The 72,089-nt window shown below is 36.7% G+C and overlaps 2 protein-coding genes across 8 annotated transcripts; one reads left to right on the top strand and one right to left on the bottom strand.

The window, feature by feature from the left end:
- Positions 1-1,124: 1,124 nt before the first annotated feature.
- Positions 1,125-35,394, bottom strand: CUL4B (cullin 4B). Of its 6 annotated transcripts, none has more exons than XM_072955572.1 (21): positions 35,143-35,394; positions 30,583-31,131; positions 28,334-28,449; positions 20,203-20,306; positions 19,602-19,671; positions 18,717-18,790; positions 17,743-17,905; positions 17,505-17,594; positions 17,120-17,202; positions 16,396-16,463; positions 15,293-15,411; positions 14,349-14,541; positions 13,165-13,269; positions 12,560-12,670; positions 12,037-12,128; positions 10,822-10,929; positions 9,842-9,955; positions 9,017-9,122; positions 7,737-7,909; positions 5,907-6,059; positions 1,125-4,001 (listed from the first exon to the last, which is right to left on the bottom strand). In XM_072955572.1, the coding sequence occupies exons 1-21, from the start codon at positions 35,204-35,206 to the stop codon at positions 3,906-3,908; spliced, it is 2,751 nt and encodes a 916-aa protein (XP_072811673.1). In that variant the 5' UTR covers positions 35,207-35,394; the 3' UTR covers positions 1,125-3,905. The 6 variants fall into 6 exon arrangements, with proteins under 6 accessions (XP_072811673.1, XP_072811674.1, XP_006215962.2 ...); XM_072955573.1 differs by having other exon boundaries at positions 12,043-12,128; positions 35,143-35,393; XM_006215900.4 differs by lacking the exon at positions 35,143-35,394 and adding an exon at positions 31,878-31,962 and having other exon boundaries at positions 12,043-12,128.
- A 21,094-nt stretch (positions 35,395-56,488) lies between these two features.
- On the top strand, positions 56,489-65,289 carry MCTS1 (MCTS1 re-initiation and release factor). 2 transcript variants are annotated; one of them, XM_006215902.4, is made up of 6 exons: positions 56,489-56,835; positions 58,149-58,301; positions 58,834-58,931; positions 61,684-61,817; positions 64,252-64,319; positions 65,082-65,289. In XM_006215902.4, exons 1-6 carry the CDS (start codon positions 56,825-56,827, stop codon positions 65,161-65,163), a joined length of 546 nt encoding a protein of 181 aa, XP_006215964.1. In that variant the 5' UTR covers positions 56,489-56,824; the 3' UTR covers positions 65,164-65,289. The 2 variants fall into 2 exon arrangements, with proteins under 2 accessions (XP_006215964.1, XP_006215965.1); XM_006215903.4 differs by lacking the exon at positions 56,489-56,835 and adding an exon at positions 57,310-57,461.
- The last annotated feature ends 6,800 nt before the right edge of the window (positions 65,290-72,089 follow it).

Here is a 72,089-nt window from a genome sequence, read left to right on the forward strand (position 1 = left end):
TTTCATTCCTGAGTATACATACTCAGAAGATCTGAAGATGGGGACTTGAACAGGCATTTGTACACAAATCTTAGGAGCAGCACCATACACAATTGCAAAAGGAGGAAAGAACCAAACATACAACTAATGAATGAATAAAAAGAATGTGGTGTGTGTACACACACACACACACACACACACACACACACAATTCAGCTATAAAATGGAATGAAATACTGATACATGCTACATCGTGGATGAAACTTGAAAACATCATGCTAAGTAAAAGACACTAGACATAAAAGGACATATATTGTATGATTCCATTGATATGAAATATCCAGACTAGGCAAATCTATAGACACAGAAGGTAGATTGATGTTTACCAGAGTCTCGGTGGAGGGGAATGGGGAGTGACCACTTAATGGGCACAGGGTTTCCTTTCAGGATGATGACAATGTTCTGGAATAGAGAATGGTGATGGTTGCACAAAATGGCCAACGTACTAAACATCACTGGATTGTACACTTTAAAATAGTTACAATGGTAAATTTTATGTATAATTTACAACCAAGTTTTAAAGAAAAAGTCTTCAAAGATTTCATTACAAGAATTAAAGGATAGGTGGAGGATCTGTAGCTTGCAAAATTATTAAGTTCTAATGTGTCTCTGCAGCACATTCTTGTATCAAATAAAAAAGGTTCTACAAAAGGTTAATTTTTTTTACTATGCTAGACATATATTCTAAGGATTGTTAAAGTATATTATGTATCTGTTCAAAAAAACTTTTAATAAAAAAGAAAAAAAAATTGAACAAAGTGTTAAATTTGAACCAAGTGTTTCCAAGTAAGTAAATCTCTTCACTATTCAAATGTAAAGCAATTATTTTGTTGGAAACTGAAAAATATTGATAAATGAAGCATTAGCAAGGATACCATATAAAGCATAGCTATGCAAATTCCCATTAGAACTGCTTTTTAGTGAACAATTTGTTTTGGCAATTTTATGTAGATGAGAGAACACAACATGTTTGTAACACTTCTGCTACTCACAGCACTAAACAGAATGGTCATTAAAACAAAAAATAGGTAATGTAAAAAGATTTATGGATACTAAGATTTAAAAACAAACTGAAAATCTTGAGACACAGACACTAAATAGAACAAATTTATTTCCTGAATTGTATGCACATGTGTAAGAATTTCAAGAGTATGGCTAGATACCACGTTAAGACCATACAGCAGACTCAAGAACTAGGTCCATAAAAGCTTCTTGATTTCTTGTTTGTTAAGGTTCATGGGGAACATCTTGACTATGAGAGTATATGGTCCAGAACTCACATTAAAATAAAAGGCAGATCAAGTGTCATAACAAAACAAAGAGTATTCATTTAATCTTTTATTCTCCCCGCAACTTCAATCTAGACAAATTTCATGCTGACTTTATGAAACTATTTGACTTTGAGGACTTCGATGAAACAGTGTTTATACTTGTGCTTGATTTTTCTAAAATACGACATTTAAGAATAAATACTCACCTTGAGGATTCCTGGGAATTTTACTCATCCTTTACTATATCCTCCCCTCCACACTCCTATAGCATTATCATCAAACCACCACAAAAATTAAAGAGAAATTTTAAAAATCACAAAATTGACAACTGTGAATTCATTAAAGAAATCATTGGGAAGATTTTAAATTCTGTAAGTTTTATAACTTTCTTACAATATTTGAATTTTAAAGATCTCCAGAAACTTTTTTTAAATAAAAGTTTTATTGGAGAAAAATAGAACCACCACATACACAGGGAAAAAGAGCACAAAAATTCAACTGATACAGAACTGAAAGTCACAATTATCCAATGCTGTTTGCGATTACTTTTCAATTGCTCAAACAGCTCTCCTCAACTTGTTTAAGTCTTGACAATTTTTTTCAGCTGAAATAGCATCAAGTTTCCAAAAAATTAAGAGCCTCAGGGAAGGGACCAGCTTTCAAGATAATGAAGATGACATTAAGAATCTCCTAATAGGACCAATTCTACCTATAAATTCCTTAAGAGTAACTATTGAGTCTGGTGGAATAGTCTACATCTCAGAGACCATCAGGGATGAGTTAGAACACTGACATAGATGGTCCAGCATGAAGAGAGGGCAAACAAAAGAGCCACATTTCCTTGTCAAATAAGCTCATGTAAGGAAATCAGGGAGGAGCTAAAAAATATATAGGCAATGGCTGCTCAAAAATAATTAGGAAGGCATTCTAAATACCACATATTGTTAGACAATAGTGTGCAAGTTGATGCAATTAGAGAGAAAACAGGCAACTTAAAAAAAATAGCTGGTCATGGGTCTTTCAGAACTCATGAAAACAATAGCAAACGGAAGAGCCAGAAGTCTCCTCAGTTGAGGGTCAGGACCTAGGTATTCTTCCTAATGGCTCCAAATGGTCAAGGAAATACATTGTTGCAAAAAGCATTAAAGCAGCTGATTTAAAAAAACAATCAAAATTTTCTGCTTCTCCTTCAAGATCAATTTCCTTCAAAGCTTCAAGGAAAAAAAAAAAAACAAGGAAGCAAAACAAAACCCCAGAAACGAAAACACAAAAACAAAAAAAAACCCACTGATGGTAAAGAGAAGCCTTTTACTCATATTATTAATTTGAAAAACAGTATTTTTTCTATTTTCTATGTATGTGAACAGTCAGTCCTAGGACATTCCCTTGAAAAGTAGATGTCCAGTGGCTATGAGAACTCTTATCTTCAAGCAATTTTGAAAGGAATACGATCAGCATAATACATAATTTGAAATTCCCAACTAGGGGGTCTGTGGGGAAAAGGAGGGAGGATCTAGTTCTATCCAGGGCTTTAAGAGGTAAAAATAAGGATGATAGGAGAGGCTTATTTGCCAACAAAAATGAGAGTTGGGGCACTTCCAAAAAAAACTTTGGTAGAGAAAATAGGAATGCTAAATCCCAGGAAGCCTGCAACGATCGACAATTGGTCCAAGTTAAAGACGAAACTGTCCAAACAACCTTAGAGTCTAAAGAAGTTGAAAACTAGTTTATGAATTTTTGCTCTTGTAAAAAGTTACGAAACATGTGGGTTTTGGTCTCTTTTGCGATGTTCATATTGTATTCATTTTTAACATGAAGAAAGAGTTGGATTTTTCTCTCCTACCATGTTTTCCTAGTACAACTGATCAGCAATTTTCTATTTCAGCTATTTTTATAAGTACCTGTTAATCAGCACAGTAAACTCAGGGCTGAGCCATATACACATATCCCACAGTCATAAGTGGAACATTCTAGGATATGTGTATACAAGAGATTATGTAAGCAACTGTCCCTCTACTTGAAAACTTGTTTCCAAATAAATTTTTAAAAAACATCCCTTTCAGTGTAACAGATCATTACTTAGTAAAATATCAATAGCTATGACAACTTATTTTTCTTTTCAAGAGAAATCACAAAACAGGTGAACAACCAAGTCCAGGGTGGTTTTTCTATTTGATAAATACATCCAGAACTCTGTACAGTAAATAAAGTCTGCATGCAGTTTAAGTATCTTTAAATGACATTTTAAGCAAATAAACCTTTTGCTTCATAATTAATGGTGTATAAGAACCTCCCTCCTCCTTTTTGAATAGCCAGAGGGATCTCTTCCCCATTTCCAAACAGGAATCATGAAGACCAGGTACTTTCTTAAGAGTTTTCTGCACATCATACTAAATAACATGCAAAGAGTTCAACATCATTCTTTTTAAAGGTAAGTACTCTTTAAATGGGCATGTTAACCACTGAAAAGTCACTCAACTAGTTCCATTACACTGCTTCATTTGGTCATTGGTAGTATAAAAGAAGTCAAATAATAACAGGTTAGTTAATTCACTGGCTACTGCGTATGACATCAAATGCTCCAAGGCCAACATTTTATGCAATATAATTGTACTGGTTTGGATTTTCTTTATCTCTTTCCATGTAGTCCCGGTCAATTAAGGATTCTATTCTCTTCTTAAGATCAGCAGGCTGTAAGGGAAGGCAAATTTTCAGTGCAAAGCTCATAACTGCTGGCTCAAACCCATGTAACAACACCCTAAAAAAACCCCAACAATTTTGGCTCACTGATTTAATGTATTTGATCTCCTTAATATTTTTTAATTTTTATTTTTAAAATCTCAGTTTTTTAAAAAAGGAAAGTTTAATGAAAATAAACTAGGTTAACAAATGTTTTTATACTATACATATACTGTCACACCTTGTCATATTGTTATACAATACTTTCTATTACTTTTCTGTTTAAAGAGATCTTCTAAGCACCAGCTATTCTCTGCACAAATACAAAAGACTAACACTATCATAACTTCACAGGAGGAATACAATATAGTTTAGGGAAACAGAAGGCTATTTAGTTTTACCAAGATAGCTTGAAAAGATAAGTAGACCCTAAACTTTGACAAAAGCTGGTTCTCAAAGTCAGGTTGCACTTTTGTAAATTAAACAAAAAATGTAGTATGGAAATCATTATTTACAAGAATACTACAACAAATGTTTTGATAAGTGAAATATCACCTCAGAATTCAGATCTTCATATTTCAGCTTTAATGTAAGATTTTACTGTTATCTGCTATAAATGATTTGAATTTTTGAATCCTACTTGTTGAAAAATCATTGAGAAAGCTTATAGCTTGTTCTCATGATGGCATTCTTAGCTCCTGGGTAACAAAATTCCACTGTCTTTTGTACCTAGTCTATAAAAAGAATATCATCTTGCACGCTAATAGTTTTTCGGACTGTGTAAAGTGGCTACTTGATCAAGAAGGGTAAAGAGGGAAAGCAGTCTGATAGGGCAGCCAAAATTTCAGCCATAATTTAACCAAGGTTTGATAATCAAAATGACTTTCTCTTAACTGTGGTGAAAGACCTAGAATATGAGCACAATATTTATTACAGTGATCTTCTAACTTCCCTAGGTAACATCAGTGACCTCTGTGGCTGGAGGCGAAATAACTGCTAGGCAGAGCACGAGGGTGAGGGTGCGGTAATGAGGAAGCGGTACTAGGTTTGCAGGAGAGAGCCTACCACCTGATTAACATTAGCAACTAATGCTGTGTTAGGCTCAGTGCTAAGCTTTTTACATATATTACCTCATTTAAGCTTGACAGTAATCCCACGAGGTAAGTACTATTATCATCTCCATTTTATAAAAGAGGAAGCAAGCTGAAAAAGGCTAAATGACTTACCTAGGCCCAAAGCTCACGAGAACCCTAACAGTCGAGTCTATACAAACTCTATCAAGTGCTGATCATTACAAGGGTTTGGGAATCTTCTAAAACATGAGATACAGCCCAGTACAACACCACATTATCTAAGCCTCTTTATTTACTGGGCATTTATATTGAAATGTGTCCATGTGATGACTAATTTCAGTCTCCCAGAACTATTGCTAAGCTTTAAAAAAGATGCCTAATGATGACTCGTCATCTGTATAGAGGTTTTAATGGACACTTAACACAAGCTAACTAAACAGAAGATTTGACTTAATTAAAATAACCAAATTTGTCAAATAGCAAGGTATTTCAAGAAGAAAAAAATAACAAAAATAACAAAGATGCTAAAAAAAATTAAAGTGAATGAACTTGAAAATTTCAAAGAGTCACTGGGCAACTAAGCTTTCCAGCTAAACTTTCAGGTATAAGAGCTTGTATAAATTGTTTTCCCCTTCTGTCTCAGCTGCCCACATATGCCAACAAAGGTTTTTTTAGAATCATATATATGAGCATGAGAAATGAAAACTTCTGTCCCTCCAAATGTCTTGAGGCTTTAGTCTACGTTTGTAAGATTCCTGTCTGAAAAATCTAATTTTTATACATAAAAAGTTCAATGTAATTTTTATATATAACAAGCTCAGTAAGAAAATACAGAAGTACCTACCTTTACTGGAAATTTCAACTGGTTGTACACTTCCGAAACAAGAAGATTGTGGCTAAGTGTCTTTCTCATCTTCATAATTCGAACAATTGCAGCATCAATTTGATACTGTCTGTCTTGAAACACTCTTTCTGTAGTGCTTGCTTGTTCTTCAACCTAACAAAAAAGTTTTAAACTTAGGAACTGTACCTGAAGTGAAACTTGATTACTTACACAAACTGTACATTTTAGGAACATGACAGTTAATGCTTTAAATATGATGAACTATCAAAAGGAACCTACTTTATAAATACAGTGGTTAAAAAAAAACCCTACAAACATAACTCCTTTCTGTCCTAATTATATTGCCCTGTACCAATGAAGTAATGCCAATGTTAACAGAAAATTATCTCTGAGATTTGCTTTTCTAGAAATAGACAGCTGATGCAGAATTTATCATTCTCTTTTACTCATTTCTTATAATCTAAATGTGCCACAAGAGGTTACTGACCAGATTTCTGTGTGACATTAGTTTATCTTTAAAAGTAATCGACTTGTGGGGGGCGGGGTTAAGGGGTATAGCTCAGTGGTAGCATGCATGCTTGGCATGCACGAGGTCCTGGGTTCAATCTCCAGTGCTTCTGTTAGGGGGAAAAAGTAAAAAATTAAAAAAAAAAAAGTGATCGACTCTTGACCTCTGACTCAAAGTATGGTACTAACTAGTAAGCTAACTAGAGTTAAACTTAAAATCTTTTTAAAAATTTTGTTAATATATAAAATCAGAAATGCACAGTTAGTGCTTATATTTGTTCAAGACTAACAGAAATTTAGGTGTCTAGAAGTCAGTTAACCCATTTTAATGGTAAAACAAGAATATTCCTCTCTAGCACATAAATTAAAAGAACAGTTTGGGCTTTTTGCAGTCAGTTTCTTTCTGAGACAGCACACGTCTTGAAAGGACACAGATATCTTCTAAGGGAATGCCACGCCTTTGATGTGAATGTGAACAAGACAGGAACTTAGTGCAATCCTGACCTCTATCCCACATTAAAACTTGACCTCAAGTACTGTATTAAATCTTGTTGGAATTGAAACCAACTGGTTTCACGAAATGCTGCAGTTGCTGGTTTCCTTAATAAAAGTCTCTTACAAATTCAAATGGCAAAAACAAAATACTCACTGTTAATCCAAGAAATACTAACTAAATCATTCCAACTTTTCACCAAGCAAGTTGGCAAAGATCGAAAAAAAGAAAATACAGTCTTTAGCGCTGGTGAGGGCACAGTAAGACAGGCACTCATGCTGCTAGACAGTGTAAATTGGTCCAGTCTCTCTGGAACACACTACGGCATACTGTATTAAGACTCTTAAATAAGTGTTCATACTCCTTAAACCAAAAAATCTACTTCCATGATAAATTCATAAGGGAAGGATCAGAGAGATTAAGATTCAGGTACAGAGATGTTTCTTGCTATTTTATTTACAATACTAAAAAGTTATGAATTTAACTGCCCAACAATGGTCATTGGTTCACTAAATTATTATAGCCATGTAAAGGAATAGTATGTGGCCATCTGCCATTTTATAAAGATGTTTAATGGCATGGAAAAATTCTAAAGATTTAATGTTAAAAAAAAAGCAGAATATAAAACTATGCTGAGTATCAGGCCCAACTGTGTGTACCTCCCCACAAAAACCTGCAAAATCAAATACTGAAATACACTGAGCTAGATATAGGCACAGATAATGTTAACATTAGTGGTAGTATTATAGGGTAAAGTCTTCTTTACAAATTTTTATCATGAACACATATAATTCAAATATATTAGGATGAGAAGAATGCAAAAGAAATACCGTTTCTTTCATCTGGATTTGATTGATCTTTATCCTGAAAAGTTTGTGCTTGAAATCATCATTACAAATGAACTTATCACCATCTTCGATATCTTTACCCTTTGGATTTTTCGCCAGAACTCTAGCTTTGCCACAAGCCAATGACTGCAGTGTTCTCCTTAACTCTCCATCCTCTGAAAAAGAAACAGTGACTTGTTATTTGTCACTAGCTTATCAACAGGAACAGCTACATTCAACCTCAATATAGCTTCCACTCCATCCCTCTATTAAAACTTCTTCCTTTTTCCCCCCCAAGGTCATGAACAATCCTCTTTGTCCTATCCAATGCCTTTTTTCCTGGTCATCTTCTAAAGGCTTCAGTTATTCCTTGTGGATAACCACCACATCTTCAGAAATGACAGCTCACATTTTCCCAGTCCCACATTTAAAGAATACCTCTGCCTGGCTGTTTTACTATCATCAGCTCCAGTATGTCCAACATTTTATTTATCATCTTCCCCATAAAACTGTGTCTTCTTTCCAATGGTTAGTCATGAAGCTATCAACCTACTCTGGTGAGAAATCCTGGAATCATCTCTTAACTCTTCCCTCTCCATCTTCCTTGTAACTAGTAGTTGCTTCCTTAGAGATGCCTCATCTCTCTTCTCATTGGCCTCACTCTAGGCTAAGCCCCTTATCACTTTATGCCTGAATTATCCCATTGGCTTCTAGATTGGAATCTCTTCATCCTCCAAGCTGCCCTACTAGTTTTTGATTCTAGGTAAATTGCCCAAATAAGTCACTTCTATTATGTCACACACTTGGGTCCCTACAATGTAGGTTTCATTTGCTAGATTTGTAAGGCTCTCCATATCTTCCCTATCTAACTTTGTATCTCACTATTCTACACTGCAGTTAAATTTTTCATGACTCTTGCCCACGCTGTGCTCATTCCTACCTCCATGCCTTTTCTCACAGTATTTCCCCTGGCAACATATGCCTTCTCCCTAACTAAAATTTGAAGGCCCAGCTCAAGCCCAACCTCCCTTCATGAAGGTTTTCCCATCTGCGCCAGTCCACAGTGCACTTGCTTCACTGAACTCCTAACGTACTCCATCAGCACCACAGATTAGTTCTTATTGGTTGTGAAATTATTTCAAGTGTCATTTCTCCCTTTCCCCATGGCTATATTGAGTGCTGAGGAGAAAGATTATTCCTTTATAGTCCCTAGAGCTCTTAACGTAGTGGAGTGCACACAGTGGACACTGAATAGTGCTTGTTAATCAACTGATTCAACAAACCTATTCCGGTAGCCTGCTTGATCTCTTCTAAACTGAATTCCTCTCCCTCATTAAACATTAGCAGCACCAGTGTTTGAAAAAGAGAGACCTGGAGTTCTTTTTTACCCTGTTGGAGAAACAACAGTGTTTAGCCATCATTTTTTTTAGAAACACATGAAAATTAATCAAATAAATAATCTCTTACAGGAAAAGCATTTTTCAATTAGTGGATTTAGAAACACAGATTAGCATTATCCAGAAAAGCTAGTATGTTCAGTGTAGGGTTTAGGTGTGATCCTACCTAAAATAGGAGGAAGGACTGGGTGACCTTTCTACAGGTCTTTTTTTTAAGCTTTAAATGAAAACAGAACAACAAAGTAATAAAATTAATAACTCAGCCTTATGTGTCATTACAGATACTTATCATGAGTAGCAAAAAAATCACTATTTCAATGCATTTTTGACTTGTTTGATTCAGATTAGTCATTAAAAGCTACAGGAATTTTTTGAAATTAGATATGAGAACTGTTCCCCTTAACATCCACTCTATTCTCTAGCTCCCAACAACAAGAAAAGAAGTTTCCTATGAAGAAGTGGCAGTAAATTCTGCATCCACAGGTGGGGAAAGGGTGAGAGAAAAGGGTTACTGGTTTTGGTTTTGCAACAAGGCCAAGTCAACTGTGGAAAAGACCATTCTTGTAATTTACACAAAGCTATGACAAGCTATCACTATGCCATGCAGACACTTAGAATAAACTTATATAACAGCTTAAACCTTCAGGTTAAGGGGATGACCTCAATATCAAAGATGAAGGTGAAAACTAGGTTTGGGGAACATCCACTTACCTCTTTAAATTCTGCCTTTAGCACACAGTGCCCTAGGGTTGATTGCCACTGAAGTTTTCTGCCACTATGTTTGCCTAGGTAAAATGTCTTGAAAATTTCCTGAAGTTTTACCATCTACAGTAAATAAAATAAAGCTTTATTTAAGCTCTATATCCAATATCACATTCACCACTTTTTATATTTACCTTGTATGTAAAAATTTCTGGAAGTTTTTAAGTCTACACCCAGCAAGTCTGCTGATCACATTTTGATATAAGGTAATAACTACCAAATCTAATGGTATAAATCACTCTTTGTATTCTTTGATCTGTCTCCAACTATTAATCATCCCCTATTTTGAAACATTCACCTCCAATGTCTTTTGGGCCTCTGCACCATGCTGGTTCCTTTATCTCACTACTGCTTCTTAACTGGTTTCCTTCACAGGTTCCTCTTTCTACCACCTTCCGTATGTGAGCCTTTTCCAAAGTTCTGCCTCAGCCTGTTCTTCCTGTTTCCACATTCCCCCTCTTAATGAGGGAGATCTGCTCCCTCGGCTTCCATGATCACTTTCATGGAGGACTCTCAATCTTTCTCTCTAGCCTTAACCCCTTTTCTAAGCTTCAGTCCTGAGCTAAGACATTTCCCCATGAGTTAGGATGGATTTACTCAAGAACTCATCGCTCAGCAATCCAACTTCCCCAGGTGATATATGGGCAAGAATTTCTGAGAGCTGGGCACAGTGATGGGTACAGTCTGGAGAAGTGAATCAAGGAAATTGGCCCTGAACCCAGAAACTTGGCATCCTTAAGTATGTTCTAATGATATGAGTACGAGAGTAATATAAATAAAAGAAAAAAATACTAAAAACAGTTGATATTTGGTACTGGTGCGCTCAGTGACACAAACTTTTTAAAAGCACATATTTTTCAATGACAAGCAAAATAGAAGTGTCATGTATTTCTATGCTTATAACTCAAGTCCTAAACAGCAACTCTTACCTCTGGTGGTAAGTGGACTTCCATAGGCACATATGTTGGCCAATAACCCATTGTCAGGATATTCACAGTTAATTCAATATTCCCAGGTACATTCTGGTTCTGCATATACTATAATAAGATCAACACACTCACTGAGATCTTAAAAATAGAAGTGCATACATTTCACGCCATAATAACGAACCATTCAAGAAGTTCCCTGTTACAGAATTACATGCGAATTCTGACCATCTTTAAGATAAAAGACAACTATTAAAAGGACTATACATGAAGCCTATATGAAATGCACTAGAAAAGTACACTAGTTAATATTCTGCTACAATGGCACACAAGGATCACATGACCTTGTTAGAAGTATTAATAACTTAAATAATTTCTCACATACGACTGCTGTTAATAAGATTTCGTCTCCATTCTTTCCCCCATACCACTTGCAGTCCCCACCTTTGGAGACCCCTATGTGGCCTGGAACACCTGGCAGCAACCCCTATTCCTCACCCCACCAGCCAACCCAAGTCTCCAGTTTTTCACTTGCTCCACTGCCTGTTTGCAAGGGGCAACCTGAAGTGGGGAAGGAAAAAGGGGAAAGGGCAAAGCAGATAAACCCTATTCTGCAGCTACTACAGGACCCATGATCCTACTGACCCTGATCTTTCTTTTGAGTCTTCTACTCTCATTTCCCACCATAGCAATACAGTGGTAACGAAGTCATTACTAAAACCCCGAGAAAGGAAAATCTAATTTGCTATCAACTACTACCTATGCTCTTAAATATTTCAAAACCACCTTCTACCCACATCTGCAAAACCAAGCATCTAGCTTTTAATTCCCAATGTGCCCAAAGGCCTTATGCAACCACTGTATCACCTCTCCTCCCTCTCCATTACCAGTTTTGAACATGCAACTCACCAACACTGATTAGATGCTGGAAGCCTTGTTCTCACTAGCTACAGATTTTCTTGTCCTGACTTCTGTTCAATACATTTTATTTCTATTTTTGTGTTATCTTGGGTGTATACTGAGAACAAATTTTGAAGTAGGTCAAATATACTTACATTTCATTGGTGATTTTTTTTTCTCTACTGTGAATATCATCTAAGTTGCTATGAAGCACTTACAACAAATACATGTTTCTATTTATCCTCTTCAGTACAAACCACAGCAAGGAGATAACTAAATACATTTAAGTTTGAAGAATTAAGTAAGAGTTTAACTCACTTTTACCTGTTTGAATTGAATCATGATGTCTTTAGAAAGTTCCATGTCTTTAAACATTCCTTCAAGTTTGCTGGTGAAAGCAGCTCCACATTCTATTAAAGATGTTTGTACGTTTATAGTTTTTTAAAGTGGGAAAAACAAAGAATTTAGAATTGAAAACATGAAACCTAAAACTTACTTTAGCATGAAATATGATCTGTAACTACATATAAGAAAAAAAATCCTTACCCCAAAGTGTATACCCTACTAATTCAGAGTCAAATCTTTAATCCTGTAATAACCTTATCTACTATTTAGGCATAAGATTTATGGGAAATTTTTATACAAATAAAAACAAGAACTTAATGCTTTGTTTTTAGAAAAATCACAACAGCTCTGGATATGTATAGGTTGGAAACCTCATGAACTTATTACTCAATTTACGTTTCCATCATACAAACTTACGAAGACTGAAAGAGTAAAATTAAGCTAACATTTTCCCTTATAAATCAAAGAAAAGGAACAGAAAGAACGACAAACATACCATGTTTAAGTTTGGAGAGCATTGATTTTTCAGCATCTACAGATGCACTCTTCCCAACTAACAGGCGCTTGGCTAAATCTTTCTTATAGAAGGCCTCAAAAACATCCTTGCCTACATTAAATAACAAAATACAGCTCTCATAATATTCCAATAAAAGGTTCTGACAAAATTGCTTCAAAGTGCTTAATAAATCGTACCATTACTCCAAGTTATTTAAATTTATACATTTTATCCAAGTTTACTAAATGCACGAAATATTAGAGGTATATTTTTGTGCCAGACACTTCAAAAGTTCTTTGCTGTAAAGAATTAAGATCACATTAACTTTTCTTTAGAAAAGCTTTAGTTGACTGGTAGCTTTAGTGTCAGTATTCTAGAGATTAAAACAAGTAGCAAAATTCAAGGCTCTTAATAGTGGAAAAGTTAAAGCACAAAACAATTAGGTAACATTCCTAAAGTACCCCAATAAATTAAATGCAAGGAATACAACAGAATTTTAAATATCTAATTCCCAAATAAATATACTTTCCAGATTGATTATACTTGATAGATTCTCTGTTGAGTGTTTTGTTTTAAAAGAAAAATATTAAAACAAGAATACATACCATAGATAAATCTAAATATGATCATAATCTTATCTAACATTTTCTCAAGTTCTTCATCTGTAGCTTCTTTGTTGCCTGCGCGAAGCTTTGAATCTACATACTTAGCTAAAATGGAGGGAAAGTTTGTTGTTTAGTGATCATGGGTATCCATGAGGTACTGGTCACTATACACACCCAACCAGGAGAATGATATACTGAGTTTTTCAATGCTTCACATGTATACATGCATTTTTTTTAAGTCTCCAAAGTTAGGGAGATCAAGTGTCTTGTTCAACGTTAGAGATAATAAATACCAGAGCCTCCCTACACTGGAATTTGACACAACATTGTAAAATGACTATAACTCAATAAAAAAATGTTTAAAAAAATACCAGAGCCTCAACTCAAACCCAAGTCTTCTGGCTCCAGATGTAATGTACTTTCCACCATACTGATGCTTATTAAAATGTGGTATGAGTACCCTGCGGGGTGGTGTATACAGCCCTGTGCTAGGGCCATCAAAGTCACTGAAAGACATGGCACATTTCTGGGGTGTCCATTTTACACTGATGGTAAAGCAATCTTAAACATCACTTTTACATGAAAAGAAACCAGGTATGTCACAGAGTAAGAGGCAAAATTTGCAAAAATTTAAAGGCTAAATAGTAGACAAACAAAATATCATCCTTTTGGCAAAGGTATTTCTCAGGTAGCTTCTCCTCTGACATTAAGGGGTACCTGGATGGGAAAAACTGACAAGCACTGCAGTATACCACACTATTTACTTTAAATGGGCCCAGATTATTAGGTTTATTTTTATCCTGGACATTCCTTTCCCACTGGCACCTGTAATTTTGTGCTATCTTCTCCTGTAGCCCTATGTGTGGGGCCTCTAGAAATAGCACCCTGCTCCACCTCTAAATTACTATAGGCTTGTAAAATAGCTATCAAGATTATAAATAAAAGTAAATAGGCTCCAGTATACTGTCTTACAAAGAAAAAGAAATTATGTTTGACATGTGGGCTTTGAGACTTTAGCTTGAAGGACTTATTCCTTGCCTTCAGGTTCTTAGAAACCACCAGCTAAGCAACTCCAAATAAATGAGGTGTTAATATACTACAGCCCTGTCAAAATTTCAGATTAAATGAAATTTTATGAATCAAAGAAGAACATTAAATAACCAGGAAAAGGACTGGGAAAATACCTATAAGTTCAGCAGGTTTGTTTGGTCTTTTGTTAATGAATGTCTCAAATGCTTCTTTCATGGCGTTGATAAATTTTTCATTCTTCAGAAAACAGATATCAATTATATGGTCAACCTTATCTTTAAAATCCAGCAATTCTTGAACCATGGTTTTATCCTTTTCAGGATTAATTACAATAGTGCTACCAAATGCCTAAAAGACAAAAATTATCACTTTTCACTAGAATTGAATTATCTACAACAAAAACAACCCCCAAATCATATTTTAGGTAGGTACATATATTTTAAAATCTCAAAAAATAAAAATGAAGCTGATTTTGAAGTCAAGAAAAAAATAAAGTGATAAAACATCCAGACTGATACCATTCAGTTATATTCACAAAATAAGGAATGGCCACTGGGTTCACAATATCAAAACAGGGTATTATTATAAAAGTCTCTTGGGTCTTTTCCGTATTTTAAAAGAAGTCAGCTTTGAAATTTTTTTCTTTATTTTTGGGAGGGGAGAGGTAATTAGGTTTATTTATTTATTTATTCATTCATTCTTGGAGGAGGTACTGGGGATTGAACTCAGGACCTTGTGCATGCTAAGTATGTGCTCTACCACCTGAGCTATAACCTCCCCCAGCTTTGAATTTTTTAAAAATGACAATCCGGCTTCAGTGTAAGGTTGAAAGAAAGAAATCTGGAACCAGAAAAAGCCCTCTTCCTTTTCCCACATTCACTGCTATAAGTATTAGAGCTGGAAATCACATCAGACTTCAAGAAGGTAACTATTTTATTGCTAATTTGCCATACAGCTGTCATTCTCAGGTTGACTGCTCTCAAAACTCCCATTACTTAAAAAAAATTGGATCTAGTAAGTAAAAAATGCTGGCTGATATATACTGTGGGTATACAGATTATTAGCTATGAGAAAAAAAAAACAGGTGAACTGTTAATACCTTAATGTACTCAATCCACTGTTGCAAGAGAACCTGAACACCACCTCGAACTCTACTGAAGAGCTGATACAGGAGAGATAAATCTTGAATTCGGTTTTCATCAAGGAGGTTATTTAAACCTGAATTTTGAAACATTTGGTATTAGAAAAGTGAACAAAAAAATCAGGTATTTTAATTAAAATTAAGTTAAATTATTACTGATACTGGTATGAACTATGACTAGTCTGTGAATTTTAATACAGACTTGCTTTGAATTAAACCCAAAGAGACAATCACCTTTCCAAGTAAAAAGTAAATACAGGAAACTTCAGTTTATATAAAAACAATTGGATAACAGTTTATATCATTTAGCATGGTTGATCACATGTATAAACCAATTTATATAAACTGGTTTACATAAATACACTAAATTATAAATACCTCATATGTGCAATAGCTGTATTATATTTACATTAGTGTATACAGCTATATTTCAAAGTATTAGATATGGCCTGTGGTGTATCAAAAACCATGAATCAATAGGCCAAGTTTAAATGAAATTCTAAAGCATCTGATCTTCAGAATGAAGTAACAGTGTAACTACATTAAAGTTCTAAAATATTTTATAGAGAAGAAAAGATGGCTGGAGAGAAGTACTTTTGCCTACTTGTGGCGCTGTCAAAGTAAAATTCAGGGTATACTGATAGATCACTTAGGATTAATAGAAATGCTTGGTTTTATATGCTAGGAACAAAAACACTTTAATAGTAACACAGTAAGTAAATAAGGACTGTGTTAAATAATAAAAACACAGTAATAAGGAAAGACAAAAAGGAATGCCCTTCTCTATTACTGTAGTCTTACAAATTAAATAAAAACTCCAGAATTCTGTTTCTTTACTGGAGTTGCTAGACTCCTCTCCTCTCACTTCCTGTATCTTTAAGCTAAGGAAAGAGGCACCTCCTGAAAGTTTACTGTGATGAACAGGTAAAAAGGATTGTGTCCATCCTCAGAAATGCAGCCACATGTTATCAGACTTTTAAAAGAGTAATCTTCAAAAAATTTTCTACTTGTTTGTTGAGACCATTTTAAAAGCAATCTCTTATTTATAAATTGTCAATTACCTTTCTGAAGAATTGCTGTTAAGTGTTCACCTAGAAGTTGTTTTTCTACAGTAGCAATTAATGACTTCCTACAAGGAAAAAAAATTTAGAATTGCTGACATTTGACTTCTCTGAAAATTTAAAGCTTCTCCTGGGGAAAAAATCAAATAGCTCATTTTATGTTCATTTCAATACTCCTATCCTATGTATAAATTTATTGATGCTCATTGTTTCTCTACTTTACACCTAGAAGAAGGAAAACATTGTATATTTCAGAATTTTCTTACATGAAATTAATAGTTCCACAATCTTGCCGTGACTGGCTATTTCCAAATTTCTCTGCTTTCATTAGGAAAGTATCTATGCTGCTTACATGAACTCCTTGGTTGGCAGTATTTAGGAAAGCACAGAAATACTTTCTCCTATGAACACTGACTGAATTTTAATTGGCCCGAAGATTTCAAAGATCACATCAGCTTGTAATACTATTTTTTTTTCTTTTTCTTTGTTGTAATACTATTTTTAATTATGTCTTAAACACATACACACACTAATAATCAAATCCTTGATTAAATCTAATTAACTAGGGAAACTAACAACTCAAAGCTTGCACTATGAAAACGATTGTTAAAAAATCTCAAGTCACACCTGAAAATAGTTACTAACATGTTTGGGGTTGCCTAAAGTGCCTTAGGTGACTCAATAACACAGGTTAAAGCTACTAGGCTTAGCATGTAATACTTACTGGGTGGTCTGATCTAGGTAAGTAATAAGTCTGTCTGCTTCTTCTTCTAGACGTTTGTTAACGTGATGAAGATATTCAGGAACCTACAAAGATAGTTTTTTATATTATTGTTTTCCTCCCCATAAATCATTCAGAAAATATTAAGTCCAAAAGATCCTGGGAGCAGCCCTGTCAAATGTGACAGGGTTGAATCATATGTAAAATTATAGGTAGAGTTTATGATCCAGAATTCTGGCCTTTAAGAAGAGAGAAAAGAAAGGAACACCTAAGTAAGAGAAAAGCAGCATGATGTTGGGAAGATAAACACAAAGGGAAGCTTATGTTCTATATAAAGTAGGGTCTATTGTGCGACACAGCGGATTTATTGATCATGATTTTTACATACCTCTCTTTCCTGCATTAATTTTTGGCCTTCGGCTGCGTAGAGTCGGTTAGTTTCTTCCAAAAATCGTTGTTCAAAAGAATCCTGATAAATCTGGGAGGAGGTAACAAAATAAAGGAGTTCATTTATTCAGTAAGTATTTACTGAATGTCCTCTATGTGAAAAGCACTATGAATTTGGTTTTTGAACATCAAACTACGGATAGCAATTTGCTCTGTAGTAAGTGAAGCAGTTAACTTACTTGCAAATCAGAGAGCATGCTTAAAAGGCTTCGGAGTAAACTTCTATCAATTGCTTCACCATTCCTTTCCCTCTCAATCAAAAGAAGAATGCCATCAATTGTCTTATTCTGGACTTTCTGATCACTTATAATATGAGCCCTAAATAACTCCAGTCCCATGTCCCTAAAATGAAAAAAAATATATAATCTAAATTAATTGACAACAATACCACTTCAGGAGAGGCTTGCTTAACTTCTCACCACATGCTAATTAGGGCTCCAGGCTTTGAAGCAGCAATTGTAAAAGGATAAAATCCACACATTTAATTTTAAATAACATTATCAGATTCAAGCATACAGGAAACTCATTTTGTCTTTAATGAGAACTGAGGCTAAATTCCCATCTTCCTCCATAACTAAGTTTTGTTGTATTATTTCCTTTGGTGGATTTCTTCGTTGGTCAAATCAAGAGACAAAATTAGTTCAAAGCTATAAAATGGTCTTTACTGTACTGGTAATGAAGGCTTAATTGCTCATTTGTCAACTGGCTTCAGTACTCAAAAATGAGTAAGCTCTCTGATAATTGCCACAGGTAGATGCTAAGCACATGGTAGGGGTAAGAGCTCATTATACTCTTCTATTTTCATGTATACATGGAACTTTCCATAATAATGTTAAAAGATATTGAGTGAACTCTTGATCAGCAACAAAATGATGCACACTCAGACAGTTCGGAGCAAACTTTAATCCCCTTGACTAACAAAAAAAGTATTCATAAATTACTATAAGCTCAGGGAATGTTAGCTATCTCCAATATTAGCATAGCAACTCATAATTAAGAAGGTAAAATTGCTATAAATATAAGCCTAGAAACCAAATGTCAGTTTTTAGGAAAATATTCACAGTATCACTTACTCTCTTCTATTAGTATAATTAAGATTTGACTATGACTTGTAACAAAACTTTTCATATAATTTTTTTTCTGGCATCCTTACCAAATGGAGGGTAGCATTGAATTCTGAAGAACATAAGTCCTATCCAGAAACAAAAAAATGCTCCTGATCATGATCTGCCAGGGAAAAAAAAGAAAAACAATTTTTATATTTTGTGAAGCTGAAATATTTGCTCTTGATAAAATAAGACTGCAGGGTTTACTTGTACATATTCTAGACTACTAGGATCAAATGTACAGATAAACACATCTACCTGACAATACGCTTATATATAATTTTTGTTAAACTATTTTATTGTCTTAATTCTTGCTGTAGTTCCCAGAAAAAAAACACAACTTAACATGGTCCTATGACTTCTTCACAACATGAGAAATAACTGAAAATAAAAATGGAATCAAGGTGACGCACATACAATTTTTCCTCAGCAACAGTCCTCAGGATAACACTGCATTAAAAATACACATGGGATTTTGGGCAGGGGGGGTGGATTTTAAGATTTTTAATTTGCAGACTGTAAGGTATAAAATAATACCAGATTAGGGAAAAAGGAAAAGGTTGTGATCTGAATAAGCTAAAATACAGGACGACCATGAGGCACCTTTATAAGTAATCAAATAGCGGGCAGGATAGCCATCAAGTCTGACAGATAAAACATAACACTTATTTAATGAGATAAGTACTTTTTGGTTGTGAGACAAAAATAAAAATGATCTTAAGGTGCAAGTCATTCTAAAGTACTGGTACACCTATAACTTGCAGTTTTAAAATAGGAAACGCAACCAAAATTAGTTTCCAGTTCAGGACAAGAATAGATATTGAGACAGTCTCCCTACTGCAAAGTTTTAAAAACTAACTTCTGTATTTGAAGAAACTTATTTTTTTAAACTACAATATTTAGCTGACATGTAATGCTTTTTTCCAGCTTACCATTTGTCTGCAATGGTTTTGCCAACATCTATCGATCTTCTTTAGAAAAAGAACACTATCCAATGAATCCGTGAGATATATGTTAAGGAAATTTTAAAAGTGCTTAGTACAAGTATTATATGCAATCTAAGAGCACAATTTGTCTTAAATATGGAATGCCCTACATACTAAATGAAACTAAATATAGAACAAAATGCTACTTCTTAAACTGTAAAAACATGTTAGATCCCACTGAAAATACCTTTAAAAACAAGTCTTAGATATAATTGCACATTGTTGACATAATAAACTGAAAACACAATGCCAATTATTTCCCTTAGATTATCTTTCCTCAAATGGAAATCTGTTGGGACAAAGAAGGGTAAAGACATCTATCTTATTTACACTAATAGATTAGTGTATACTAATTACTAATACAATGTAGATTTGGACCTTAATTAAAGCTGAAAAGTCAAATTGCTTCTTCCTTCTCTAGAAGCAAAATGAACAAAAATAACAAACCTATAAAACACAGGGATTCCATTTCAAGCTACATTAAAAAGTGAGTTATAGAGAAGGAAGAAAAGAGGAAATACAAAATGTTTTGTTTTTAAAAGGATATTCTCTAAATTGATGAATTTGTGCTTTGATGTGATCTTCACAAATCTGTCTCAGCTGCTTGTACAAGTTTGCAGAAATCTTGTAGGAACAGAGATTTTCCACAGCCTGCAAAATTAAACATATACTTTCTTAAGGAGAGAATGGGTGGATTTCTCAATTATTTACAACAAATTCTCATTTGTTATTTCTACCATATCAGCTTATTAAAAAGGCTTATTCATCCATTTAAAACACAAGGTAAAACAACAAAATATCAATGTGGATAACAAACTTTTTTCATAACCAGTGTACTATCCTAATCCCCCCCACACAAATTAATGTATCTATTATGGCTGTACCCGTAACATATAACAATGGCTACATATAAATTCTGTCTTGTTCTTTAAAAATGTTGATTGTTTTCATAAGCAGAATTCTACTTTGAGTTTGAAAAATAATTTCACCAATTTGTTTATTAGATGGGTTGGTTGGGCCATTCAACCAATATTTAATTAAAATTTCTTTATACTTTCTTTGGTTTTCCTGAATAGAGCAATGCAGAGTTTATTGCTAGTAGTATTACAATGAATGTGATACAATTATACATCAAGGATTTTTCTCCAACATTTTACTTTATTTAAATAGAGGCTTTTAAGAAACAGACTCGCAGACTTAGTAAACAATCTTACGGTTACCAGGGAAAGGGAGAGGGAGGGATACATTTGAGAGTTTGAGATTTACAAATGTTTGCCACTATATATAAAAATAAATTTTTAAAAAGTTTCTTTTGTATAGCACAGGGAATTATGTTCAATATCTTATAATAACCTTTAATGGAAAAAAATATGAAAATGAATATATGTATGTATATGCATGACTGGGATATTGTGCTGTACACCAGAGATAGATACATTGTAATTGACTACTTCAATTTTAAAAAAAGAGGCTTTTAAATGTGCACAACTGAATAAACATTAATTACTAGATAAATACTGTATTTTTACTTCATTCTAATAATCGAAATGGTCTTTCATACTCAGATCCTAAAAGAATAAACTTCAGATTTCAGTGTGCTTCTTGTTATGTGTATCAAAATACTTTCAAGCTTAATACAACAGGCATGGTAAAACTCTTTGGATGAACTCCGATACAATTTACAATTCCAACTAGTAATTGACTTAAGTATAACACCAGATTTCTTTCTCACCACAACAGAAGGCAAAAATTCCATTAAAATTGACTCTAAGGGAGCATCCAAGTTCTGCTGGTTGGAGTGGAATTTTATAAATATGTAGTTGGAAGTCATATTCCCAGTATGCAGGTCCAGCAAATAAACTAGCAAATGAAAAGTAAGCTTAAAGGAAATCACTTATGCCTAAGGAAAAAAGGCACTACACCTTACCAGGGAACAGCTGGCCAACTGATCCAGCAGCTAAAGAGGAATAAGAAGGCTGAGTCTAAGGGTGTATTTGCCTAAGGGTGTATTTATATTTATTTCATGTGCCTGACTGGTTCACATTGGTTCTCTGCAGATTCTTTCCCTTCCTCCTTTAGTATTCTCATTGTATCTTGGTGTTCTTTTTGAGTGACTCATTTTCTCAGCCTTTCTAATTTCCCTGCTTAGGTCCTGTCTTTGTATTGCACTTTCTCCACATTTCCCATTTTCAGTACTTATCCAGGTCCTACTTCTACCATTCCCTTCCGCTGTGTTCCTCTTTCTCCCATAGTTAGTTCTCATCACGTCTATTTATCTTTTCTAACAAGATACTGTAATTCCCTTACTTCTCAGCTAGGTTCCATTTCTTCCAATGAGCTTTCCTTAATAGCCTCAGCTACCAGTGACTCATTTGGCACTATCACCAATCACACCACATTGACTTGTCACTGAATCAATACCGTATTTTTTTATGTGTATATCCTGTCCCCAACTCTCTTTAATAACAGAAAGAGATCACATGCTCATGTATCTACATGTTCCTTAATACTTTTTGGGCTTTGAATCAGGTGAATAAATATTAAAAAAACTAATGCACCTACAACTAGCAATGTGCCCTAACATAGAAGGGGCTTAGAGTTGAAGGAGAAAGCTGGCTGGAAAACATATAATTACAATATACTGTCTTAGGTGCTATGATGGGAATAAGCATAAAGGCAAGGTGACCAACCCAATTTTTAGGGCAGGGGCAAGTCAGGAAAGGCTTCCTGAGCAGAGATAAAGAGGTGGAGTCCCAAAGACCCAAAGGAAAATAGATAAGCGTTAATGGGAATAGTGAGAAATAGAGAATTAAGCTGGGCTTTATGTATATACTTGTGTTTAGTTGGAGGGTGGTTTAAGATGTTAAAAGCAGGAAAAGAAGGAAAGAGAAAGGCAGGAGCATCTAAAGTGAGTTTTAAAGGTCCAGTTGGAAGAGAACACTTTGCTTCTCTAATTTAGCCTTCACTGCTTAACATATAGACCAGATTTAGTGACTTGCCTTCCTTAAGAACTTTTCTATCAAGTCTTCAGGTACTAGTATGGAGAAATTTCATAATAGGTATAAAAAAACACAAAGGACTGAATGGTGTCGTGTGTGGTCTACCATCACTTACTTGAAAAAAAGTAGAGAAAATTAGTTTAAAAAAACCCACACAGTTGTTTTTACATACATGAAACATTTCTGGAACTATACTCACCGAACTAATGTTTGTCGAGCGGAGAATTAACTGGGGGAGGGGTGTTGGAGGTAGGAGTGGAAGTGAAACTTTCTACTACAAGCTTTGCAATACTTTCTGGGCTCTGAACCAGATAAATACATTAAGTATTCAAAAAACTTAAGTACTTGCCTTCCCCACTAAAACTCTATCTTCCTCACCACCACACTTTTTTGCATGGCATTCAAGGCTCAATATCACCATTTTAATCTCATGTCTGTTTATAATCTTTCCATACACCCTGTGATCTAAACACTGCTTTCCTCACTTTCAAGCAAGGCCTGTATGGAGCAGTCACGTGTTCCTAAAGCAGTGGCTTCCAAAATTTTTTGACAAGACAGTAAGAAATACATTTTATGTCACAATCCATTGTACATAAATTTATGTAATTTAAACAAAATTTTCATGAAACTACACTCACCGTTACTATGTGTGATGTATTCTGATATTTTCTATTTTATTTCTTAAAAATAAAATGTTGGTCACAAACTACCAACTTCATGAGCCTACCAGACTATAAACATCTCAGGGGCAAGGACTAAGAGACCTCTATATGCCTATGGCATCTGCCCAGCTTTGCACAGAGTGAGCAACCACTGATTCAGCAAGAATGGGGTGTTTACTAAGTACTCTATATCCTGTTAGCGGTTGGGATAGAAACACGGATAAGAAAGTGTTAAATGAGTACTTAGGCATTTGACAAAAACCCTATTTTATTCCAGATCTTTAAAATGCACTTTTAGAAATGTATTAATTATTTTATACTTCACTAAACACTTTGGAAATTCCTGAAAGTTTGATCTGGTCTAATTATTACTAATATAATCCTGTTTCACAGGCAACTATTTGTATTAAACAGATTAGATAACTCTGCAAGTCTCTTAAATAAAATTATCTTTTTACTTAAGCTCCCAATCATTACTTGTTAAATATGCTGCCTTAAGTCCGTTTTGAAGGTACATGGGTGTAAAATAAAAACATTCTAATAAGGTTTTAAACTTTAATCCTCCAAATCCCAGCCCCTTCCTTCCAAAATCCATACATGTCACATCAAAAACATGTCTGAAGAACAAAAAAAACTCACAAGAAAATATGTATGTGTCACAAATGAAATGCAAAACTACAGTTCCTGAAATCTGATGCTTTGCAGGATACAGGATTTAAGAAACAGCAAAGGTACATAAAGTTGCATTTGGGACAAGCAGAAATGAGGGTGAGAAATAAGACTAGAATAAAAACATGAAGAGGATTAAAATAAGGATTAAAAAATACAAAATGTGAAAATTAATGGTAAGGGAGGAAATCTAGAAATTTTTTTGATTTAACAACAACAGACACTTAAGAAAAATATTAACTTCTCACCAGGGTGCTGAACTCTGGTCAGTGGCCTAATGGGTTGGCACTTATTTTTCAAACTATATGTTTAAAGAAAAGAAAGCACACCACAAAACTTTTCAACAACTGATATAGTAATAAAACTCAAATTAGATGTCTTTTTAAATCTAGTAAAGATGGCTAAAATAAGATACTCAAAATGTATCAAAAACTAAGAATTTACAGAAAGAAAGCCAGACAATGAAACCTAAATTTATTTTTCTTATCACAGCTACCAAAAAGAGCTTAAGCAAGACCGAAATTATCAAGGACTAAGAATTTGTAGTTGCACATTTTCTTAAATTGCAGGGACAGTGTTAATTTAGTAAAAAGAAGAGCAACAGTAATGTGACTAAGTTTAAAAATTTAAAAACATCAACAGAATGACAACAGTTAAACTTGCAGAACACAACAGCTAGTCATCAACACAGAATACAATAGCTAGTCACCTCTGCAAGGAATGTTAACTGCTCTCCTCTAGTTACTTACTGCTTAAGAACCCAGAGTTTACAATGGAAAATAACCTATACTGAGATGGATGCACTATTTGCTTTCAGTCTCAATGAATGAATCTTTAATTGAAAGGCTCATTATTTAAGATTTATTTCACAAAAAGCGAATCAAAAGAGAGCGCCCATTATTTATTTATTTAATGATAGATAAGATTATTTCCGTCAGAATTGAAACATGGACTAAGCTTGCCTTCAAAGATAATGGCTAGAAATTTATACTAAAAAGAAATGTTACACTTTCATATATAAACCAGCCAGCTCCAAAAAAGGTAGCTGATTTTTAAAACACTACACAGTTACTCATACAAGGCTGACAACATGAGGAAAATAATCCCATTATTCCAAAATTCCAACTATAGAGGTACCACTCGTAAAAACAAGACACATTCTTGAGAGGTACATAGGAACACTGTTCCTAGAGAGTTATTCTCTTTTTCTATTATTTTTTTCAATTTGGCTAGTGGTGTTTTCTGACGCGTATTTGGAACTTAAATCTATTTATCAGCCAGCTGTTCTGGCCCAGTGTGGATTTAGAATTTTAAAATATGTGGCTTTAGAGCTGTATAATAAAATGTAATCTTACAGATATCTTTTTAAAAGACTAAAATACCTATCATCATCATCAGTGACATGGACATACAGCAGGCAGTGTGTAAGTACTTTTTGCAGTATTTTATTTACAACTGAACAAACCTGCCATATAGGTAGTGCTATTCTCCCTATTTTGCAAATGAGGAAACCAAGGCTTAGAGAACTAACTCTCCCAAAGTTATCGTGAGTGGCAGATCTCTAATCTGAGGCAGGCTGATCAACTCAAATGTCAGTGCATGTAACCATACTCCTATCTGTAGTCAATCAAAAACAAAACAAGCAAACAAACAAAAAAACCCAAACCAAAATACATGAACCACTGCTTAACTCTTACAAGATTTTAAGGTTGTGGAGGAAAGACAATCTTTAAACTCAGGTACAATCCTCACTTAAAATCACTTTTAAAAGACAATGTTTGCTTATTGCAAATACACTTAGACACCATGTTCTTTTCTACAAATTAAAAACTTAGAGGAGGAAATATATGCAATCCACACTAGGGACTTCCATGCTTAAGCTTTAAAGCAAAATGGCTTTGCATCATAGATATATGCCAAGTAAGTTTACTTTAGGGATAGAGAGTGGGATGGGGGAATGAGGTATATTACATTTGTTTGGTATACTACATACTTCTATACTGTTTCAATTTTAGGAGAGTATTTTTAAATTACATTTCAACCAGTCAAAATCAAACAAGCACCTGAAATCCAGATGGTATGAAATAATTTTACTTTTATTCTCTTTTTTGAACTTGAACATCTCAAAATAATCTTTCTGAGAACAATCCAAAGGAAAAGCATTTCTAAAGTTAAGGTCAAAAACAACAGAAGAACTAGAAACAAATGCTTTTGATTTTATTATAGCAGAAGTAGTAAAGCATTATGAAAACCCCTAAGAGTGAAAAGTTATAACACTGATTTTAGGCTAAAGAAATGAAACTGAACAATAGCAGGTAAAATTCTGGAGCACAAGGAAGGAAAAACACAAAATGTAAGCTACAAGCTCTTGAAACAAAGAAATTTAACTTAATTTATCAGGAAAAATAGCTTGTGAACTCAAAAGCTCTAGAAAAATATTCAAGGTAAAATAAGGGTTCATTAACAAATAAATCAATGTTATAAATATAAAATATATTAAGTCAATCAATGTTATAAATACGAAATATATAAAGTAACACGTTATTGAAATTAAAGATGCTGTATGCCAACATATCCAAATAAACACCATATACATGCATGAATGAAAAAAATTTCCTTCTTTGATGACAAAGAGTTTTTCCCTAAAGTAAAACCATTTATTTGCTTCAAACACAGCACTACAGAGGTATGCGAAGTGCTATACTGTATTAGTGAAAGGGCACTGGACTAGAAACTTGAGCATCTTGGTTTAAGTCCCTTGCTCTGCCAATATGTCACTTTGGGCATATTGTTATTCCCTGAGACTTCTGTTTCCTCAACAGTAGAGTGAGGATAAATAACTACTACCTTACCTACTTCACAAAGGGTTTCTATATTGCTTCAATGAGATAATCATACTTTGTAGGCTGTCACATACCCTTTACGAGAAAAGATACGGGACCACGTGGTTTCTTAAGGCCTTTTCAACTCTAATTCTTTAATTCTTTTATTATTGTACAACTCAGGAGCCACGTATGTAATAAACCAACATAGCCAAATGAGGTGGGCTTAACCTTAAATAATACTTTAGTACTACTACTGTCTAACACTTACATAGTATTATAATGCTTATAATATTACATAGCATTATTAACATGTATTGGGCACCATTCTGAGTGTTTGGCATACATTGATTCATTTAATGTAAACAGCAATAAAAACTGGTGATCCCAATTTACATATTACAAGTAAAAAAAGTCATACTGTGGCTAGTGAAAAAGTTAAACTAGTGATAACACCAACTTATCTTTCTATATCATAGTGCTTCAAGGTTGTTTTCACAAACATCTTATTTAATTCTTATAAGCAACCCTGTGAGGTAGATAGAGCAGGTGTTCTTCCCCTTACTTACAGAGGAGGAAACAGAAGCTAGAAGTTTAGTACCTTGTCAGAGATCACAAGGGTGAAAGCAGTCAAAACCAGACTCCAATTCTTTGCTTTCTCCTAATCCAAGGTTTGTCCATTACCATGGACAACTAAAATGAATAGATGAAAACTACAAATTTTGATAAACTGGACTAACATAATTTCTTACGAGGTATTCATCAATACAAAAACTCAAGCTATTGGGCTCTGAATCATTTTTTTAAATACAAAACTGATGGCACTATAATGGAAAGTAAACTTCTTAAATTGGTTGTGGCAAAAACAGAGTAGGGCAAAGTATCTTGGTAGTAAGAAGTCTAAATAAGTAATTGTCCATATTTATATATTTAAGTTAAAAACGTCAAGTACAGATTTGCTTGTTAAGCAAAAGAGACAATCCTGAACCTCAGACCAAGTTGCTATACTTCAACCTGCTGCTCATTTTTGGGCTAAAGTATATCTTGTAGGTCAGGAGATAAGACAAACATAAAGAGCAAGAAAATGAGATGGCAAAAGCATTCTAATAGGAAGAGGTAGAATAAAGTATACTGAGACTCTCTACATTTCTTGAGGCCTTTCCTGTAGGTAACACAACTTAGCAAGAAGTATCACAATAGAATGACATATCACCAGAAATCATCTTTGGGATCCAGGTTATAGGATTCTATTATAGGTAAAACCTCTATTATACCAAGGTACTCCTAACTGTAAATTCTAGTAAGAAGGATCCAAGATAAGCCCAATTTATACCAATAAGACTGTACTCATAGTTTATGTCAGAATACATGGTCTAACTATAAAACAGAATGTATATATTAATTGAGAAATTATAATTAGAAGGGAACCAAAAGTCTACATAAGCACTCATTTCAGACAGTAAAACCCATATACACTGAACCTCAATTAACACTAACCAAATCTGACAACCCACATTAATACATACCTGATAGAGTTCTTCTAAATTGTACTTAATCGAAGTACTATTCTGAATAGCTTCCACCGCTTCTTTCAGTTTCTGCCATGTTTCATCTGTGTAGTTTTCTGGCAATTTAGGCTTATCTAGATGATACGTAAAAAGCTGTTATTAGAATGATATGTAGGTTATAGTAAGAAAAGGATCCATAAAACATAACAACAGTATTATTGCTCTTTAAGGGTAAATTGTGATCTTTATAATGATTACACCTAAATATTAAAGTAACTTCTGTATTTAGGCTTAGTTTAAGGAATAAAATTTGAAGTGCCAGAATACCGTGTAAATCATTTTGACTCACCCACTAAAATTGAAGGTGAGGGTTTTTTCCTCCTATTGACTATATTGCTTCAAAAAATTAACATTCAAGAACGACAGATAAAAAATAACAATCTCGACCCTATTCCATCATGTGTAAAACCTAAGTCAATATGAATTTTATACCTGAGATTTAAAATACTGAGTTCCTACTATGTACAAGACACTTCATAAACATCTTAATCTTCCTAATAATGCCCTAAGGAAGGTATTATTACCCCTATTTTGCAACTGAGGAAACTGAGGCTGAAAGACTCATTATTAATAAGGCTTGCCCAAGGTCACCATAGCTAGTCAATGGCAAGACTGGGATTCTAATCTAGGTCTGTTTGACTCCCCCCTCCACATTTACGAAGCACCTACAGAAATGAAGAGAAACATCTTAACTCAAGTTTTAATTTAAACTACATTTATGAGCAGAGTGAAATTTAAAAAAATTAAAACATCCAAACGACTCCAGAACCTATGTAGCACTTTCAGAATGGAAAAGAACATCTTAATCCAGGCTTTAATTTAAATTTCATTGACCAGCAGTGAGTATTTTTTTTAATTAAAACATCCAAATACCTTAATAATGTGTTTTTAATTTTAGGGGGGAGAGAAAAAAAACCCCAAACAGAATCTCTGAAACCAGTATGCAAATACAATTAAGGACATAGGTCATCTCTTTAAAAAAAATCCTTGGATATTAAATTGATATATTTTAAGTTAAACAGTGAACATATTAGTTAATTACAAATCATATTTACTTGAGAAAGGTCTACTATTAAGTCAGAAAGATTACAACACTCTTGAGAGCCTGGGGGTGGGATAGGAGGGATAGAAAAAAGAAAAGGTTAAAAATAAACAACACTACAACCCTCTGGCTTGAGACAAAGTAGAGAATATTCCTGATTTCTACACTAATGTTGAAAATACAAGCATGGAGAACCTAATTTTCCCAATACTAATATTTAGTCAGAAGGCACTGCTCTGGTAAATATTACCTTAGTTCATTCATTTCACTTCTCCATTTAATAAACATTTTAGCATCTATTACTTGCCAGTTAAGGGTGTTGAAAAAGTCAGAAAAACAGAAACACAGCCAACAGATTAAAAAGTAATTCAGCTCAATTACATTTTTAAAAATCGCTGATTTTATATTTGCATCAATGCATTTATAATACTCCCAATCACATATCTCAAATACAAAATGAACAAATTTTCCTAAAAGCTCCAGGTCAGTACTTTTAAACCCATTTTCAGTGATTAAAAAAAAAGATGTAGTAATTGTTCCTATCTTTAGACTAGTGGTACACAGAGTTACTACTTCTGTGTATACACAGTATTTTTCACTTCCAACCTCTACCTTTGGAAAGAAATGCAAAGATCATAAATATTTTTCTCCAGCAACTGCTTCCACAATGAATTTCAGGGTAGTATTCAACATTATAAATCTAACTAAAAATCATGTTTGAATATGAAAAGATCACTACTGCTACCTGCATTTCTAGGGACTAGATAATGTGGCCTATTGAAGCATAAAAATAAAAATCCCAGTAGTGCCAAGGCTCACTATGTACCTGAAATAAATAAATCTTTTTAGAATACAAATTTCTCACCTGTAAAATCCGGGTCAATCATATCGATTGTGAATGTTATAAGAAATAACAGATTAGATACAATAGGCTGAGACAGACCTCCAAATACTGCACAGAAACACCCAGTGTATGCTTCAGCACAAGGATACTAACCACCCTCGGAAAATGAACCCTCCACCCAAAAAGGACCTCCCTCCACCTCATTGATTATGCATAAAACATTAGGCCACCTCGATACTGTTTAATATATTAACATAAATAGAGCACGTGACCACTCAAGTGTCAAATCCTTAGGTGATTATGGATTTTGGCCTTGGTTACCTTTAAAGTTCTTGATCACTAACTTCTTAGCAGAGCCAGGCTTGCTGTTAGCAAAGCTAGAGACGGTGGTAGAAGATTTGGCTAGGCCGTTTGCGTGATGCACCGAAGCCACAGAAGAGATTAATATACTCTTATTTTTAAGTTGCTGCTGCTGAGATGTTGCAGCAGTTGGTGAAGAGGAGGAGGAGGAGGAGGAGGATTCCTCAGCCATCTTCGCATCAAACCCTACAAACTCCAGGGTGTCTTCAAAACGCAGCTTCTTCTGTATCGGTACGTAGCTGGGAGCAGCCACTGAAACCCCCAGGCAGGAGAAGGACGAAGTTGAAGGGGATGCCGAATCCCTGGGTTGTAAAGGAGGAGTGGAAGAGGAGGAAGAGGTGGAATCAAAGTCTTCTCTCTCGTTACTACTGTTACTGCCGCTACTGCTGCTGCTGCTGTTTAACTTTCTCTTCTTGGCAGAGGTGGGCGGAGTGGTGCTGGTATTACCATCAGTGGCAGATCTGACCTCCTGAGCAGCAGCAGCAGCTGAGGGATTGGGGGAAGAAAAACCTGTTGGAAACATGAAAATAGCGGGGTCAACAGGCAGACGAGCATCAAAAACCTACGTTTATATGCCTGCGTGCGTGTAGGAGAGAAGGTGGCAATGCTAGAGGGGGAAGGGAAGAAAGAGAGGAGAAACACAGAGGACGAGAAGGAAAGTGAAGGGGGGGGGCTCCACCGGGGGAATGGGAGGGTTTGGGAAGGCGGATAGGCTGACACCAGGAGTGAGCAGAACAAGGGGGGAGAGCGAATGAGGAGGCAGACAGGTAAACGGCCGTGCCGTCCCCCTCCCCTTCTTTTTGGTCTCTCTCCCCCCTTTCTGCAGGAGCGACTCAGAGAGTCTGTGAGGCTGCAGCTCCTCCTCCTTTTCTCCCTCTCTCTGGGAGGGGAGATGCCGTGGTTGGGGGGAGGGGGAGGGGGAGGACCGGAGCTTGTTATTGTCAATAGCACAAGAGGCTAAAGATGGCGACACTTCCGGTCACGCGGAGGCAAGGGAGGGGCGCTGTCTGTCCCCGGGAGTGGGGGGTGGAGAGAAGCACTGCAGGCGCTCGAGGGGCGGGGGTGCGGGCTCGTGGGGAAGCGGCAGGAAAGGGGCGGCTGTGGTACCCGAAACGTCCGTGCTCCTTCGCTGGCACTCGCTCTCCCTCCCTCTCCTGCTCCCCTTCCGTAGCAGCACTCCCCTCCCCCGGCGCACCGGTAACTCCCACCCCCTCCTGAACAGTCCCGCGGGAATCTCCGCGCCGCAACGCCCTTACCGGAAGTGACTGGGCAGACACTTTTCATAGCGCCCAGATCCCGAAGCCCCCAGGTCCGCAGGACTTGAGGTGGGGGGGCAGAAAAGGGAAGGGGGGGGGGAGAAGTGGAAAGGGAGGAGGGGGCGGGCCTTCGAGACACCTTCGGAGCTCCTGATTGGCGTTTCCTGAATGCGAGGCGGGCAGGGAGGGGGTGGTGCCGGGAGAAGGAGCGGGAAGGAGCCTGAAGGGGAGGGAAGATGGTGACGGTGAGGGGCGGGGTGAGCCGGCTGGGAAAAAAGAGGAGGAGGGAGGGAGTAAAAAGTAAGGAGAATGGAAACTTTGAAAGAGATAAAGGAATAAGGAGGGGTTGCAAGGCGAGAGGAGTAACCCGAAATGGAGGAAAACATAATCATGCCATTATGCCTGCTGCTAGGGAGGAATGTAGTGATGTTAAGATAGGAAAAGAAAAGAAAATGAGCTTAGAAAAAGGAGTTTATGATTCGGTTGAGCTATAAATTTTCTCTTTTATGTCAAGAACACCGCTGACCCAGTACTGAGTTTTGATACCTTTCTCAGTAATGTAGTTGCAAATCCTTTTACCTTCCTACCAGGAGTATTTTCTAAGATGGCTGGCCAGAGTTAAGGGTGCATTCTAAAGCCAAGAAACAGGAAGGTAACTAACATCCCCTCCCCAACACAATTCGCAGGACCAACCCCAACCCCGACCCCTATCAGTGATTAACCCGGTAGTTTACAGACTAAACAAAGCCACTTCTTTTCCTAAATCTCGGTTCATACACTTTGCCTTAAAGAAGACGTTTTAGGAGAACAGTACTGGCAGAAGTCAATGTTTTATACCAATACAGTCCATGAACCCAAATTTTAAAATGGATTACTCATAAGAACAAACCTCTAAATTTGGTTAAATTAGCAACAATAAACCGTGTAAATTCCCTGTTGAGAGTATTTAATCCGGGGGTATAGGGGGAGGGGTAGGAGGACACAACGTAAATAAAATCTGCCAACCTGTTGCTCTTTCTAACTGCAGAAACATTTCAATGAGCATGTACTGAAAATGTTTGTATTCCTAACACTATACCAAGTTCCTGCATTTGAGAAGCCAGTGGGGGAAGAATTTCAAAATTAACTTCTATAACAGTACTATAACCAGTGTACAAAGTGCTGTAGGAACAGGGGAAACAAGAATTTGGGGGAATACTTGAATAGAAAGAGCTTCATAGAGGAATTGACGTTTATGCTGGGTCTCAAAGAGGGAGGTGCCAAAAAGACAAGAGGGGAGAGGGTGAAAGGCATTCTGGGCAGTAGAAACTGGGAAAGCAGGGAGTTGTGAAAGGGCCTGGGCTGTTTATGGAGATATGGCAAGTGCAGTGAGGCTGGAAATTAATATGTCTGGTTGCAAGTAAGAAAGATGAGGATCTAAGGTGCCTGGCACATGAAGCCAAAAATTTTGGAGTCTACCCTGTAGGCTAGGGTAGACAGTGTGGAAACCAAACCCGGTTTTTAAAGGCAGGGTAGTGGCAGGATTATGGGTGGAGTAAAAGCAGTTTGAATTGTATAGTCTGAGAGAGACAAATCAGAACCCTAAGAATAAATCAGTTTTCTAATTTTGTTTACACTTTTAATTTTTTTTTCCTCTTGAAAAGTCCTTGGTTTTTCAAGCAAATCCTCCTGGAAAAGTTACCACCTTGGGCCACTATCAGCTTTGTGGTGTTTGATGTCAACAGGCTGAGAGCAAGGTTCTAATGGAATTTAAGCCCCAGGGCCACAGAGAAGAGAGATAGAGGCCTGAAAGGGGGAAGATGGGCTCCTGTCTGTTTTGAATGTACCATACTGTTCTTCCTGCCCAAAATAAGACTGTAGACTCTTAAGGCCAGGGAAGGTGTCCTAAAATACTAAACCCTCCTTAATTGTGTCTCACATTTCACACCATGCTGAACAACTTTGTAAATGCAGAGTAAATACTTACTGAGTTGAGTATTTCATTGAATGAGAATAAAATAATGCATGTCTTCATAAATGAGGATTAACTGGCTACTTTTCAGGATTTAATAATAAAGGTTGTTTTAATTCTTGTGGTTATATTCCTTAGAAGGATGTTTGGAAGAGCCAGGTGATAATGGCCCAAAGAGTTATTTTTCAAGGATGATCTGCATTTTATTCAAGGACTTTTCAAGACCAAGAAAAAAAAAGTGGGCCTTGTTCTCACTCATGTAATTCTATTCCTTAGAAGGGTGTATGGAAGTGCTAACTATTTAAAAAATTACAAATATTAGTGCCATACAAAGATAGACTTTTATACTAACATACAGGATAGCTGGGTCCTGTTAATATTCAACTACGTACTAGTAATAATAGCTCCCAATCTGACATGATTATCTAAGCCCTTTAGTCTTCCGCATTACTTGTTAGTTCTAAAAGCACAGATCCTTGGCTCTTGAACTCTAGCTCACTTTGAATGATCCAGTAGTCTAACCTACTGTTTCAGTTCTCCATGAAATACCCTTACGTGAGTTTTGTGGGAAAATATTTTTCTTTTTTTTTCTTAGTGATTAATAATAATTTTCCTTTTCACATTTTACAACCTTATTTTATTTTGAGCCAGGTCAATCCTCACATGTTTAGCACACCTTAATATGGATACGTAATTTAAAGAATTTTTTTAAATTTAACTTTTACATTTTGTGGCACAAACCAACTTAGGTATTACTATATATGAAGTATGAGGACGAGAACTTTGTGTGTTTTTGGAAACTTGGACCAATTTAAAAAGAAGAAAAACCCATATGACTTTGTAAAACATCTTTTACATCAAGAGTCAACTAACTGGAGCTAGCTGAAACATAAGCATATATACTATATACCTAAATGTTTGCCATCCAAAATTAAAGACACTCTCAACAATAAAATACATTTTTCAAGGTTAACTCAATGAAACGACAATAATTAAGTCATGACATGTAGGACACCATACAATCATGGCCATTATCAGACTAAACCAGATTGGATACTTAACACATATTCCATATACAGAATCTTTCATCTTGTGAGTTCAACTCATACCTTAGAAATATTAATTACACTTTACAATGCTGCCAGATCAGGTGTAGTTATTATTGGCCTTCTTTTAATCAAGTAAATAAATAAATCTGTAGCTATTTATAAAGGTAAATATATGCATAAAGAAAGAAATACAAACAAAGACAGAGGACTATCTAATGTCCATTCCCCTATTTCTGTAGGCATCTCTAAAAAGGCAGAGTGTAACCTGTTTCCATTTTTTGATCACGGGGATTTCCCAGGGTACTTGGTTTGGGGTCTTCTCCAGACATCTCGGAGGAGGAGCTTGTCAGTGACTAGTCACTCCTGGAAGCCTTGTTATTCATGAGTGAGATTTTCCTTAAAAATAGGAGATACTGCTTGCTCAGGAAAATGTTTCTGCAGCAAGCATTGTTTAAGAATGTGTTCAGAAAAGACAACTACTGGGTAAATGATGGTCCATGTTCTCTATCCACTTTTCTGAAGGACCATCTTTGAAGTGGGAGTGGCGGGTGGCATACAGAGGAGTCAAACCAAGCAGTGGTGACACAGTAAACTTTGTCATAATGAGGGCTTTGTTATGCCATCAGCAGCAAGGGGCTGCTAGGGCATGACTGAGGAGGCCAAAGCTTAAACAAAGATGATCCAACTACAAAATGTGAATTGACCCTTTGCCCACCCTGGAGTTGATTTATAAAGCAAGGAACTTAATAACAAATGCTTAACCTACGGTGTTCAATAAAATGTAAATAAATAACACAGATTTCATATTTTTAACAGAATCATTTATCTTCTATGTCAAGTTATGTCAACTGAACATTTACTACTTGAGTATTTCAACCATTTGAGTACATATTCCCTTATCTCAGAGATTTTATCTGCTATCATACCTGTGAACCAACTGGAAAATAGATTTAAGGACTAACAGGGCCAGGCCCTGGGGATTTGGGAGTGGGGGACTGGATCAACCACAGACTACTTCTTCCTTTGGTGCTGCCAAGCACTTTTCATGGAGTTGCTGGGCCTATTTTTAGACTTCTGTTCACTTTATCAATGACTCTCATCCCTCCACCCCCACTCCACTTTAAGGTTTGATCTTCCAATGGCATTCAGCTTTTCTTTTACTCAAGAGCGGGCCAATTTAGGTTTAAATCAGAGGTTCCCAACTCTGGCTGCACAACAGAATTGCCTGGGGAGTTTTTTTAAAAACACCTTTGCCCAGGTCTGAATCTAGCTCAACTGAATTAGAATCCTGGTGAGTAGGATCTCAATTATCAGTATTTTTAAGAAGCTTTCTGGGTGATCCTACAGAACTCCAGGCTTGAGACCACAGCTATAGGTGAAGTAAGTACCACTGTGATTTGAATGAGGCTGATAAGTCTTTGTATTCCCTTTAATGTCTGAAAATTCACAATTATTTAATTCCTTTTGATAAAAATAACCTCATTCTCTAGGAATCCTTTTTTCAAATGCAAATTAGCCAGGGAGACTTAGTTCCTGACTCTTTAAGGTGAATGTTTCTTAGGAACAAAGGATAATACAAAAGCCCTAAGTGCCTGGAGGTAAACAGAACTAGGAGTAGGCACTGGCTGTGGCATCTGGGGGAGGGGGGGCCGGGGTTGGGGGGCAGTTAGTTATCATAAGGGAGGAAAGATTTCTGAAAGTACATTTTGCTGACCTCACAGTGTTGCCTGGGGCCAACCCTGCTTTGAGAGGACTGCATATTTAGGATCTAGTCAAATCTGACAGCTTATCTTAGCTGCCAAAATCAAGTTAAGAGAAAATTTAAATATTTTTAAATAAGCAAAACAAAGAGTAGACGTTGGGAATGTAGGTTTGGAGCTATCCATAAATGCCCAACTTCTGAATTATCGTTCACCATATGGATGTTTCTATTGCCAAATGATCTGTTTTTCCCGATTCTATTAAATGTCCTTTATTCCCACAGATAGTATTATCTCTCTTGCCAATTCATTTGGTCATTCAACAAAAATGTATTGAGCAAACTACTGTGAGCAAGACATGGTGGTAGATGTCATAAGGGAATACAGAACTGATACAAAATTCCATTTGCAGTTGATTTTACAGTTTTTCAAAGTACTTTCACACACAATCTTATTTTAGCCTCATGGCCACATTGTGAGATAGGTCAAGTGCCATCTCCATTTTACAGATGAGAAACAGGCTCAGGGAAGGAGGTTAAAATGACTTGCCAAAGTCACAAAGCACAGACTTAAACCAAACCCAGCTTTTCTCTAACTCCAAATACAGTAATTCCCATAGTTTACAGTTTAGTAAGGAGTCATGCCATAAAATTGTTTCAAGTAATAGACAAGTTAGGAAAAGACGTTCAGAGCCCCAGTCACCAGGAGAAAAAAATGAGAAATAATAAAATAACACCTTTACTGAGATGAGCCAAATCACAGCACCCAGAAGGAGACCAAGGTTGAATTAGTTCAGGTTATTGTCAAGCAGGCAGGACACAGCAGCAAGCAATGCACATTCAAGAAGAACGGTGGCAATTTGGTTCTAGAGAATCAGTCCGTTCCTTGGCTGGGCCCTTACCACTGTTTGATCTTCACCTGAAGTTAAAACCAGCTCCTCCTAGCCAAATCCAGGGAAACACTGAACAAGCCTTGCCCGAGGACCTGTTACGATCCCGTCACTGAGTATACAAAGACAACACTTGCCCTTGAGCAGTTCTCTATTGGCCTAGTGGATGAGGCATACAATTAGAAGACAGAATGGATAAAGGCTGCTATAGGAACACAGAGACACTTGCACAGCCTAGGAAGGTAAGGTGGTGGGGTGGAGAAAGGATAGGGGTGAGGAGTTAAGAACAGCTTCCAAAGAAAGTAATTAAATTTAAATCCCTGAGGATAAGTGGGAATTAGCCAGGCAAGGGGAGCTGGAGAGAGCAGAGGGTACAAAGAAAACAGGGAGCACATTTAAATTCTAAAGGTGAGAGAGAATAAGGCATATTCAAGAAATTGCAAGGAGACTAGTTCTCAAGGAATAGTTTCAGTTCTAATCAGAAACCCTGGAGTGCAGTAGAGAGATTAAGGCAGCAGCCCAGTCTCAAATATGGTACAACAATTCCTAGGCCTCGTAGCACCAGGCCTTACTCCTATATCCTACTTGCTGTTGGAGCTGTGGCTAGTGATAATAATTCTTGCTCTGAGTCACACTGGTTCAGGAATTGGACTTAAAAGTTGGGCTCTCCTTAGATATAGGAGCTCAGAATCACAAAGTTGCAGGAGGAAGGGGTGATGAGGCATGAGAAATAAGATACTGAGAAAGAAATGAGATAATACAAATGTATGTATGACCACAATACTGAACAATGCTCTAGGAATTCAGATGAATGAGAGCAGGGTTTGGGAAATGACGGCCAGTGGACCAAACCTAGCAGGCTGCTTGTCTTTATAAAGAATGTTTTATTGGCACACCACCATACTCATTCATCTACATATTTTCTGTGGATGCTTTTGTGCCAAACAACAGAGTTCAGTAGTTACAACAGACCACATGCCTATAGAGCCTAAAATATTTCCTATCTAGTCCTTTACAGAAAAAAAAATTGCTGACCCTTGCCCTTGAATATACTGAGTGCTAAAAAGAGATACATGGAGAATGTTTAGTGGTGGCGCAAAGGAGGAAATAATTCAAAACATGCTAAGGATTTTCTGTTCCTAGTCTGCATCACCTTTGACACAGACTTCAAAGAATGTCAAGAGAATATTCTTTGACAGAATGGCTAAACACATTGTGGATATTCACACAAGAAAATATCACACAGCATTGAAAAATAAATTACAGCTACATGCATAAATCACAGAAATAATGTTACATGAAAAAGAAGATCACAGAAGAATACATACAGTTTGATAATTTTTTTGTAAAGCTCAAAACTAAGGAAAACTTATGGATATATAATGTGATAAAACTTATTAAATGTAGAAGGGAAATGATAAACACAAAATCCAGGATAGAGAATTGCTTTGGGGGAAGAAAGAAGAGGACTTTAGGTAGATTCAAAAGCATTGGTAATGTTCTAATTCTTAAGCTGATGATGGGTTTTTAGATGTCTGTTTTATTATTATGCTCCATAAAGTACATGTCACACATATGCTTTTGCATGTATCGAAACTATATAATAAAAAGTTTTTGAAAGTATAAAGACAGCAAGTGGTGATGTATTGAATGCTAGAGCATAGCAATTTGAAGAATGAATAGCTGGCAGAAAAAGCAAATGACAACTGGGACCGATTTTGAAACATTTCTTGTGGATTCCCTGAAATTACTCGGGGGCTGGGGGAATCACCCTCCAACCTGGTGGAATAGATTGCCCATGGTCCACAAGATGGGGGCTCAGAATAGTTATCTGTAATATTAATTATACAAATCTGAACTTTATTTGTAGTGTCAGGATGGTGAGATCTGGAAACTTACGGGTTACCTGAAAAAGCGGAACAGTGTGTATAAAGACACGGAAGTATGAGGAAAATGATGGCCCATTTAAGCAAATGCAAGCATTACCATGTTGTGTGACTGTCGTGCAATAAGCCTGCAGGGCGGAGGGTGGGAAATTAAGACAAGAGACAGGCAGGATTCAGATCATGGCGAACATTGTATGCATGCTCCAGAGTTGGGATTGGATCCATTAGATCATGGGTAATCCACTGAAGGGCTTCCAGTATGAAAGAAGGGAGTAAAACGATCAGCTCTACATTTAGAGATGTCCAGGGCTCAACAAGCTTTGACTACAAAATAAGGTGACACCTCCCCCCAATCCCCAAAGGGAACCTCAGTTAATGGTTTGCTAATTAAAGATATTTTTCTATATATTTAGCAACCTACAGTTTTTGCTTATACAAAGAGAAGATCACACTGTATGAATTATTCTGTGACTTTTATTTTACTTGTTTCACTTATTATTATATCATGGACATCTTTCCGTGTCAGTATCCATAGATTTACCTCACCATTTTTAAGGGCAGCATAGTATACTATATGCTTAGCCCTCCACATCAATGGATACGGAGAATGGGCTGTACTCCACCATTTTATGTAAGGGAGTTGAACATCCAGGGATCTTGATAGTCACGCATTTGGGGGAGGGGGAGTGGAGGAGCGGGGGAGTGGGGCAGGGGGTGGAATCAGCCACCCAAGGATACAGAGGGATGACTGCATATGGATGTTCATATTCCTGTCACTTAAAAAATATTCTAATTATCACACTTTATTGTTGCTTCTTTTTTCTCTTTCCTTATTTTTGCTGGGCTGACTGGATTTCCTTTTTCAACTATTAGTGGTTTGGAAGTTATATGAACTATTTATGTTCTATTAATAATTATTTTTCAGTTTTGTTCACTTATACAAATGACACACAAATACATTTTTGAAAAAAAAAAAAACCAATATAGAAGAATATGGGATAAAAAGTGGAAGTGTCCCTACCCTGTTGAGTTTGGTGCATAGCCTTCTTCAGCGTTTATGTGTGTGTGTGTATGTATACATATATATGTATATATATGTATTATATATATAGGAGGTATCATTACTGTACATGTAGATCTACAATTTGCTCTTTAAATGTAATATGCATTGGAGATCTTTTCATGACAGTACATAGAGATCTATCTAATTCTTTTTAAGGGCTGCATGCTATTTCATAATAAAGACATACCACATTTATTTAACCATTCTCCTATTTTGGGACACTTGGTTACTTCCAATTTTTTGCTACTACAAACATGCAGCAATGAACATCCTGTAACTTAGATCTTTGTGCACGTATAAAAGTATTTCTAACAACAAGTTCATACTGTATAGTGCAGGGAACTATATTCAGTATCTTGTAGTAACTCGTGAAAAAGAATATGAAAATGAATATATGTGTGTTCATGTATGACTGAAGCATTATACTGTACACCAGAAATCGACACAACATTGTAAACTGACTATACTTCAATAAAAATATATATTTAAAAAAAGTATTTCTGAGGATATATTAGAAATAGAATTGGGTCAAGGGGAAGGTATATTTAAATTTCAATAGATTGCCATATTACCCTTAAGAAATGTGCATACACACCCATCTTCAGAATGACCACTGACTACCCACATTATTAGCAACACCAAATATTATCAAACATAAAGTTTTAGCCAAAATATTGCATGAGTTCATTCTCACTGTAAAACAACCACAACAAAGCAAAAGTAGAAGTGCCGACTTGACCACCATCCCCTGATCCCTCTCAGAAAGTTGATTTCCACCTTGCTATTAATTTTTCATTAATGGTTTCAATATGCTTGATCTTCTTAGGAATAATTTAATAATTTATTCAAGCTTCCTATACATGTTCTTAACAATTATTTGGACTTAACTCTAAGTTTTACAAGTTCATTTACTCACCAGTGTCTTCTGAGATGGCTCCATTGTCACTCCCACCCCCTAATCCAGATGACTGTGACATGGTGTATCTTTGGGGGCTGTATTAGAAAATGAAGAATTCATTTTTACAGCTGCCCTCTCCCATATCTGTATGCTATATGGATTCATTGACTCGGGTTTCCCAACCAATTTTATCCTATTTGTTTCATATTTTCAAGAAAATCCTCACAGTTTCGGGCTGATAATTATACCCTTCCCTGTTATTTCTTCAAGTTGTCGCTCTATTCTCATATTTATTTTAGTTCTTTCATTTAAAGCTGATTTGTGGGAGAAAAAACACATTTGTTCAGATAACATCGTAAACTGGAAGTCTGACATACCCTTTTAAATCACGACTGCTTGAGCCCCTGCTGGCTAGAATGCCAAGAAATAGACTCCCCTCCAACCGGCCTGTAGCTATTTCGGAGGCTTCTCCAAAGTAAGATTTCACAAGGGATCTGAACCAGGTCTCTAATTATCTTCTATTTGGGCCTCTTTAGCCGGCTACAGTGCTTTGGTTGTTGAGGGTCCTCCTGTGGTGTCACCACTTAGCTCAGGGCAGTTTTCTCTGCAGATAAACACGGCTCTAACATACTTTCCCCTAAATTCTCTGCATCGCAGGTGGGTAAAGTCTGTAACTTCTAACATACCTCTTCTAAACGTTTAGGAATAACGAAAAGAAGAACAACATGAAGAATAACTTAAAACTGTCTAAAGATGTGGCCTTGCTTAGCCCGTCTCTCAGCCCGAAACAGGTCCATGTTAAGTTCTTACAAGAATACCCACCCCGCTCGCATCAGTCTCAAAGGGACCGCTTAACTCACCATCCCAAGAGGATCAGGAGGACTGGTTGTAGTTTGTGGTTCTATCTAGATTGATCTCTAATCCTGAGGACTCCGAAGACAACAGAGCGGTAAACACGCTAGCAACTAGCACCTGACAATCGAGCTAAGTCCCGTCCACCGAAGCTGGATTTCTTGTGGCTTTAACAGTATTCAAGGATGATTGACAGCGGGTCTGACCAATCCCATCAGGGGAACCCCACTTGCCTAACTGGGGCCTAGTTGGCGCCAAAAGTGAAAACCGAACACGCGAAATGATCTGTGATCAATACATTTCCCAAAGTTTGGGTAATTCTCTATGGAACATTGGCAAGGTTGTTTCGTGCCAAGACTGGCACAGTTCCTGCGCTAACACCACTGGGTAGTAGTGAAAGTTCTGACTCTCCCTGGGGTCTCCTCAACACCATCCCAGTGCGGAGGGTGGGGGGCGCCAGGCTCCCCACGTGAGCGGGGACAGGTGGGAGAAGCGGGATGGCAGCCTCCAGGTAGCCTGCCCAGGCTGATGTGGATGAGGGGTGGGGCGCAGTTTTTCCATGGCATTTGGCTAGACTGTATCACTTACATAAAATGTTCTGTAGTGCTAGGTTGCCCCTTTTCTGATCCTTTGTCTAGAGAGAGAAGAATTTTGAGGGTCCTTATTTGTCTGTGCCGGTTGGCGTTTCACACATATCTTTTCCCAATATTGTGAATGGGGTGCTGCTTTTTCCTGTTTCTGTTTCTAGTATTGCTAGATAAAAGAACGCTATTGGAGTAGAAGAATAGATTGTTAGTTCTAAAATCTATGTGATGGGTATATTGATGTTCACTGTGAAATTTTTTCAACTTTTCTTTATAAACTTTGAAACTATATAATAAATGTTGGAAAATAAAACAAAAGGAATCTACTTTATAATACTTCAAAAAAAGTGGGGAAAAAATGAAAGCTGTGGGACTCTGTACATTTATCTTACATCCAGCTTGTATTAGTTCAGACTCTTGTTTCCAAGTGACAGAAACCCAGCTTGAATAAGCTTAAGAGGAAAATGGAGTTTATTGGTTTATGTAATTGGGAAGGACAGGGCAGATCTCAGACAAACTTGGATCCAGAGACTCAAATAGTGCCTAGGTTCTCACTCATCTCTTCATTTCTCTTCTCAGCCTCTTTCTTCTCTGTATTGGCTCATTCTCTAAGACTGGTCCACATGGTAGAGACACAGCTACCAACTACTCTGGGGTCACATCTTTACAGTTCAAGATCCAAAGAAAAGAGAAAGCTACCTCTCTGCCTCTGATTGGGAATATTCCAAGGAAAGTATTTTATCTCTGGCCTGCGTCATGTGCCTACCCCTTGGAGCTGCCACTGTGTCCAGCAGATTTGATATTGTGATTAGCCATCCTGGGTTAGGTGCCCAGCTGTGTGTGTGGAGGGGGAATGGGACAAGGTACTATTGTTGCTGGTACCACCAGGACTAAATTGAAAGGACAGTGAAGAAGGAGCAGATCTCCAAAGGAAGAAGACTGCTATTACCAGAAGCAGGGAAGAAGGAATGCTGGGCAAACCAAAATAGCAGATGTCCATTTCATAGACTTCTTATTTTTAATCGTTTTTAAATTGCATTTCTTGGATTCTCAATGCATATAATCTTATCATCTGCAAATAATTATAATTTTTCCTCTTTTTCCCATTTTCTTTTTAGTTTTATACAGTTTACATCATTTTTCTTGGTTTATTACATTTCAGAACCTTCAAAACACTGTACTGGACATCCATGCCTTATTCCTGAATAAGGAATAAGGGAAATGACTTAAGTATGATGTCTGCTCGTGGCTTTTTGATACTTTTTACTATGTTTAAAAAGTTCTCTTCTACTTCATTGTACTTAGAGTTTTTATAAGGAATAGCTGCTGATTTTTATGCAGTGCCTTTCGGCCACCCATTGACAGATAAGATGACATAAAAATTTAAAATTTTAAGTAGCAGAGAGAGGTACAGAAATCACCAAAAAAAAACAATAAGAAAAAAAAAACTGGAATGTAGATTTCACCTTCTATGAAACTAGGAGATAAATGTTACATGAAAGTATAACTTATGAAGATGGAAAGTGAATGGACAGGAGGCTGAATGATGATAGATAGCCCTAACAGAAGCACTCACAATATGTCCTGAACTATTCTAAGTGCTTCATGTATGTTAGCACAGGAAAGTGAGTGAGAGAGATCTGAATGTTCATGATACAGCTGGCTCAGCTTGTGAAAATTCATTGAACTATAAACTTACCATTTATGCATTTCTGTATGTTATTTATCAGTTAAAAGTTAAAAAATAGATTAAAAACAAATGAAATGGACATGAAACAGAGAGATTATAGACTTGAAGACAAATCGGGGTAATGGAGTGTGCTAGACTAAGAATAGGGAAAACAGAAGAAAGTCAGAGATTTTACATTCCACATCCAGTTTCCAGAATACAGGCAGCCAGGCTTATGTCCCAAGTAGGAAATCACTCCAGAGAAAAGACTACCGAGCAGAGGAAAACATAAAACAACCAGTATGCTTCTATTCCACTTAGTATATTTAGAGAAATAAAAGACAATGTTATAATCATAAAACATGAAACAGGAGTGAGTGAAAAAAAGGCCCACATACAGGCATACCATTGTGAAATTCCAGAATACCAGAGTTAAAGAGCAGACCTTAAGAGCTTCCAGAAGTAGAAAAAAGTAAAGGCCTCCTACAAAAGATTAGGAGTAAGAAGGACTTTGGGCTTCTCAACAGAAATAGACAAAGTCTTCAATATTCTTAGTAAATGAAATTTCCAACATAGAATTCTATATTCAGCCAAAATACCAATTGAGTGTTAGAGTAGAATAAATACATTTTCAGACATGCAGTACTCAAGAAAGTTTCCTCCTATCCATGCTCTCTCAAGAAGCAACTGGAAGACATGCTTCACTATACCTAGAGTGTAAGCCAAGGAAAAAGACATGACATCCAGGAAACAGAAGACTTGACACAGGAAATTGAAGTCGCAAGAGAGGGATGCAAGAAAAAAATTGGAACTGATAGCTTATCTATTAATTTAACTACATTGAAAATTATATTGCAAGTTTGATAGTCTGGGAAGACTTTGTCATAGGTACAAGCAGGGCTGCCATACATAACTGCATGGGCCATGCACTGCACAACACCATGGAGCACCATAGAAAACTAAGCAATTATGAAATCCAGGAAAAGAAAAAGTTGTTTAAGAAAGGGAATGGAATCATAATATACTATCAGACACATTAGTTAATTCTTTGTATATAATCGTAATGATTAAACATAATAGTTTATCCAAAATTTGCTGTAACTCTATTGAGAAGATGAAGAGGAGAGAATAGTGGGAAAGAGAGCTAAATAGTCTATGGCCATACCACCCTGAATGCACCTGATCTCATGAAGCTAAGTGGGGTGGGGTCTAGTTAGTACTTGGATGGGAGAGATAAATAAATTATGGTACATCTGTGCAAAGGAACACTATGCAGCCTTTAAAAGGAAGTTATGGTACTGGATGTACCCATCTGAAAAGTATCTATGATGATTTAAGTGGGAAATAAAATAAGTTGTAGCCCACTGTGTATCAATGGATACCACTTTTGTTTAAAAAACATAAATAGATATATTTGCCTTATATATTTGTATAAGCATAGTAACAAGTCAAGAAGATAATACAGCAAGCTGTTGATAAGTTAGTTTCTGAGAGATGATATTAGAAAGGCAGAAGGGCACGGATATATATATATCCTCAGGGTTGCCAAGTGAATTACTTCTGGTAGGTGAATGGGTGGCCCAGGTTGGATGGGTGGGGTAGGTTGTGGGGAGGGGCACTCTAGCATGGTCAGTAGATGCCTTTTCCCTAGTTCCTGAGGAACCTCCTGGAGAGGTCTAGTTGTGCTTGATGGTCTCTGAGAGCTGTTGCTGGCATTTGCATTAAAGACCTTCCTCTTGGTGCTGAGGGTGGCTTTATCTTTAGGGAGGAGGGCCTAGACTTTAAAACCAGAGCTTCCTGATTGCTGGAGACAGGATCTCTGGGCTGCTCTGAAATGTTGCCTCTGCAAGGGCTCAGGAAGGTCAGAGGCCTGTCTCTTGAGACGGTGGATTGTGTGAAGTAAAATCTACTGTCAGAGGAGGCCCACTTGAGTGAAGTCTCCCTGAACTTGAACCTGACCTCTCAGCCCTATGCGTGGATTTGGAAGGAGCCCCAGAGGGTGAAGGCCTTGTCTCTGGGTAGTGTAAATGGCACTGACAGAGGTTCTTGTTTAGTTTACCTATCTATGGTTCTGCAGGATATGCTCTGCACAAGGGTGTACTGAAGGGTATGTGTGTTGGGGGTGGAGGAGGATGAAATCTAGCCCACACTCTGCTGGTCAACAAGCCTTGTGCCCTAATGCAGGGATGCCTCTGTCAGCAGAAAAAGGCAAGCATTTTTATAATTGACCTACCCAAAGGAGAGCCTTTTTCTAATCAATTCACCCCGAGGGGGCACTTTGTGTGTACAATCTTCCTGCTTTGATGGTTGTGCCTGCTAGTTGTCGTCTTGGCTCTCTCAGAAGCACTGATATGCAGATACTAGATTTCTCAATCCTAATGGACCTTTATTAAAAGTCCTGAGTAATCAGAAGCCAATGCTGGAAGAGGCTCTTTCCCCTGACCTCTCAGAGTGAGCACTGGCCACTCTCCTTGCCTCAGTCAAATTGACATAAGAAAATGACTTTGGTCAGATTAGATCAAGGTGGCGGCCTAAGCGCTTGTAACTTTGTCCCCCTCCCCCTCCCCATATCTCTTAAAACATGAGAATAGCAAAAGGACCAATAGTGGTATAATTAAAGGAATATGTACCATCAGCAATTCAGAAATTGTGAAGAATCCTTTGAGAATAGAAACCAGATATGATCAGATTGATAAGAGAGGAGCAGAAGCCCAATCCAAAGCCTGCAAGAGAAAATTACTGGAGCAAATCCAGAGGAAATCAAATCTCAGAATGAACACATGCAAAGAGCAGGAGAGGCTCTCTGGTCAATTAAAGAACGGCATTCAGAAAAGAAGGTTCAGTCGGGCCCCTCTGTGATCAGCCCCGCTCCTCCTTCCCCCAACTCATTCCAAGGTTAAAGCCTGAAATTTTGCGCTAAAGAAAATGAGCTATTTGCTTCCAAAAGTTTGCTAGTGTGAGTGTAGGATCCTAGAAAAAACAGAGCAGATCTTGGTGTAATCTGGACTTCCACAAAACATATGGAAAATCAAAAAAAGAAAAGCAGCTTTGGATAGGAGAGAAATACACTAAAGTTCTCCACTGCCAGAATAAAACTGTTGTGGCAGTTTGCAGGGAGTGGGGGAGAATGGCCTTCCTGCCTCCACACTCACCTACCTTAAAGTGAAGCCTGACAGGTCAACACACACAGCTACTTACACAAAGTCCTGCTCAGCAGACACGTAACTGCAGAGGGAACCCAGGCAAGCTATCATTGCTAATCAGTTTGTCCCTTATTCACTAACATAGACAACAAAGGAGTGCCAGAAATAGTTGGACAAAACCTGCAACATAAAAGAGAAAAACCAAAATGAATGGAGTCATCTCCCACAGCCAAGGGTTCCACATTTGCAGATTCAGCCAACTGTAGATCAAAAATATTTTTTTAAAAAAATCCAGAAAGCTCAAAAAAGCAAAACTTAAAATTTGCAGAGCTCTGGCAACAATTTACATAGCATTTACACTGTATTTACACTATTTACATAGCATTGACATGTATTAGGTATTATGAATAATCTAGAGATGACTTAAACTATATGAGAGTTCATTTATCTTGTTTTGTTTTGATTTTTGTTTACTCTTTTTTATATTCTACATATGAGTAAAATGTATACGGTATTTGTCTTTCTCTGAGTAATTTCACTTAGCATATAATGCCTTCAAGTTCCATCCATGTTGTCACAAATGACAAGATTTCATCTCTTTTTATGGCTGAGAAGTATTCCATTGTAACAAAATGAGTGAACAAACCAAACCAAACAAAAACTAACTTGTAGATACAGAGAACAGAGTAGTGGTTACCAGAGGGGGGCAGGGAGGGTGAAATGGGTAAAGGGGATCAACTGTAAAGTGATGGATGGAAACTAAATTTTTAGTGGTGAGCACGTTGTAGGGTATATAGAGGTAGAGGAGACCAAGGGAGGACTGTAAATAGAACAACTGGCCCTGATGGGGAAGGGGGAGGAGTGAAATAATGAAATAATACAAGCAACAAAACTCCAATTTTCAGATTTTAATTTTCTGACATATTCAGAACACATTGCAGGCATATTCTGAGCCTCTATAAATTACTCAGGTAGGCATTACAGAAAAATGAAAAACTGAATCCCAAAAAGAGGATCACATGGAATATAAGAAATAGCGGTGAGCAAAGAAACAGCAAAACTTTGAGTCGTCTGAATGCAAGCAAAAAAAGAAAACTATTTGAATCAGACAAACATAGAATTCAGAGCCAACATCAAAAGAGACAAAGGGATATTTAATATTGATAAAAGGTACCCTTCACTAAGAACATGTGACAACCATGGACTTTCATGCACATAACAAAGTGAATTAGAGACATATAAAGTCTGTTAGAAATACAAACAGAACACAAATTTACAAATGACCAATCACAGGGGGCAGAGTCTCCTATCTTGCTCTCCCTTTCCTTCTTTCCCCCTTCCTTTCTTATCCCTTTCCTGCTTTCTTCCCTACTTTCCTCCAAAAATATACATTTAGCACCTGACATGTGCCAGGCATTGTGTACTGTGGGCGTAGCAGCAAGCAAAGCAGCTTTGGTGCCTGCCACACAAAGCTTTCACTCTAGTCAGGGAGACAGACATTATTCAAATATTAATTCAAGTACATGTGAAATTACAACAGCGATGAGTGCTCTGGAGGAGAGGTACAGAGAGGTACGAGAGGTCAGGGAAAGTTCTCTGAGCAAGCAAAACCTCCTCAGAGATCTGAAAAATGCATTGGAGTTAACTGGGTGAGAGGGGCAAAAAGCATTCCAAGCAGAAGGGAACGCATGTGCAAAGGCCCTGTGACAGGAGAAAGCCCAGTGCATATGAGGGATGAAAGAGAGCTGGTGTGGTTGTAGCTCAGTCAGCGAGTGGGGAATTTTATAAGATGAGGCTGAAGAAGTAAATATTGACTAGGCCATTCAGGGCCTCAGGCACTGTATTAATGATTTGTGCCCTTATTCTAAGCACAATAGGAATCATTGAAAAGATTCAAAGTGAAAAAGATCATTCTGACTGGAAAAGGTATTGGATGAGGGGCAAATGTCAAAACAGAGAGATCAGTTAGAAGGCTCCAACTACATGCCTGGTGAGAAAAGAAGACGTCTTAGTGGTGAAAGTGGTGAACATCGAGAGAGAAGAAGAGAGCTTTAAGAGATATTTTACAGGCAAAACTGATGGAGCTTCAGGGTGAGTCGCACATGAAGATGAGAGGGAGGACAAAGCAGGGATGACTCCTGGTTTCTGGCTTTGCAAAAGGCAAGTGGATAGATGATGGTACCACTCACAGAGATAGGGAATACTGCAAGAGGACCAGGTAATTGCTTTCGGTTTTGGTGTTGAATAAGTTGAATTTGAGGTGCTTTTGAGACATGTAAGAGGAGATGTGTAGTAGGCATAAAAATGTTTGGAGTAGAGAAGAAAACTGGAGACATAAATTAGTGAGGTATATGAACAGGAGGTAATGAAAGCCCCAGGTATGAATGTGATCACTTAAAGAGAGATTATAAAGTGAGAAGCGGGGCTATAACTGAGTCAAATATTAACATTTAGTGGTGGAGTAAAGGAGGGTAAGGAGAAACTAGAGAGGTATGAGGAAAGTCAAGAGAGTGTATCAGATAAATCAAGGGAAGAGAATATTTAAAAAAGAGGGAACGGTCACCTGCAAGAATTGCTGCTGAAAGGTCAAATAACTGAGAATGAAAACATGGTTATTACATTTTGCAACATGAAGGTCAGTTTTAAACGTTCCAGTTATCCGTTTCTGCACAGCACACAATCCCAAAATTCAATGGCTTAAAACAGAAATGTTTAATAATAATAATAATTATTATATCTCATGATTATTTGGATCAGGAATTCAGACAAGGCACATCAGGGTTGGCTCATTTTGACTTCAGGATGTCTGGGGCCTCACCTGGGATGACTTGAATGGCTAAAATCTAGAATATTTGGGGGTGGGCTGGGCATCCTTTTCTTCAGACAGCCTCTCCACATGGCTAGCTTGGGTCTTCTCCCAGTGACAGACTCAGGGTAGGCAGACGTTACATGGTGCCTCAATGGTTCAGGAGTAAGTGTTCCAAGAGGCCCAGGTGGAATCTGCGAGGCTTCTTATGTCTTAGCCTTGTGAAGCCCAGAACATCACTACATCATTTCTGCTGCATTCTTTTGGTTAAGGAAGTCATGAAGACCAGCCCAGATTCAAGGAGAGGAGAATTAAACTCCAGAGACAGAGGAGGGGCGCCGAAAAATCAAGAAAGGAAAGGAATAATTGATAAGGCAAGGTTTCTGAGAAAATTGAAAGGCCTGAAATTCCAAGCGCAGGTGGAGAGATGAGTCTCGGAAGGTGGGATAGCTCTTCTATTGCTATAGGAATGAGAAAAGTTAAATGGAATGGGATGGGGGTAGACAGTTGGAAGACATACATTTGGTACCAGGCAGATAAAGGCAATCCCACCTTCCTTTCCATTTCATGTGTAAAGTAGGATGTTATGGTTGGGGGAGGGGTGGCAAAAATTTGAAAAAAGTGGAGAAAGTTTGAAATAGTTCAGAATAACTTGACAAGAGATAAGTATTGGGATTGCTGCACCTACTTTCAGGCATATTTGAAGTAAAATATTACTCTCAGAAATCAACAGATCATGTGGATAAGTAAGGATACAGAGAAGTTCATAAGACTACTTAAGGTTGTATATGTATATATGAGATCACTCTGTATGAACATAGAATGTATTTTCTTTGCAAATACCCATAGAACATTTTAAAAATGACTCATTTATTAGTCTTCCATGAGTCAAAGATAATGATTAATTTAATTCTATTCATCCAGGACTAATAAAAAAAAGACTGAGAAGCAATGCTTAGCATGCTTGTGGAATAGTAGGAAGGCCAATGTGGCTGGAGGAGAGTGAGGGATAGGGACAGAAATAGGAGATGAGGTGGAGGGGTGGATGGGGGCCAGACCGTGTAGGGCCTTTAGGGCAGGGTGAGGACCTTGTATCTTATTATAACTGAGATGGGAAACCACTGGGGGTTTTGAGCATGGGAGTTACATGATCTGATTTATGTTTTAAAAGGTTCATCCTACCTGCTGCGTAAAAAATAGACTGTAAGGGGGCAGGCATGAGAGTGAAAGCAAGAAGGCAATTAAGTAAGAGGAGAGCTTGATAGTCAAGGTGAGAGATGATAGTGAATTTAACTAGAGTCATACTGCTGGAGGTGTTGTGAGAAGTGATCAGATTTGGATGTATTTTGAAAGTAAAGGTGATAGTATTTGCTGATGGACTAGACAAAGGATGTGAGAAGAAGAGAGAGGAAGAGAGGGCTTCAAGGATATTTGATCCAAGAAAATAGGTGGATGGAATTTCCATTTAGTGAGATGAGGAAGACTGCATGTTGAGGAAGGGGCTGAAATCAAGAATTTTGTTTCGATTTAATTAATTCTTATTTTTATTGAGGTGTAGTCTATTTACAATGTTAGTTTCAGGTGTACAGCAAAGCAATTCAGTTATACATATACATACATACATATATATTTTTCAGATTCTTTTCCATTCCAGCTCATTACAAGAAATTGAATATAGTTCCCTGTGCTATACAGTAGGTCCTTGTTATCTATTTTATATACAGTAAAGTGTATCTATTAATCTCAAACTCCTAATTTATTCCTCCCTCTGCCTTTCCCCAGCTAGTAACCACAGTTTGTTTCTTATGTCCATGAGTCTATTTCTACCAGTGTGGATAATGATAGCTTGAACCAGGACGGTGAATATAAGTATCCATATGTGCTAATGGCTGCTGTTTTGGACAGCACAGATTATAGCCTATTTCCATCATTGCAGAAAGTTCTGTTGGACAGCACTGGTCTAGGAATATATAATATGATTGTCAGGCAGCATTAAGGGCCCACTTAAGATTAGTGATCATGAATTTAAAATGAAGCCAGTAGCGTGTGGTTGCATGTTTTCCTCCAGCCACATTCAACTGTCTGGATCTAGGGACAGAGTTAGATTTAACCTGGGTCAGTTTTTGCCAAATAGGTATATCAAGGTGAGAGGAGGAAAGAGACTTGAGGGTATATGGAATGGAGTGGTTTATAATGATTGACCAGGGACTGTAAGCTGGGTAAGGTGGAAAGTCAGAGGCTGAGGGACAGGGAGCAGTTGGTAAGAGCAATAGATTGGAGGTTCGAGTTGGGGTGAAGGAAAATTGGAGTCAGATACAATATATATGCAAACATACCAAAAAATTTCTGTAAGAATTCACACAAAAATTATCACCAGTTACTACCTATGAGGAGGAAGGGAAGGAAGAAAGGGAGGCACTGAGGAAAGCAGGGCAGGCCCGGGCAGGGCAGGGCAGGGGAACTTTTAAGTGCTGTGATTTAGAGAGCAGAGTTGTGAATACTTGGGTTCAGATCCAAAGTCTGGTACTTCATAGCTTGGTAATCTTGGGCAAGTTATTTCACCTCCTTTTCCCTCAGTTTCTTCATCTACAAAATGGAAATAATAATAATATCTGCTTCATAAAGTCACTCTGAGAATTAAATGACTTAGTACATGAAAGCACTTGCAACAGTGCCCGGCATAGAGTATGTAGTCAGTGGACGCTGGCTATGATTACTGTCATTATACTTCCATGTTGCTTGAATGTTATACGATGTGGGCATATTCATGTATTTCCTTTGAAAAAGCTGAGAGGAAGAAGCCAGTGGAGAGGGAGATGTTGAGGATATAGGAGAGTTTCAGGTGTTTTGTTTTGTTTTGTTTTGTTTTGTTTTTACCTGAGGGTGAAGGAGCAATTGTCTGGAAGTTGCAGTGTGGCCAGAAGGGGATGCCCACGTCACCTCCTGACTTCTGCAGTACATGCAGTGTCTTGGTGTAAATCACTTTCAGTTGAAAGGGCTGCAAGGGAAGCTCTATCCTCAGGGGAAAGTCAGGAATACCAGTGGACATTCAGGGGTGGGTTGGAGGACGATAGGAGAGTTTGTGAATCATGCAGTGGTGTTCCAGGGATGCATAACAGAAGCACCTGGAAGTTAAGGTAGAAATGAGAGGTCAGGTGGGGGGAGAAGAAGCACAGAGGAATATGGGGATGAGGTTAGAGGAGAGCAATCACAGTAGCGATATAATAGTAGCAATATAATAATAACAATAATAATAATTTAACAATGCATCATATGGATCATCTCTTGTAATCCTCATAACAACCTCATAAAGTAGAGCCTTTATTCTACAGTTGAGAAGACAGGCAGAAGAGATTAAGTGACTTGCCCAAGGTCACACAGCGAGTGAATCGAACCAGGTGCTTACATATTGGGTGATGACAAAGGAAAACGGGGACATGAGTGAGGCCCGGTTTGGCAAGTTTGGCAAGATGGTTAGCCCTGACAGGCTTCTGATAAATAGGAGGCTCTCAGATCTCTCCGGTTTCAGGTGGATTTGAGACTGGAGGTGGGAGCTGCTGCTTTGTTGGTGTTCCTTATATCGCTCCATGTGGAAGGATCCAGGCAGTGGCTGGGCCAAGATGTTCTCTCACCTGTGCTCTGCAGAGTGATTGGTGGTGGGGGTAGTGGTGTGATTATTAGGTATGCCTTGCCTTTGTGGGTAATATAAAGCCAGGCTGCAGGTGTAAGGTTGAGAGGCAGTTTGTGGGAAAAATGACCTTAATGGAAGACTTCACAGGCTGTGAATTCTGAGAGACCTGAGGCCCAGCAGGGGTCTTTCTGTGAAGGCAGCTCCTCCAGCTTCAAAGCTGTGGCCTGGCTCCTAAAGAAACCTTTCTTTACTGGACACTGAAGGGTTTTCGTGCCATGCTTATTGCTCAAGGAAGCTTATGAAGAAGAAAAGGAGACCTTACTGCATACTTCCTTGGGCAGCATTTTAGAGCCTCATGTCAAGATGTTCACATAAAGTCCTTTCAAAATTCTAAGGTGGCAAGTACAATCATTAAACATTTAAAGCTTATTATAGTAGGTTACTTATTATAGTAAAATGTATGCTAGACTTGGGTTTCCTGTGTTCTGTGCTGCATGTACATTGAGGACCCTTGTAAAATGCACAGAACGTTTATGCACAAATTATGGTACAGACAGCATATATGTCTACAACATAAAGGACCTTTATAATTATTGCATGAATAAATGAAGTTCCTTGTTTCGGTTTTTGAAGAGATTTATTTTGAGGTATTCTTTTATGATATATTGTTTGTTGTAGCAACAATTTATTTGAAGATGAGTTCTGTCAGGAGCAAATCCCCATTAATAGACTTGGGGAAACAATCTGCTTTATAATGATCCCATTTACAATGCAAAACCAGAAACACACTGCAATGAAAAGTGGGCCCTACTTACGTATCTGTGTAGGTGGGTTATGAATAAAGGTATTAGTGCACACAAACAAAACTAAATACCTCCCTCATTAATACTAATGACCTCACTTGGCATTTGTCATAATTCAGATTCAGTTTCTGTGATTATCAGAGTATATGAAAGTGGATTAAAATATGTATGCACATGTATCTATCTATTCCCAAGCATGTGTGATTTGTCATAGTTAAGATAGAGTATATAATACTTATAGAATTAAAAGTTAGCCATTATTTCTAGCACTGCAAATAGCATAATACTTTTCAAAAAAAATACTTTTTAATAAGTCTAAAATTAGTAGGTTCCTCGAAAAGTGCAAGAAATTAGGAAGTCCATCTAGGTTTTATTAATTTAGGGGGTCCATCAAGTTAAATTGTATTTACTAGTGGGATATATAGTTATCTTTATGGTGTTACTATGTATAGATTGAATACAAATTACCTATTTTCACCTACCTCAAACCGCTTAACATGAATTGCTTATGGCTGTTACTATGTATTTATTGTTACATGGCAGGCTCCCAGAGTGATGTGAGAGTTGCCAGGAGAGGAAAGCTCTCCTGTTTCATAAGAAGCCTAACAGTGTAGTACTAACTACAGCCTGGGGTTTGGGCTTCAGTTTCGCATGTTCATAAACAATATTTTAAACGTTACAGAGTTGATTGATGTTGGGAATGCGGATTCATGCTCGGGACGTTCACAAGAGACTGATGTATAAAACAGAATGCCATTTTATTAACTTACAAAGACAAACAATTGTTCACGAGGATGTAATTTGAAAATTGCAAATTCCTTCTGGGCAGATCTTTGTGGGGAGCTAAATTATAATCAGAATATTGTTGCTACCATAGAATCAAGGCAAGATGAGTTAGTCGTACAATTCAAACACATAATATCGTTTACTATGATTGCTCCAAGCACCCATCTCCCCAATATAGACTAGAGCATTTGCTCCTTGGAGAGACTGGTGTATTTGTTTTACAGATCAGTGCACACCCACCCCACAGCCTGGGTAGTGCCTGTTTAGGTTTTGTATTTTTCTATGCTTTCTTTGCTGATCAAACCCTTTATTCACTCTCCTATAAAAATAAGTAAAAACGTGTTTCTTTAGCTGTTATCTCTCCAATCAGAGTAGTCTAGTATTGATCACCTAGAGGCAATTCTATCATTCAAGGTAAGTACCTCTCTTCATTTATAGCTCAACTTATAGCTATGTGGTGAGGCAGGGGACCACAACCTAGTGAATAATTCTATGGGGGCACCTCACTGTGGCCAGCGAATACCGTTGACAGATTAAAATACAGGACGCCCAATTAAATTCAGGCAGCAAATTTTTTTTAAGTATAAGTGTGTCCCAAATATTGGTTGAGGTATAGTTATGCTAAAAAAAGAAGTATTCATTGTTTATCTGAAATCCTTATGTTCTGTGCAGGGTGTCCTGTATTTTCACTTGCTAAACTTGGCAAGCCCACGAGAACATTAACATGACGTCTGCCTAGGTTCACGCTGTAAGCACCAATCCATTCAGTTGTCTGAGGGAACAAAATCCATTCCCACTAAAACATTGTCTAAGTTAACAGTAGGGAGCAACGAAACACGAGAGAATCTTGACCCTTTGAGGAGCCCGTAGTGACGCAACAGCTTTAAACACTGCCTTGCTTGATTGCCCCGCCCCCTCCATTCTTCTCTTCCTGGTACTAGAATGATGGCTCTATCTCTTCCTTCTCAAGTCCCGCCCTTTTAGCTACCCGTTCTGGATAGGGATCGGTAACCCAAAAAGGGCCGGCAAAACCGCCGACGTGTTTAGAGGAGCGGAAGTAGTCAAATTTCACTGAGAACCGTAAAGTGCGGCCGGCTGTCTCCCTTTCCGGAGAACGACAACTGCTCCGACTGTCAGTGCCGGCCTTACTCGTGTAAGGGGATCTGCCGGCCCCTTTCTAATTCAGTTTTTCCCCATTTCAGGCCCTTCCCTATCGTCACCCCCTTCACCTTGGATCATGTTCAAGAAGTAAGGACATGCTGTGGCCTCCATCGGCTGCTCACAAAAACGGTGGGGGTGGGGGTGGGGAAGAGGGCGAGAGCAAAGATCCTCTTTCTCTCTGCCCCGACCCTGCCATCCTTACTTCCCTAAGGTTTTCTATAGTACTACGCTCTCACTCGCAACTTGGCAATACTTTTTTAAGCTTTTCAACCCTAATCCTCAATCGGGTTTCGGTCTTCCCACTCTCATTTTCTTTCTCCTTACTACTCTTTCTCTTTTGCCCCCTCTCCCTATCCTATCTGCATTGCTAGGGTTTTACCAATCACATCCTTGCTCAGTGATTTGGGGGCATATCCTCTTTATCTGAGAGGCGAGTGCTGCACTCACTGCCATGTGGTTATTAGTTATGAACTGAATAAGGGAAGGCTTGACTTCCTGGGTCATGGGAGTGAAGGAGTCTGGGTGACAGGAAGCAAGCGGCCTGTCATACCTATTGCCTAGCTGCCAGATTAACCTTGTCTTGAAAATCGCGTGATTCCTCCATAGGCTATTCAGTGTAAGGAAGACAAAAATTCTTTGGGAACCTACCTAGTGGGTTTGCCTTCCAGATTTAGTAGACGCCAAAGACAAAGGGGGAACATGGGCAAAGGAAGGTGGGTTTTGTGCATGACATTTTGAGCAAAAATAAATAGGTATCTTAAATACCATCATCGTCATCACATAAAAAAAAATCTCAGTAGATTACATAGCCTAGAAGAGGCCGATTTTCTGTGTTCTATTTGGGTTGGTCTTTTGTATCTCAACGCTTTAGGGTATTTTTGTTTTGTTTTGTATTGCTTTTATTTTTTCACACAGGTTTTGTTATAGGTAGGAATGTGTTTCTTCCTGGGTAGAACTGAGTTAAGATTTTCCAGGAAAGGCATATGTGTAGCTGATTACAGATTATACTGTGAAATATGCCTCATATCCTCCCCTTGCTAATTCTGTATATATGACAGTTTATTTTAATATTGTATTAAGACATTGGTTTTGTGCTGGACAGAATAAAAGGGGAATAGTATTTTTAAACATATTTTCTAACTTAAAAATCTTTTTTTATTGTTGTTTGGGGGGGCAATTAGGTTTATTTATGTATTTATATAATGGAGGTACTGAGGATTGACCCCAGGACCTCGTGCATGCTAGGCATGCAGTCTGCCACTGAGCTATAACCCCCTCCTCCCCCGGGAGTAGTATTTTAAAAAACAATTTATTTCATAAAAATTTAACAAGACCTTTAGCTATTCTGTTACGTTTTCTTAGAAATACCCTTTTTTTTCCTTGCAAAAATCATTTGGCAGATTTGATGAAAAAGAAAATGTGTCCAACTGCATCCAATTGAAAACTTCAGTTATAAAGGGTATTAAGAACCAATTGATAGAGCAATTTCCAGATATTGAACCATGGCTTAATCAAATCATGCCTAAGAAAGATCCTGTCAAAATAGTGCGATGGTAAGTCTTTTTTTTTTTTCTGTGTAAAGCTCAGAGTAGCTGACTATGATTAGATTGCACTCATAATAAATGTAATTATTTTCACATTAACTTTATCTACTTTAAACGAGTAACTAAAGCTTATGAATATTTGTATTTTCAGATTTTTTTATGTTTGTGAACAATGTGGCTTTGTGTACTGATTGTTTTATTAAAGAGTTAATTCAATGTTTTCATTCAGAGTTGGATTTCTTTTGGTTTGTGCTTTAGAGATTTCTTTTATTAATTATCTAACAATAAAGTTAAAATAATGAAATGTGAAATAAAATTGTAGCAAGTCATATTTTTCTTTTTTTGTTTACTGGACTAGTAAGATAGATAAAACAGTTTAAACTGTTTTTTTTTAGCCTCTATCTATTGAAAAAAATTTTTAAAAAGCTACACTTTCTCTGTATATGCATGTTTCATATTATACATTACTTAAAGGATGTTTGGCATATTCATTTTTGAAAGAAAATATCTAATTTGGTACTTTGTGACATTTGTCTTACAGCCATGAACATATAGAAATCCTTACAGTAAATGGAGAGTTACTATTTTTTAGACAAAGAGAAGGGCCTTTTTATCCAACCCTAAGATTACTTCACAAATGTAAGTCTTGATAGAAAATATGTATTTGGGGATATAGAAAGGCACAAAAGGAGTTGAACATGACTTCTGGTAGTTAACTTATTTATGAGTACTAGGTTACATGGAATATAAAACTAAAATGAATCCCCCTCCCCATCTTGTGGCAAATCTGAAAAATACAGATTCTCTCATTATGCATTCCAGAAAGCTCAAGGAAGAGCATTCATTCATTCATTCATTCAACAAATATTTTTTGAACCTTGTGCCAGGCACTGAGCTAGGTCTTGAGAATGTGATAGGAAGCAAAGACAGACATGATCCCTGTCCTAAGAAGCTAATAGTCAAGTTGGAAGAATAGAGAACAATTAGATGATTACACAAATATAAATTCACAAACTGTGATAAGTGCTGTGAACATTTTCTTTTAAATTTGTTTCCAGATTTGCCTCACAGAGATAATTCTATCTAAGGGAAAGTATGGGCTAATTGTGGGAGTCCTAGTTATTGTTAGTTGAGTGCCATGTTCGGGTATTAAGAAACAAAATAATGTTTATTACATACCCACATTTGCATGTTGTTAGATTGATTACAAAAGAAAACCCAAAAGAAGATGCAATCCCGATGCATGAGAAATTTTCAACTGAAGTAAAATTTCTGCCTTTCAAGTCAGTATGTATCTGGCACGTGTGCTTATTTATGGTGAAGCATTATTTCTGAAATGTCAAATAGTAGAAGAAAAAAAGGCGTGTGCATAAATAGAAAGAGATAAAGCAAATACAGCAAAGTGTTAATGAACAATTGTTGAATCTAAGACGGTGTCCTGGTGTTTGTTGAACTATTCTTCCAGTTTTTCTATATGTTAAGCATTTTTACAATAAGTTGGAAGAAAAAGATGTTCCTATTTAATAATATTTTGCTGGGAACCAACCTTTTAGAACATCTTAAAGTTATTCTTGTGCAGGAAACAGGATAATATAGTGGTTAAAAATGTGAACTTGGAGTTAGGCAGATCTGGGCTCAATTCTCAGTACAAGTCACTTTTATCAAATCACTTAACCTGTTTAAGTCTTGTTTCCTTATCTTTAAAAATGGAGACAATTATATATTACTTCTCCCCTGGTTGTAAGACTTAAATGAGTTAGTAACACACGTATAATGCACCTAACAATGCCTGGAACATAGTAAGTGCTCAACATACCATAGCCATTATTACAATGTAGCTATTCAATAAATGACCACTACTACTACTTATCGTCATTGTCATGGTCAGGGTCATCGTCATCATTATCATCATCATTATTATTAAAGGGCAGATATTAAAGTGGATGGAGATCTAGAAAAAATTATGGCTTTTAAGCACATTCATTCATTCACATTTCTTTCTTCCAGTGAGATGTTTAGTTTCTAGTATTGATAGGAAAAAGACTTATTTGTTCTCTGACTAGTGGAAGGGCTAGTGATAAGACATTAAAGTGAATACATTTTACCAATTATTGTTATTCCTAGAGAGCCCTGAGAGGCCAAAAAGTTTTTCTCACAGTTATTGTTTTAAATCTTTCAGAGATTATTTAATTGTTAGGTTATAAATTATTAGTAAACACACAAATACATTTTTTAAGATTATGAAAGGAAAGGAATTCATGTTCATTCTAGAGATTTGGAAAATACAGAAATAAAATCACCTGTATTCCCATGACATAGAGATAACCATCCTTAGTATGTCAGTGTGCTTCCAGTTATTTCCTGTATTGTGTGTGTATGTCTGTGTGTGTGCAGATATGTAAATGTGTAATTTTTTCCTTTTTAAATTGGGCTCTTTGTTATATAGTTTTTTTTAATTAGTTGACTTTTTTAGAGTAGTTTTAGGTTTACAGAAAAAAAAATGAACAGAGGGTACAGAGTTCCCATATACTTCCTTCCTATGCCTCCCTTATTATTAACATCCTGCATTGGTGTGCTTCATTTTTTATAATTGATGAACCAATATTGATACATTATTATAATTAACCAAAGTCCATAGTTACATTAGGGTTCATTCTTTGTGTTGTACATTCTGTGGGTTTTGTCAATTGCGTAATGTCATGTATGCACTGTTATAGTATCTTACACAGTAGTTTCACTGCTCCAAAAATCCTCTGTGCTCTACCTATTTATCCCTCCCACCTCCCCCTCTCCTCCAGCCCTTAGCAACCACTGATCTTTTTGGCAGTTCTTTATTCTGCTTTTTTCACTTAAGATATATTATGAACACTTCTTGGGGTATTACATATTCTCCAAACATGGTTCTATTCTATAGATATTTTTAGATATACTGTAAGTCATTTAGCTCTTACTTTATTATTGGACCTTTAGGTTGATTCCACTTTATTTCTATTATAAATATTAGTGCTGTAATGATTATCTTTCTACCTAAATATATTGTACATCTCTCATTTTTTTCTTAGGATAAAGTCCTAAAAGTAGAATTACTGAGTCAAAGAGTTTGACCTTTTCAAGACTCTTGGTACATGTTGCCAAGTAGTCCTAAAGAAAGGTTGTACCCATTCATAAGCCTTCTAGTAGTATATGGGAAAGTCAATTTTCCTACACTCTTTGGTAGCATCAGAAATTACTTAAAAATATATATCAATTTGATAAGTGAAGGAGGGTGTTTCAGTTTCATTTCACATCCATCAGAGTACTGCAGTTTGGGGAAATATTTGTTAATGTCCTTTGCTTTTCCTGTTGAGTCATTAGTCTTATTAACTTATATAATGTATTTCTTTTCTTCTAGATCCTTTTATCCTGCCACACCAGCAGGTTGATAAGGGAGCCATCAAATTTGTACTCAGTGGAGCAAATATCATGTGTCCAGGCTTAACTTCTCCTGGAGCTAAACTTTACCCTGCTGCAGTAGATACGATTGTTGTATCCTTCCCAGGCTGTAACTGTTGAAAAAATGTGTTCATTGTATTCTTGTTATTACTGAAAGATCTACTATCTGAGAGAACATTAGATGTACTTTTTTGGAGATTACTGTTACTGTTGTCTCATGCTTTTTTGGTTACATTTGAAGATGTGGGAAGCAACATTATTTCTTGAGGCTAAATTATGTCCCATTTTAGAAGCTAAATGAGAACAAGTAATGAAAGGGTCCCAGCTACATTTCAGCTCAGTTAGGCCCAATGTTATTAGACGCAGTATCCAGTATAAAACTATTGATTATTAATGGAGAGGATATATATATGATGTGATTGGATCTCTTATTTGGACATCATATTGCTACTTTTACGTTTGACTTACCCTAGATACACTGGAGTAAAAGCACTCAAAAGGGAAAAGATCTTAGGCACCAGGTAGAATGTTAGAAGTGAGTAGTAGGAAATATTGGCAATCCCCAACTTTTATTTTAAAATAAAAGTTCATTTTTAAGTTGGCTGTTTGGGCCTCAGAATATGTTTTCTCAAGGAGAAATGTTAAAGCTGCAGACAGTCCTTAAGGATCTATTCAGCTCATGATGTAGCTGAATAATTCTGCATTATTTCTATTTCTGCAGTGCTGTTTCAGTTATATTCTAGATTAAATAGTTTTTTTCCCTCAGTTTATTTGTGAACATGAAACCCAGTGATGAATTATCATCTTGATGACCTAAAAGGAGAAAATGTTCTGCATAACAGTGAACCAAAATTGATGGGAACACAAAGGGCGGAGGTGGGGATACTATATCTGTGTTCAGGAAAACTGACAGTCTGACAATTTAAAAAAATCTTTCTTTCTTTCTTTCTTTCTTTCTTTCTTTCTTTCTTTCTTTCTTTCTTTCTTTCTTTCTTTCTTCCTTTCTTCCTTTCTTCCTTTCTTCCTTTCTTTCTCTTTCTTTCTTTTCTTTTTCTTTTCTTTTCTTTTTCTTGGCCAAGAGAGGGGCAAATAAAAACTCACATAAAATAAGAAGAAAATATAAAGATAGGGAATATTTATTTACCATAAAGAGTTGAAATCAGTACAGACTGTAGTCAAGACTACTTACTTCATACCCTCCTCCTGTCAGTAAGATGACATTTTAAAATCATTCCATAGTGAGCAACTTTGTTCTTTCTTCCCCAGCTACCCATCTTCTCCAACTTTGTGGGACCATTAACTTGGAGACAATGCTCAAGGGCTGCATCTGTTGTCAAATGCAAGTTCATATGCCTGATGCACAGTGAGGCCAAACAAACCAAAACATAGGAGTTTGGAGCAGAGAAAGGTTTACTGCAGAGCCAAGCAATGAGAATGGATAGCTTGATCTCAAAAAACTCAAACTGCTAGATTAAATAGTTTTTTGTTAACTAGTCTGGACAGGAAGGCATCTTCTTGTTTATCATAGATCTGGCCATTTGCTTCACATTGAGAAAAGGAACCATACTTGGTAGGAATAGGGAAATCACTGTGGAGTGGGAAGGCCAGTGGAGTGAGTTTAAGAGTGTGTCCTGTGCTCAAAAGGAGGGTGTCCTCTCTTGTGGCAGTTATATCTAAGGGGTAGTGTAAGTTGTATGTTTATATCTTAGGAACAGCTTGTATTGACATAGATACTGGTCATATAATAGGTGCTCAAATATTTGTGGAACACTGAATGAATGAATGAATTGAACACCAATGGAGAAAAGTAATCTGTGAGGACAGGTTACCTTTTGTGTTTATGATTTGTTTAAGTTTTTTAAGTTTATAGTTCTGGAGTTTCCCTTAAGTGGAAAATTTTCCTAGTATCTAGCGTTTACTTTTAAAATAATCTTTATTTTGAAATAATTATAGAATTTTTGAAAGTTGCAATACTCATACAGAGAGATACTGTATACCCTTGAAGCTTTACTTTTTAAAAAAAATGTACTGCAGTATTTAACATTCTAGACACTTCAAATGATAACCAAGAACATTCTGGTTATTCTTGATAGATTGAAACTTACACTGGGCTCTTAAAGATAGATTGGATATATAATTATTGTTTTAATGTGTCCTTTATATAAAGCCACCATTTAGTGATTAAAGCAATAGAACAACTGATATTTATTTCAGTTTTAATATTTATATGCAAGAAATTTTATCTCCTTTTTTGCATGTCATCTTCTTCTTCCTCTTCTCCTTTTGTTGGCATTGGGTTATATAGTATTAACATTTGACTTAAAGACCGAGAATGGTGATTAGATTCACTCATTTAGCATTTATTGAGTTTTTGCAGTGTGCCCATAGATTCTGCTAGGTCCCTGCCCTCAAGGAGTTAATGGTCTAGGCGAGGATGCAAATTGGTTTCAAAGTGGCTTAAGTAGTAACATGACACCCCCTCTCCAAAGTATTTCGATAGATAGTTTTCTTAGCTGTGTGTTTTCAGGCAATCATGGCAGAAGGAAAACAGCACGCTCTGTGTGTTGGAGTCATGAAGATGTCTGCAGAAGATATGTAAGTTTCTCACATTAGGCCCTCTTAGCTTTTGAGATATAGGTAACTTATGCAGGAAGCATCAGAATTACAGGTGAAATTGCTCTCATTCATACCACATCTTACAAATATTTAAGCATAGAAGCCTCATTTCTGATTTTTCCTAGCACTAAAGAAGCCATTGAAACCGATTTTATCTCTGGGATTGCATTCTTTCTTAAGCACTCTGAAAAGAACCCGTGTGCCAATACAGCTGTTTTATATATGTGTGTGTGGTATTTTAGGAACTTTTAAATTTAGTGTGATTTAAATTAGGTTTGGGGAAAGATGTTTTGCTGCTAGTTTTTAAAACAGTGACGTAATTCAGCACCACACTGTGTTCATCTTATTATTTTGACCTGGTGGTGTAAAATATTAAGGAAATATTAAAGATATGTTGCCAAAATATAGTCAATATACTTAAAAACATTGCAACTCATCTGATTAAATTATTCCTACTAATTTTATTTCAGAGCTAATTATAACACTTTGATATTCTCCTGGTATGGTGACATCATTAATCTGTTTCTGTAGACCCACTAGTTAGATCACTAGAATCACTTTAAGACATTAACTGCAGCAGAGTAATGTAGTTTAATATAGATGATAATAGTGTAATATAAATAAATTTCCTACATGTGGCTCAATAATTGGAAAATAGCAGTGCACCCTGAATTATATTTACCATGAGTAGGCCTATAAAAATACGTAACAATATGTTTATGTGCTTTATTCCTTCTGCAGTGAGAAAGTCAACAAAGGAATTGGCATTGAAAATATCCATTATTTAAATGATGGGCTGTGGCATATGAAGACATATAAATGAGCCTCAGAAGGAATGTGCTTGGGCTAAATATGGATATTGTGCTGTATCTGTGTTTGTGTCTGTGTCACAGCATGAAGATAATACCTCTGTGGTTATGCTGAATAAATTAAACAGATGCTAAACTTCTGTTAGCTTCAAAGACTATTTTAGTTTTTCTTAAACTCCAGCTAAATTTAAACTTAGACATTAAAAGGTATCTGGTAAGTAACCAAACTCAGACAATTTAATGTTCTTTCTTAGGCTAATGATGTAAGATGAAGGGCAAGACTCAGTAAGTGAACTTGCCAGTGTGTGGCTGATCCCACAGAGAATCTGACTACTTAATGGGGCTGGAAGCTAGATTGGGATTTTTATCCCATTACCCCAGGGCACCTAGAAGTGTCCCTTCTCTTTTGTGTGTTTTTTTGTTTGTGTTGTTGTTTAACTTTCCATTATGGAAAATTCTGAACATATACAGAAGTATGGGGAGAACAGTATAATGGACCTTTTCTGTATCCATCACCCAGCTTTAATTCATGGCCAGTATTATTTCATCTATGTCTCACTCAACTTCTTCCCACCCTACTCCCTGATTATTTTGAAGCAAATCCCAGGTATATCGTTTCACCCATAATTACCTTGATATGTATCTTTAAAAGATAAGTGTTTTTTAAAAAAGCATAACCACAATATCATTATCACGCCTAAAAAATTTAACTGTTTCTTAATATGGTCAAATATCTGGACTGTGTTCAAATGTGTGACAAATGGACTTAACTGTTTTTCTTTTTAATTTTTTTTAACTGTTGGTTTGCTTGAAATTGGTATCTGACAAAGTCCATATATTGCATTTGGTTGTTACTTATTTAAGTCTCTTTTAATCTATCAGTTCTACCTTCTTTAAATTAATTATTTAAGAAATTCTAGTTGTTTTGTCTTACAGAGTTTCCTCCCACATTCTGGATTTTGTTGATTGTATCACCATAAAGTAATTTAACTTGTTTTTATGCCCCTGGATAGCCTGTAAACAGATAGGCTTGATCAGATTCAGGTTCAATTTATTTAATGCCCTCTCTTGAAGCTGGGTAAAATCAGACTACACAGATGCCTATAACTTCCAGATTTGAGTCCCCACAGTATTCCCCAAAGAATGTGTAGCGCCTATCATAAGTGGCATATGAAGGCCCTGGACCTACTTCAGTAAGAATAGTCAGCTGTTCTGAGAGTTAAATGAATGGTTATGAATTTATATAAGTGAAAACAGGCTTTTCTTCCTAATAACATTGCTGTTACACTATGTCTCAGCCATCTTCATTTGGTTGTTTACAAATACATGACATGTGATTTTATTTTTCAGATGGATACAGACATTCACAAGATTGTGGTGACCTGTGTTACAGTTAGAAGTTGGTGAGAAAGGTGAGGGTGGATAGTAAAAAGAGAAAAATCATTTGGCTGGCTGTTGCAGCTGGGCCTCCCAAGATACAATATAGGTGAAGAGTAGAGATCCAGGGTCTGACTCAGATTGAAAAACTATTTCCCACTAACAAAACCTGTAAGACTTGGAGATTCCCACGTTAGAATGTAAATGTATTAATTTATGGTGATACATCTGCTTAGGGGAAACAATCAGTAAACAGGAAGTTTCTTGGTGAACATGGATACGAGTGAAGGAAGTTTGGTAATTTGGGGGAATATTTAATCTGGGCTGGGGTAAGGCTTGGAGAATTTTTCCTGCTTCATCATTAATTAGAATGCTTATGTCTGTCAAAATCTTTCTTTCCTAGCCCAGAGAGGTGCCCTGATATTTTACTTCCTATGCCCTTTTTAAGTTCTATGTAGAATATTTTCCTTTGTTATGACGGTTATATTCTATGACTTACCATATTATTATATTGTATTATTTATTCCTGGTAGATAAAAGTATAAATAATCTCACCAGTAACACAATTATAAATTATCTTTGAGGGTAGGTTTCTTCAATAGATAGTCTCTTTTATGCTGACTTACTAGTTTCAAATTTAGATGTCTCCCCATTTAGGGGAGAGGCACCCTATTCAAGGCTTTATAATTTTAAAAAGAGAACATTTAAGTCATTTATGTCAAAACGAAACTTTGAACCTTTAATTTTGGTATTAAGACAATGTTAGTGACCAAGATTGGCTATGGAGTGTTAGCAATGAAAAACAAAGCACACACAACATACTAGAGAAGTTTTAATTGCCTGATTTCTGAAATAATTTATCCACGTTTCTAACGACTGTTACGGGGGGTGTAGGGAACACTTTAAAAATATTCAGCATCATCTGTGCTTGTTTCTCTACTGTGTCCAGGTATATTGACTTTGTTGCCTTGGTGATGTGGACTAAATACGTATGTTTCCTGCTTCCCCTGGGTCTGAGGCCTCAGGTCATGGAGTTAATCAGGGATGTCAGTCTGCACGTGGGAGCCTGTTCAGGTTCTAAATGTTATTAGGTCACGCAGGGAAGCCAATTCAGAGGTTAAACTAGCAGATATCTCAGTCTCTTTATGCACTATGCTTAAAGGAAACTTAGTTTACCCACATTCCTTAGAATAGGAATACAAGGAGAGCCTGTTTTCTTGCAGGCAGTGTGTCTTCAGTTGTTTTCAATTTCAGAATTAATTTTGTGTCAAGCCAACTGACAATCTAGCCATTTTTGTGTATCTGATACACTTTTACTCAGCCAAGGTTAGTTCAGCTCAGTGGACTTTTATTAAACATCTACTAGGTTTTAGGTATGTGGCACAAAGATGAATAATACACTAATGACCTTTGCCATTAAGGAGCTTCCAGTCTAGTGAGTAAATTTACATTTGAAAAAATTTGGGTAATGGTGATAGCCCAATACCAATTTATAAAGCCAGGAGGAAGTTACTAATACTTTTCTAATTTCAGTCATCAAAATTTGTAAATTATACATGAACAAAATATAAAAATATTCCATAGATTGTATCCAATGTGAGGTTAAAAAAATCCAGATGTCTTAGAGTTGCAATTCAGCATTCCAGCTCAGATGGTTGTCCCATTGTGCAGTAATATAAAGGCCAGATCAGCCCTCTTCTAGCTGACTATTATAGTGGTTGGTGGTATTCTGTTGGCAGCTGCATTTTTCCTTTTTTTTTAAAAAAATATATTCTGGACCCAAAACAAGCAGCTGGATTTATCACAGGGGTAGCCATGAACATTTCTAGTTTCTGTTAGTCTCCAAGCAGAAAGTCAAATGACATGTCAATGATTATATCCAGCCAAGCTCCCCCTGCAAGTAAAATCAGCTACTTGAGGTTACAGTATTTCTAAGCATAGTACTTCAGAAGATAAAAGAATGGCAAATGACCAAATTTGTAGAGGTATTTCATTATAATAAATACTTCACTTTTTTGTTGTTCATGAGAATATTAAAAAAGTAGCAATTATCTATTAATGGGAATATGAAATGAATGTATGCCCAAACAAAATGTGGTAAATATTTTAACTTTGTTTACCTAGGTTTCTTAATTTTGAGAATATATCTCTCAAGGCTCTTCAGGAAACTCAAAATGTTCCAATTTCTAAAGGAATATCTACTAAAACTGATTTATAATGAGAGGAAAAAATGTGTGCATCCTATGTCAATAGCCATCATTTCTGAGTTCTCAAGCAATCAGAAACTTACTCAGATTATTCAATCTGTCAGAATTAGGCCATTAAAATATATTTTGAAAGCCCTTCAGAACACTTATATTTAGTATGTTATTCATTGTATTAAGGCAGTAAAAATTAGATTAAATAATATTCTTAATATACTAGTCGCTCAGCCATAGTTCCTAAAGAAATCATGCCTGTCAACATGGAGACTGATGCATGTAAATGTATACTGTGTATTATATGTTTTTACATGTTGTATGTATACTTTATACTTTTTTAATAGGTGAAAGAATGAGTAGATATAATGAACTATAACATTAATGTGTTTAATACTGTATTAAAACTAATTAAGTACTTGTAAAGGACTACAACTCCATCAGAATAGGAGTGAATGAACGGGATTGAAAACCAGTTTTAAAATCTATGCTGAGACTGTTAGACTGGTTGGTTGGTTGGTTGGTTGTTTGGTTGGTTTAGGAGGCTGGCCTCTTGGAGAATGTAATGTATATATGGAAAGAGATATGGGAGATGATTTACTGGAATTTATCCTAATAATATCATGTTCATTAGAACAGGTCACAGGGAGGAAAAATACATTTTAAAAAAATCTAAGCTAATTAGTACTATTAATATTTGCCTCTTGGAGTGAAAAATTAAACACCAGATTTTATCCCTGAACAATTTGAGAAACAAGAGATCAATTAGTGAAATAATTTCTACTCAAAGCTCTGGTTGTTACAGAGAATGATATGCCTTACTATTGTCTAATTCTAGTTAAATGGATTATCTTCTACATTAAAAATTTTTAATCTCATTTTAAAAGTAAAACAAATCATGATTTCCACATCATAGTTTTTATTGCTCTTCTTGTTCCATTCCCCAATTTTAAAATACTTTAATTTTAGCCAATATGTGAATATAGGGCACTTCTAAGGCATAATCATTTACTTCACTCCCTTCAAGTTCATTGTAAATGTTCTCAAAACTTTACCATGGGAGGGAAACCCTAAGTTTAAAATGTACAAAGATTTACTTTTAGTGTTTTATCACAAGACTTGATTGTCCATGATAACTGTTAACTTTCTTTTAATCTATGGTGAAATAAGTAATTTCTTCTGATTTTCACAAGCATGTGAGCAAAAGTCTGTGTTTTAAGCAATAAATCATTTAAACACTTGCCTAGAGAAAGTGCCATTTCTCCAAACATATGCCTTGAAAACAAATCAAATTCAGTTACCTTTTTGTCTCAAGGAAAGCCATACTGGGGAGACTTTCAAGGTTGGGCAATCCATTTTTATTCTTACCAACTTCTGTTTCCAATGGGGACACTTTCTGTCTTTGTCCCCAAATGCTAGGATTGTCCTATACTGATGCATGATGAAGCCCTGAGGCTTGGAAACTTGCAAACCAATAAGATGATTTTGTGATGAAACTGCATGTTAGATTGATACTATTAATAGCCCTTGAATGAGCTTAAATTTGAGACAACTTTTAAAAGCAGCATGCTGTGGGCATCTGATGTGAACCCCCTCACAGCCTGCCCTCCACCTCTTCCCCTGTGTCATCACTCCCAACTCAAAGGACAAAAAAAAAAAAGCAGCATGCACTTTCTTCTAGTTTTGTTTCTCTATCAGTGGGGCGTGAAATGTGTTTCTGCATACCGGATTTTTAACAAATTTTTAGTTTCCCATGATCTGAAAGATGTTGTATGCACTTCTTAGTCTGAATACTATTTTCTTCAGTTCTAATGCTGCCTCATTCAGAATTCATTTTTTAAATCCAAAATTCACTGTTCACTTAAACATCTGGATTAAACTGGGCAGGGTGAGGAGGATGAGAGGAGAGTCCTTTGTGCCCTGTAGGCTCTGGACAGCTTTCTTAGAGTTGACTTATCCAGGATTAGGAAAAAGTATGCTTTTGCATGACTAAGATCTTTCTAAAGTTTGCTTGTGTAAGCATTTTAGATTTAAGAAAGTTCAACCTGAAATGCATTTGAATACAGAGTAGAAAGAGTCTCATTTAGTGGGATAACAGCAATCTAACCCTTCTAATTAATGTCTATCTCCTAAATAGCTTTTGAAAAAGCACGTGACTGGAAGCTATTTTTCACTGGCAATGCTTTATACTGTTTAAAAAATAGTAGGAGGTAAAATGTAGTAAAAACTTGGACACTTATACTGCACTTATTTATTTTGTGTTTGTTTTACAAGGTTAAAATTTTATATTTTGTAAAATGCTCTGAAAGGAGTCCACAAAGTAATTCCACTTTCTTGCTCCCAAATGCAGAAGTATGAGAGTAGGCACATGGCCTCATTAGCTTCTGGGTGTTGTCAAACCCAGTTTCCTCTCAAGTACCAAATGCCTAGATGCATTTACTGGGGATGCAAGAGTCTCACTTAAGCAAGAGTTTTTTTTTTGTCGATATAAAGAGAAGCATCTTGATTAAAGTGTGAGGAGACAGAAACCATACTGATTTGGGTGATTTCGGCTCCAATAATACCTAATTTGCGGTGGAAGGGGAACATGTTCTAAGTTAATGATCTTAAAAGCAACTTTCAAATTTCTTCTTAAAAATATTTACTTTATAAAAAAGCTGCTTGAGGAAGAGCTGTTTTATTGCATGGCACAGATTCAATATACAGATGTTATCTTAGAACTATTAATTAAGGAGTTCCCTTGTGGATGTGAATATTCAATACCAGCTGTTATTCACATCAATATTTTAATATTTTACCAGAAAGATATTTAATAAAAAGGATTGGTACATTTTAACTGTGTAAAGTGCTAGTTAAACTTGTTCAAATGGGTCAGAGGGAAAGGGAAATAACATTTCTTGAGTATCTACTATACGCACAAGCTCAACTTATTTATCTTGCTTAATCCTTATGACTATCCCGTGAGGTAGATTTTAATTCTCATTTTACAAATGAGAAAACTAAGGCTCCAGAAGGGTTGTATAACTTTCCTGAAGATACATTGCTAATAAATGTCAGAACTGGGATTTGAACCTAGGTCTCCCTGATTGCAAATCTTGTTTTGCAGAAAATCTCATATTTCATAAAATGTTAATTAACCTCAGCCCACAGTCACATCACCATCTTTGTCTATGGACAATTGGAGAGAAGTGTAAGTTGGCCAAGCCTCTGTTCCACAGTGGGAAAATTTGGGTAGGATTAGAACGTGGTAAGAGTGGGCTGCTTGCACAGTGTGCTTCTGAAGGAATGTTCTATTTCTCTCTTCATCAGCAGGGTGTCCTGGGAAAATCTTTTGAAATTGGACTTAGTCCTGAACTTTTATTATT

Source organism: Vicugna pacos, chromosome X (genome assembly GCF_048564905.1).
Source record: "Vicugna pacos chromosome X, VicPac4, whole genome shotgun sequence".
Lineage (NCBI taxonomy): Eukaryota > Metazoa > Chordata > Mammalia > Artiodactyla > Camelidae > Vicugna > Vicugna pacos.

Coding starts and splice junctions, on each gene's coding strand:
- CUL4B (XM_072955572.1), bottom strand. CDS start 35,206: ATGTCTGGAGAAGACCCCAAACCAAGTACCCTGGGAAATCCCCGTGAT. Junction 16,464..17,119: donor TACCTAGATCAGACCACCCA/GTAAGTATTACA, acceptor TTTTCCTTGTAG/GAAGTCATTAATTGCTACTG. Junction 15,412..16,395: donor AACAGCAATTCTTCAGAAAG/GTAATTGACAAT, acceptor TTCAAAATTCAG/GTTTAAATAACCTCCTTGAT.
- MCTS1 (XM_006215903.4), top strand. Junction 58,932..61,683: donor CCTAAGATTACTTCACAAAT/GTAAGTCTTGAT, acceptor CTTTTCTTCTAG/ATCCTTTTATCCTGCCACAC. Junction 61,818..64,251: donor CTGCAGTAGATACGATTGTT/GTATCCTTCCCA, acceptor GTGTGTTTTCAG/GCAATCATGGCAGAAGGAAA.